Source organism: Coenobita brevimanus, chromosome 100 (assembly GCF_032717465.1).
Source record: "Coenobita brevimanus isolate Jiangsu-jjx chromosome 100, ASM3271746v2, whole genome shotgun sequence".
NCBI classification, from domain to species: Eukaryota; Metazoa; Arthropoda; class Malacostraca; order Decapoda; family Coenobitidae; genus Coenobita; species Coenobita brevimanus.
The window spans coordinates 47,385,050-47,457,138 of record NC_137053.1 but is presented as its reverse complement, the minus strand read 5'-3'; positions in this window follow the sequence as shown (position 1 = coordinate 47,457,138).

Genomic DNA, 72,089 nt, shown 5'->3' with positions numbered 1-72,089 from the left:
TTGTCAAATGTGCAAACAGTGTGTGATATAGAAAACAGAACAAAGAATGAACTTAAGCTTGTTGCTCAACAATTGGGAATTGCAGTTCACTCTCATCATTCTAAAGATCAAATTGTTGGCATGATTAATAAAAGCTTGTTTAATGTAACTCCTCCAAATGAGCAAACGCAGATTGAATTAGCTAAGTTACAGCTAGCCCTGCAGGAGTCTCGTGTGAAGGAAGCTGAATTTCAGGCAAAAGCTAAGGAGGCTGAGGCACAAGTTGAAATTGCTAGGATTCAGGCAGACCATGAGTATCGCATGAAACAAGGTGGAACTGGATCATCTAGCTCTGATGATTTTGATGTGGCTAAAAATGTTAAACTTGTCCCTCCTTTTAATGAATCTGATTTAACAAAGTATTTTCAGTTGTTTGAGAGGGTAGCTACAGGTTTTAATTGGCCTAAGGAGTATTGGCCAGTACTCCTTCAAACTGTTCTCACCGGTAAAGCTCAAGTGACTTATGCATCTTTGCCTCAGGATCAATCTGATAATTATGATGTAGTTAAGAGCTTGATTCTTAAGGCCTATGAGCTTGTTCCTGAAGCTTATAGAGTAAAATTTAGGACAACTTATAAACAAGATAAGCAATCCCATGTTGAGTATGCAAAAATCAAAGAAGATCTGTTAGAGCAGTGGTTAAATTCTAAGAATGTGGATTCTGATTTTGACAAATTTAAGCAGATGATTTTGCTGGAGGACTTCAAAAGGTGTATTTATAAAGATGTAAGCCTATATCTTGATGAGAAAAGAATAGATAATTTGTCTGATGCTGCAGTTTTAGCTGATGAGTATGTTCTCACTCACAAGAGATATTCTAGAGAAAAAGGAAAGCTGAGAGTAAGTACGTTGCCTCTACTCAGAGTACAGGTAACAGGAAAGAGAATAAAGATGATGTTTCTCAGGAAGTAAATACCAGCTTCACCTCTAGATTTCAGAAAAGTAAATGTACTTATTGTAGTAAGCTTGGTCATACTACGGAGAGATGTTTCAGGAGACAGCGTGATGTGAACAAAAAGGAGTCTTTAAATATTCAGTCAATTGGTCTAGTGTCCACTCTTCAGAGTTCCCAGAATTCTTTAACTGAGTTAACTGAACCTGCTTTGAGGGGTAACTTAAATTCTCATGATGGAGCTCCTCTTTTGAGCAGTAACGTGGGTGACACTCTCAAGTTCATGTGCTAATTTCCTGTCTGATGGTTTTGTCAGTCCTCTGGACAGTAATGACAGGAAATCAGTTAAAATATATCGTGATACAGGTGCTTGCCAATCCCTTATGCTGACCAGTGTTCTAGGCTCTAATTTTAATTCCTCTGATGAAACTGTAATCTTACAAGGTGTAGAGAATAATTACTTCTCTGTTCCTCTGTGCAGAGTGAATTTAGAGTCTGGTTTTGTTAATGGTTCCGTTATGGTTGGGTTGGTTGAGACACTCCCAATGTCAGGTGTAACTTTCTTACTTGGAAATGATATTGGTGGAAGTCAAGTGTGTCCAGCTCCTCAGTTGTCTAGTGAGCCAGTGGCTGCGTCCCAGGATTGTGATGTCCCTGATGTGTTCCCTGCATGTGCTGTTACTAGGGCTAAGTCTAAAGTTACTGGTGATTTAGAGGATAATGATGATGATGATGTTATCCTAGCTGACACTTTTCTTGCTAATTTGGACCACTCACCAGATGAGGCAGTACCCCGTAGTGTTGATAATTTGTCTCGTCAAGAGTTGGTTGAGTTGCAGGTTGCTGACCCTGAGTTGAAAGGTCTAGCTAACTCTGCTTACAGTGAAGAAGAGTCAGCCGGTGCTTCTACTTGTTATTATGTAAAGTCAGGAGTACTTATGAGGAAGTGGAGACCCCCAACAGCATCAGCCGACTGTGAATGGGAGGTTGTACATCAAGTTGTCATCCCTCGTGTTTGTAGGCAGGATATCATTCGAGTGGCTCATGATTCCAGTTTGGCAGGACACCTTGGAGTGAGGAAGACTGTGGCACGCATTTTGAAACACTTCTACTGGCCAGGTATCTTCAGGGATGTTTCCTGGTATTGTAAGTCTTGTCACACCTGTCAAGTTGTGGGGAAGTGTAATCAGACCGACAAGGTTGCACCTCTAGTTCCCATTCCTCCTTTTGAGGCGCCTTTCACCCGTGTGTTGGTGGATATTGTGGGCCCTCTTCCTAAGACTTCTTCAGGATTTTCTTGTGTGTTGACCATGATTGATATGGCTACTCGTTATCCTGAAGCCATTCCACTTAGAAACATCTCAGCAAAGAACGTGGTTAAGGAAATGCTAGGGTTCTTCACAAAGTTTGGTCTGCCCAAGGAGGTACAGACAGACCGAGGAAGTAATTTCATGTCAAATGTTTTCAAGCAGTCTCTGAAAGAGTTGGGCATCACCCAGATCACGTCTTCAGCTTACCATCCCCAGACCCAAGGAGCGTTGGAGAGATATCATCAAACACTCAAATCGATGCTCAAGAAATACTGTTTGGAACATCAGAAAGACTGGGATAAAGGTCTTCCATTTGTTGTATTTGCCGCAAGAGAATCTCCAAATGAATCACTGGGCTTCTCACCTTTTGAACTACTGTTTGGCCATGAAGTAAGAGGACCCCTTAAGTTACTCAAGGAATGCTGGCTGTCGGAGGAAGATGACGTCAACCTGTTGGAGTATGTGATGAAGTTCAAAGAACGGCTGTCCACTGCTTTACAGCTGGCGAGAGAGAATTTAGGAGCTGCTCAGGAGAAGATGAAGACTTGGTATGATAAGAAGTCCAGGTTACACCACTTTCAGCCAGGAGATCAGGTTTTGATTCTGCTACCAGTTCATGGGCAACCTCTTCAAGCCAAGTTTAGTGGCCCTTATTTCGTGGAGAAGAAACTCAGTGATGTCAGCTATGTCATCGCCACACCAGATCGTAGAAAGAGCAAGCAACTATGTCACATCAACATGCTAAAGTTATATCACAGGCGGGACGAAAATAATCCAGTCTGCACTGTAGCTGTTCCACCCGAGTCTGCAAGTGAAGCTCTCCCATGCAGTATGAGCCTGAGTGATAGTTTGGGGAAGAATCCTGATATCATGAATGATCTCCAGACTAAGCTTTCTCATCTACCACCCAAGGAAAGGCAGGAGTTTTCGGTGTTACTGCAGGAGTACCCGCAAGTGTTCCGTGCTACTCCAGGAAGAACCACTGTGTTGATGCATGATGTCGATGTTGAAGACGCAAAGCCAATTAAATTGCCTCCTTACTGTGTGAACCCAGTGAAAGTTCCTCTCATCCAGAAGGAGCTTGGCTACCTGTTGGACCACAAGATGATTGAGCCCTGTCAGAGCGAGTGGAGTTCTCCTGTCACTCTAGTCCCTAAGCCAGGTGGGTCACAGAGGTTTTGCATCGACTACAGACGTGTTAATCAGATAACCAAAACAGACACTTACCCTCTCCCTCGTGTGGAAGATTGCATAGACAAGATCGGAAAGGCTAGGTACATAAGTAAGTTTGATTTGTTAAAGGGATACTGGCAAGTACCTATGACTGAACGTGCTAGGGAGATCTCATGTTTTGTAACACTAGGAAAGGCTTTTGCATGTTCTGTAATGCCGTATGGTATGAAGAATGCACCAGCCACATTTCAGAAGCTCATGAATGTTGTAACAGAGGGTTTGGCAGGGTGTGTTGTTTATATTGATGATGTATTAATCTTCAGTGACAACTGGAAAGATCACCTATGCCATGTCAGTAAATTTCTTGACCGTTTAGTTCATGCTAATCTTGTAGCTAATTTATCAAAGTGTGAGTTTGGTCAAGCTAAAGTTCAGTACCTTGGGTATGTAATTGGTGATGGACATGTTGCACCACCAGGAGCTAAGGTTCAGGTTATAAGTGATCTTCCCAGACCTAAAAGTAGGAAAGAGCTACAAAGATTTTTGGGAATGGTAGGTTATTACAGGAGATTTGTTCTTAACTTTTCTATTCTTGTATCACCACTTACAGACCTACTGAAAAAGGGAGTTTAATTTGTCTGGACCGATAACTGTGAATCCTCTTTCAACAAACTTAAAGCTATTCTATTAAGTCAGCCAGTGCTCGCTACTCCAAATTTTGCTAAGCCTTTTAAGATGGCTGTTGATGCAAGTGATACAGGAGCTGGGGCTGTTTTGCTGCAAGAGGATGATCAGAGTATTGAACATCCTGTATCTTATTACAGTAAGAAGTTCACTCCACCTCAAAAGAACTACTCAACTATTGAGAAAGAGCTTTTGGCCTTGATTTTGGGTTTACAGCATTTTACATTTTATTTGTGTTCTGGTTTTGACCCCATAGTCATTTATACCGATCATAACCCACTGAAATTCCTTAGTAAGTTTAAAGATAAAAATCAGAGATTGACAAGATGGAGTCTACTTCTTCAGGAGTATTCATTAGACATACAACATGTCAAGGGGAAAGAAAATGTTATTGCAGATTGCTTATCTAGACTTTAAACAGATTGTTTTAGAGTAATAAGAAATTTCCTTTGTAAATTTCTTTTTCTTTGTGGGGAGGTGTTACATAGCCTATGATTTCATCATCCTTTGTGTAATTTTAACGCACAGTATGCTGCATGTTTGATCACGAGCGTGTTCTGCCTCAGTCCCCCCCTTCTACCGTTATAGTAGAGTAAGTCGTTCTCTCTGTTGTCCAGAGCGGGATTGTCAACTCTATGTCCCCATGGCTTCATTTGCGCGTCCTTATTACAAGTTGTATCAAGCTCTCCTGGCTCCTATATAATGAGCTCAGTCTCTGCATCATTGCCACTTAGATCTGCTCCTCATTTTGTTCACATCTCTGTCCTCCCCTGTACAATTATTATTATTGTGAGTGCTCAAGAAATCTCCAAACATCTAGCAGCTGTGTGTAATTTGAGTATAACTGTTGCTGTATTTTTTCTTGTACTGTGTAGGATAAGGTTAATTCTTAGGCCTAGTGAGGTTTTGATTAATGTTGGGTTGTGTCAGTTATTTTTGATAATAGTTTGTATCTGTAATTATTTATCTGGCATTCACTGAGTATTATCTGGTATCTCATTTTATCAGGGCTGACTTAGATAAATTTACTCTTGCTAATTTCGTGTTAATAGAGGCTATTGCAGTTAACCATATATTTAACCTGTTTTTGCCATTACATTATCCTTATGAGTCCTGAATGTTTTGTTGTTAATTTAAGCATTAAACTTTAACTTGTAATTTTACCTAACTCTTTTGTTTTGAACCTGGAACTTTACGGGACAGTAGTGATTTTTAGCATTCTCACTGAAAGTGTACGTTATCTTTCTCTGTTCCATAACAATATATATATATATATATATATATATATATATATATATATATATATATATATATATATATATATATATATATATATATATATATATATATATATTCCCATCACAACCTTCTTTCTGATTGTCAGTATGGGTTCCGCCAAGGATGCTCCTCTGGTGACCTCCACACCTACCTTTCAGACTCCTGGTCACCCTGCTTTCGGGACTATGGCGAAATCTTTGCCATTGCATTTGACATCTCAAAGACTTTCGATCGAGTCTGGCATAAATCTTTACGGTTTCTATCCTTCTGTCTGTGTCTTCATCTCGAGCTACCTTTCTTGTCGTTCTATAGCTGCTGTTGTTGAAGGCCACCGTTCTTCTCCTAGAGCTCTCAATAGTGGTGTTCTTCAGGGCTCTGTCCTATCACCAACTCTCTTCTTTTTATTCATCAATGACCTTTTTAGCTGCACATCTAACCCTATCCACTCATATGCTGATGACTCCATCCTTCACCTTTCCATTCTCTTCCTGTGGTGTCCATCTTGGCAGTTACTTCAACTAACAAGGGATAAGGCTACGACACGCCTATTGTCTGACTTGGTTCATATGTCTGAATGGGATAAAAATAACCTTGTTGTTTTTAGTGCATCTAAAAATCAGTTCTTACATATATCAACCCGACAAAATCTTCCACAGGAGTACCCTCTAATTTTTAACAGTATCCAGCTCAATCCCGCATCATCTTTAAACATATTTGGGTTTCATTCTCAGGATTTATCTTGGAAAGAACATATTACTCATCTTGTAAAATCTGCTTGAAGGAGTTTGGGTGTGCTAAGCCGACTCCATACCTTCTTTACACATGCACAGTTTTTGACTTTACATGCGGGTTTTATTCGCTCCTGTGTAGAGAACAACTCTCATGTCTGGGGAGGCTCCCCACACACAGCTCTTCCCAATAGGGTGGAGTCAAAGGCTTTCGTCTCATTAACTCTCCTCTTCTGTCTCCCAATCGGACTGTTGCATCTTTATCACTTTTCATTCGCTACTTCAATGGCCACAACTCCTCTGACTGTCTGCCTGCATCCCTCCACCATAACGACGGGCACGTAGCACCGGTCTAGCAACAAACTTTCATCCCTTTTCTGTCCAACTCTCTTATGCAAGAGTTAACCGCTACTCCCAGCCCTTCATGTATGCAACAGGTCAGCTCTGGAACTGTCTTCCTCTGTCTGTTTTTCCTACTGCCTACGATCACCAGTCTTTCAAACGTAGTGTGTCCAAGCATCTCAATATGAATGGATCTTGAATTAGGCTCTCTGTTATCTTGTTTTTTTTTTTTCTTGTAGGAGGCAGTCTGCAGGCCCCTGGCCTTTGGCTCCTTCTTCCTAGCATAAGAAAAAGGCATAGAGGAGATTATTATACAAAGTGTCGAGGGGTGCGGGGAGACATTCCGAAGGAGGTAGAGGAGGCAGAGTGACTGTATGTTGACTGGAACAGGTTACACAACTGTGGAAAGTTATTGCTTCACGATACTATGCAACAAAGAATCTTTATTGTCTCAGCTTATGCTTACGTATCATGGTTTAACAGCATTTATGTTGTTTATTCATTTAGATGTATTTTTTATGAAAACTAGCCTGACAAGTTCACACACACACACACACACACACACACACACACACACACACACACCGCTCGCTGGTGCAGTGGTAACGTTCCCGCTTGCCAACTGGTGGACGGGAGTTCGCGCCTCGCTCAGGTTGCGAAAAGTTTCACTGACGAAGTGGGTGGTTACTGTCCCCTTGAGCAAGGGGACGGGTGTGTGCGTGTATGAAGGTCACAGCCTTGCCCTTAGATCGGACTATATGAGCTCTCAGCTCCCTTCCGGGAGGGTAAAAGCTGACCATCACGACCATCAAGTGATCCTGACCGACCCGGTGAATTACACACACACACACACACACACACACACACACACACACGCGCGTCAACCAAGAATATTGCTCTCTCCCCTTTTACCCGATCCTCAATCTCTCCGCCTTTTGGCCCCGCCCTCTGACCCTAGCCACTCCGACACTGTAAGGTAACAATTGTAACGCCTCCTGTTAACGAGGTCGGGTGTCTGGGCGATATCATTATTTATTTTGAAAACAGGTGTACATTAATTTTCTCTTCCTCTATTTTTCCTTCTTCTTTCTTTCCTTCTTATGTTGCTTATACTGTATTCCCTTTTGTTATTCCTTTTCTTGTCTCATCCAATGGTGATAAAAGACAGCAATAAACAAGGAAATTACAAAGGGCTGAATGAAAAGAGAGGATCACCCTAAACTCTCATCAGGCAATATCTGCACAGACACACGGTGAACTCTGGGTTTTATCTGAGGTAGGGATGGGTTATTTTTTCTCTCTCTCTCTCTCTCACTCTCTCTCTCTCTCTCTCTCAGTCCATATTGAGCCTTGCCAGAGTGCTGACGTCTCTGCCTGCCTCTCTGAGCCAGGCCTCATTTTGGAGCTTGAAGCTTTGAATGCGGGAACTTCAGGAAGGGCCTCCTTACCATTACCTCCCCCTGACGACCTCGGACCCTATCAAGGACACTCCGAGTGACCAGTCCTCAACCAGTCCATGAAACACACCATCACGTCCCTCAGTTCCACGAGCTGTTCCCAATGTTACATTTAGTTCCTCCATTGCCTTCTCCTCCATCATTGTCACCCTCAGTCCTTATACCTCCCCATTCTTCCTCTGCACCTGCTTCGTCTGCCTCTCACCCCGCTCGATCCAAGTCCACCTGCACTTTTTTTTCCTCTCACCCCTGCCCTTCTATTCTTTCAAAACCTCGATTTTTTTGTTTCTCATCGACCCTTTTTGACATGCAGACCTGGACTAAGTATTTCACCATTCCACCTCAGGCCCACCTTTCCTCAGACGATTTAAAGTTCCATCTACTTCTGCTTGTGTAGGAAGGGATGTGACATTCCATTCCCTGCATGATGTCTCGTATTTTTCCCGCTCAGAATAGAGCCCAGGCGATGCTATGCTTTCTCTGTTCGATACTACCAGCGCTCCCACTCCGAATTCCAAAAATTTTGTGTCTCAGTTCTATTACTGGTACCACTGCAGTCCCTTCATATATTCAGTTGAGTGACAGGGAGTTTTCTGACTACCACATATTCAGGTTGCCCTACAGGAGTTGGGTTATGATGTGCTATCTCTTCATTGCTACAGAATTCCACCACATGGAAATCGAACACGTCCTATTAATATTGAAAGATCACGTTCGATTCACGGTCTCTTCCCTATCATGTAATTATCAGTGATATGAAACTCCCTGTGAGAGAATTTATTGATCCTCCTCGCCAGTGCCGATCCTGTTGGCGCTATGGTCATCCCAGTAAATGATGTCATTCAGTGGCTACTTGCCCTAGATGTGCTCAGCCCAGTCATACTGAAGTAGACTGCTCTGCTGTTGCATTCTGTTATCCTAATTGCCATGCTATTTACCCAGCTTACGTCTGTTCATGTCCACCATCATGCTTAAGAGTGAAGTCGCTCGTATTCGTGCTCATGAACTGATGTCACTTATGGAAACACATCATATTGTTCATAGCATGGGTTTTGATGACTGTTCCTCATATGCAGGCCACATCCGTTGGTTAGTCAGGGCTTCTTCTACATCCCTGGCAGCTCCTGCTCCAAGTACTCCTTCCCATCCACCTGCATCATCAACTTTCTCCATCCCCACAGCTTTGTTACCGATTCCTTCCCATGGTGCCCAATCTTGTCCAGCTTCTACCTTTCCCCATCAATCTCTCGATGGCCAACTGCCACAGGACGCCCAACAAGGTCATGTTCAGCCTGCTGCATCCCAGTCGGCCCTTGTCTGTATCCCGTCATCAGTCTAGCCTTCGTCATCGCGTTCCTCCTTCCCTTTCTTCTTGCACCAACAATTGCCCTCTTGGCCATTGTCTCGGTGCAATTCCCGTCCCTCATTCCCAATCTACCTCCTCCTCCTCCTCCTCTTCATCCTCTGTCTCTCAACAGCGGTCCCTGCCCATCAACATCTCCCTCTCCTAGTAGTGTGAAACAACAGTGTTCATCACCAACATGTGGCTCTTGACCTGCTAAGTCTAGCATGGGTGTGTCCCTCTCCCTGCGTCTGGTTTCTTGGGGGAGCCTTTACAAAATGTGCTACCATCCGCAGAGGTGCATCCAGTCCCGGATTCTCTTCCACCTACTCCTGTTCTCTCTCCCCCTGGTCTGTCAATAACTCCCTCCTCTCCCCATCTATTATTCCTAGCAATGTCCCTCCCTCAATTTTACCTTCTTCCAGTTTTGTTCCTTCTCTCGTCTCTGCCTGTCATGTGTCGTTGTAGTTGTTGCTTTCCATTCAGTGTAAATCATACTTATAATTTCTTATTTTTTGATACCATGGCTTTCCTTGAGTGGAACATTCTAAGTTTTCATTTGAATTGCATCGACCTTCGATGTCTACTTGCCCAGTACTGTACTTAGGTTGTGTGCCTTCATGAGACCAGCGTCTCTGCTCCCCCTGCTCCAATTCCAGGTTATATTTTTGTTTGTATGCCTACTTCAGTTTCGGAATAATCTATCCTCGTCCACTCGGCAGTCCCTTATGAATTTACATCTTCGTCACTTAAGTGTACTGTGGTGAGGGTTTTTCTCCATTGTTCGATTACTGTAATTTCCCTCTACTTGTCACCTTCCATCCCTATAGATTTCTCTGAGCTTTCCCGCATTTTGTCTCTTTTTCCTCAGCCCATGATGTTATTGGGTGATTTTCATTGCACGAACCCCTTATGGGGAGACAGTATCATTTCTACTAGAGGCCATTTGCTCTATTTTGTTTTCTCTCTAACCAAGATCTACATATTTTAACCCGCCCCGTCCCGGCCACTTTTTGACCACTGGTACCCCCCAATCCCGACCATTTTTCGACCCTTTTTTTTTTTGCTAAAACTTTCGCTTTTGGTGAGAAACATCGAAAATTCATAGAGAAATCGCTCACCTGAGGTTTAAAATACTCATTACAGGTAGGAGAGCCTTCTTACCTTACTGGGTTTTCTATCAGGCTGGCACCAAAGAAAACGAGTTCTATGGGAGGATAACTATTTCACACCACTCATAAACGGTATTTATTTAATTACTGTTACGAATTTATATGTAGTACAAGAGTATATTGGTTTTCAAGCAGTAATATAGGCATTATAAGCATTGTTTCACTCACTAATACCTGACCTTTTTTTGCCACATTACCTGATCATCATTTCTAACTGTTTCTTCCTCTAATGCTATGTAAAGTTTGTCCTCCACATTGTCATTGATTGGGGAATCACTCTGGCCCTGAATTTCGTACCGTGGCATGACATGGCTATACTGGCCAGGTCACTTATAACAGGTGAATTGCTGAGAAAAGGGCATGCAGGGGGTGGAGGAGGTCATGCTGGGTAAGGCATTGTCTCTGCCTGGCATCTTGTTGAGGAAGGTGTCCCGTGTATACGTACCAAAAATGACTCGCGAAAATTGAAAATTGTGGAAATTATGAACCTTGCAATTGCAGGACGTTGAAGTACGTCCTCGGGATTAGCTGTGACAAAACGTGAGGACGTGGAAGTACGTCCTCGGGACGGCGCAGGTTAAATTCTGATTGCTTTACAGATCATGATTCTCGCACTCATTCATATTCCTGTATAGATCACTCTCTTTGTTCACCATCTCTGTCTCTAGATTTTAACCCGAGGCATCCCAACGACATATGGATACATCACCACGTTTTGTCATGGTGATACACAACAACGTATCCATACGTTTTGCAATTGTAAGGTCTGTCATTTGCACGTTTTTCAAGTTTCACTGGTGATTTTTGGTAGGCATATGTGGGAGACCTTTCTCTACCCAATGCCAGGTGGGGATATGCCTGGCCCCACCTGACCCTCCTCCCTCCGGCACGCCATTTTCCCCGCAACTCACCGGTTAGCAGTGACCTGGCCAGTAAAGACATGTCGCACCACATTCTCTTCAATGACGAAATTCAAGGAGAAAGTGGTTCCTGAGGTGGAGGACAAAGGAAAAAATAAGCCAGAGGAAGAAACAAGTAGAAGTGATGAGGCGTTAATGTAAAAGAAGGTGCCATATGTTGATGTTTTTGGTGAGTGAACAATCCTTATATCACCTATATTCTTGTCTGAAAACTAATATACTCTTGTACTACATATAAATTTGTAACAAATAAATAAATATCTAACCAGTTATGAATGGTTTGGAATAGCTACCCCTCCCGGAGAAAACGTTTTCTCTCAAGCCTGGCCTGAGAGAACACGGTAACAAAGTAAAGGTACTCTTACTTCTACTGTACTCCTAAACTCAACTGAGCACTTTCTCTCTGAATTTTCGAATTTTCTCATAAAAAAGTGGAGGTTTTAGCCAAAGAAAACTTTTCAAAAATCTGCCGGGATTCGGGGGTGAGTGGTGAATAATCTGCCGAGTCGCGGCGGGTTAATTGGTATTTACTAGATGATTATTTCCTAAATGATCATTTCCCCACTTTTCTCACTACTGCATCCTATTCGCCTGTTCTCCATCCTCCCCATTGGTGTTTTGAATGTGCCAAGTGGGAGGTGATCGCGTGTTTTTAAAATCCCTTTTTAGGTCCCTCTACCATTTGTAGTGTTGATGATATGGTTTCTTATTTTATGGACTTTGTGCTGGCCACCTCAGTGGAGTCCATTCGCCAGACTATTCACTCCATTGCATCCTAATGTGTCCTTTGGTGATCCAGTGATTGTGCTAGAGTCCTTTGGGTCAAATGGGCTCGATGGAGGACCTACCATTAGAGGATTGATACTCAGGCCACATTCTTTGAGTTTGAAAGGGCCAGTTTCATTTTGCACAGGACAGTTAGAGCTGCCTGAATGTCTAGTTGGTCATCTTATATGTCCCCCAGGACATCTTCTATGCCAGTTTATGTCCTATGAAAACGTATTCACAGAATTGCTGGGAAATACTCTCCTCCTCCAGCCCCAGTACTTTGTGTCCATGGTGCATCTGTTGCAGATCCTGCTAGGGTAGCTGATATTCTTGGGGGCCATTTTGGTGTGATTAGCAAAGGATTCTATCTCTCTCAGGAGTTCCACCAATATAAGCAAGAAGCTGACCATACTTCTGTGGATTTTGCTTTGTCATCCATTGAGTCAAATAATGCTTCTTCTTCTATGTCCAAATTTCTTTCTGGGATCCAGGCTTATGGTAACAGTTGTGAGGGCCCTAATGGTGTTAATTACCAGATGACAAAACACCTTCCTCGATCAGTGTTGTTTTTCCTCTTATTGCTTTATGACAGGATCTGGACAGAGGGTGTGTTCCCTACTGTGTGGAGGAAGATATATTTGTTTCCCTTCTTAAAAACTGGAAAGCTTGGTCATTCTCCCCAGGATGATAGACCAATTGCCCTTGTCCGTTGCATTGGTAAGCTCATGGAATGGATGGTTTATAATCATTTGGTGTGGTTTTCATAAGGGGAGCAGTACTCTGGATCCCTTGGTGAAGCTGGACCCTCATAGTCATCAGGCTTTCTGTCACAAGCAGTCAGTTCTTGCAGTGTTTAATTTGATCTTTGGAAAGCCTATGACACTACGTGGAAGTACAACATTCTTCATACTCTAGTTAGTTTGGGGATGTATGGTAATTTGGGTGCCTTTCTGGATAATTTTTTAAGAAATCGAAGTTTTCATGCACATGTTTGCAGTAATTTATTGGACTTCCATAGGTGGAGAGCATCCCACAGGGGTGTGTTCTGAGTATGCCTTTCCTCTTAGCGATGAAGCATATTGGCTCTTCTCTCCCATCAGGGATTCATGCCCCCTAATATATTGATGACTTTGCAGTTTATCTAGCTAATGCTGATGCATCTCATCTCCGTCGTCATATGCGTCGGTGATAACTGCTGTGTCCGCTCGGGCAACTTCTTATGGATTTCGTTTTTCACCATCTAAATCTCGTGCCATGATGTTTTCTAGATGGCATACTATTCCACAGCCACCTCTTTATCTTATGGTACCCTTGTTACATACCATGCTACTACTACATTCTATGGTCTGCTTTTTGACTCTCGGTTGACTTGGTCTTCACATTTTGCTATCCTAAGGACGTCTGTTATTCAGAGGCTTTAACTTCTACGAACCTTGAGTCATCTCACCTTAGGCTCTGATCATTCTCTTCTTAGTTTACATGTTACTATATTTCTCTCTGTTCTTGATTATGGTTGTACACTTTATTCAGTTTATTCCTCTGCATTCCCCGTCTAGCTTATAAGTTGGATGCTGTACATCACGAGGGGCTTTGTCTTGCTTTAGGAGCATTCTATGCCACTCCAGTTGAGAGCATGCATACTAAATCTGTCACATCGTCGTGATGAATTGACCCTTCATTATTATTACAGGCTTCATAAACATTCCTCGTCTGGTGTCCCTCCTAGATCCCTTCCATGATTTCCATCCTTAGCTCCTGCATATCAGCAGTATTTTTTTTCTAATAGGGTAGCTAGTTTGTCCCACTCAATGTCTCTTCCTTTTCCTCAGGTACTTCCAACCCTTCCTTGTGCGTTCCCCTCATGGCTTATCCCCCTCCCCCATATCTGTTCATCTGTACTTCCTGCCACTAAGTCCTCCACTTTCCCATACATTCTTTGATCCCGCTTCTCTAACCATATATCTTGTCACTCATCGGCTGCTTCCATCTATACCGATGGCTCAGACTCCTCCACTGGCACTGGTTCTGCTATTTTATTTCCCGACAGTTCATGGCAGTCACGTCTACTTGATGCCGCCAATGTCTTCACTGCAGAATTGTATGTACACGGCATTGCCGGGCCATAAAGGCAAACACTCTAATCCTATTTGTTCTAGTTCAGTCTTTCTTTCTACTCCAGATAGACCATGTACCTCTTATGCTTTTGACGAGGGACTATAAGAGGTCCTAGTAGAGCAGCCAAGAACCAAAACTGTGACTTTTACCTGCATGGAATGTTAATAGCAGGCAACCATCAGTCATAGGTCAGACAGAACTACTAGGGTGGATGCCACTAAAAATTATGATCTTAAAGGTCATTTCAGGGTCATTTTGTGGTCCAAAACGGTCAAATTTCAAAGTCATCCAAATGTAGTCATGTAATATATCAAAAGAAAGGTATGGAAGAGACAAACCGTTTGGTACCATTTTTAGGTCAGAATATTGATCTCAGAAGTAGGTCATGTAGGTCAAAGTCCACCCTAGTATTTCTGTCTGACCTACGGCTGATTGATTTAGCATGGGTGCCTGTTGTTAACATTCCTTGCAGGTAAAAGTTTTTTGAAGTCTTTTTGCTTCTTGGCTGGTCTAATTTTGAACAAAATTTTAATGTATATGCAATATGTATTTAAAAGAAACAGTGTTCAGTCTGATGGATTACAACAGTCAAAAGAATCGCAATTTGTACATTTCAGATTGTTTTTGAAGCAAGTGCATTTAACAGTCTCGCACTTCGTTTTTCTGGAGCAGGTCACAAGTTCGAGGCAGGACAATGGTATAGGAGGTAGCCTGGTCCATTGAGGTTTGAAACAACCTGACTCCTTCTTCCATCCATCTGGGGGCAATGTCACAACTCTAGTTTCCATCTCTGCCTGAAGCCAAATCTTGGCCTGGTAGTTGGTGCATGAAGCTCCAAAGCATCATGTGTTGGAGGAAGCAGTTCCAGGCCTGTCTTGGCCTTGCTGAAGATGTACAATCTTGCACTGTCAACTCTTTGCAGCCCTGAACTTCCATAGAGGTTGCAAACAAACTGTTCAACTGGTCCAAGCCCACCATCACGGCCAGTCCCTTCCACGAGTCGTGCGTTTTTCAAAAATGTTTTCCAGCAAGTCTTTTTTCCCTATCTACTGAATGAATAGGTTGTGTCGCAACCTGTGAGTGCGTGGAAACTCAAGAGGTTATTCTTCACTGCATCAGGAACATTTTTTGCTACTTGATGAATGGGAATGCACTTCTGCTTCTTTGCAGTCCCAGAGATCATCCAGACTTCACTTGTTTTAGGGGCAGTGAAGTGCAAAAGGAGATGCATGACATCAGCCTCTCTGCACATCACAAGAATTCGTTGATAGCCCATATCCACTGCTTCAGAGGCATGATGAATCAACCTTGTGTCAGCTTCCTCATGATTCCCATTAAGTCTGAGGATCATCTCTGGATCTCCTGGTTGATTTTGCCCCGGTGTGGTCCATGAATCCACCTCCAGTTACCATCTCGTATTCTTCTAGAAGATCTTTGGATTTCTGGATGATCATTTCAGAGAGGAAATGTGCCAGGTCTGCCTTGTTTTCATCCACAGAAACAAATTGGCTCCAAACCTATGGCAGTGGATCTTCTGGTCCATCCATCAGCTTTCGAATAGGCTTCTCGTTCACTCATTTTGTTCTGGTACCAGATTTAACTGAATCCCCACCCAGATAGCGATCAAACCCAATATCAACTCGTGTCGTGTTATCTCCAAAATAACGTGTCACTGAGCGAATAAAAGCAGCAGCATAGTCTCCAAATGTCTGACATCCATGAGGCTTTCCCATAGCTTGGATGAGTGCCTGACCATCAGTGAGAAAACAAGTCCTCATGTTAGATTCTGGAAGTTCTGAAGCAGTTTCAGTTTTGTTCAGCAAAGCACTGATCAGTTCTGCTTTATTTCTTGAATTCATCTATTCTTTAGTGTTTGCCAAGGAGAGTGGGATGGGTGACAGTTCGTGTTTTAGGATATTTGCCATTTCCACCATTCTACCTGCAGTCACCGCATTCAAAAGACATTAAAGCAATTTTCGATCTGCTTTAATAGTCTTTTGGACATTTTGTTTACTTGAGACAGTTGCTCTGTAGATATTTGCAAATGTTTTGGACTCATGCTAAATCAGCCAGTCATAGGTCAGACAGAAATGTGATGTTCGTGATATGTGTGCACGTCAATCTACACTACATCACACTGGTCGACACACCACATAAATAGAAATATGGTAAAAAGACACCTTTCTTGACCTCAATGTATATCACTCTCCCTCAGATCAAACATGCTAATCCTCCGCCATCATTGTCGATCACTCATCATTGCGAAATCTGGAATCCACCGATCCAGAATCATCGATACCAAACGATCCTGAATCATTGATACTGAACACCAACTATAGTCGTGGCATACGACTCTGAGGTTGTCATTATCGTACCCTGGCAACCTACATGTCAATAGCGCGTCCGATTTCGTATCATATTACACACGAATCATATTATTATACATGAATACATTTTACACGAGCATTATTATACATGAACATAATATAAACAAATCACAGGCGTATCATATTATACACGAAATCGGAAGCACCGTTGACAGGTAGGTTGCCAGTATACGATAATTACAACCTCAGAGTAGTGCGCCGCGACTATAGTATCGACATGAGTAAAGAGCCTCTACATGCTACAGAAATACTAAGGTGGGCTTGTGACCTACATGACTTACTTCTGAGATCAATATTCTGACCTAAAACTAGTACCAAACTGTTTGTCTCTTTCATTCCTTTCATTTGATATATTACATGACTATATTTCGGTGACTTTGAAATCTGACTTTTTAGGGCTACAAAATGACATTGAAATGATCTTTAAGGTCAAAATTTTTAGTTGCATCCACCCTAGTATTTCTATCTGACCCCTGACTGATTGATTTAGCATGAGTGCTGGCTATTAACATTCCATGCAGGTAAAAGTTTTTTTGTTTTTTGTTTTTTTTTGTTAAGTGTTCTAGTCTCTTGGCTGGTCTAGTACTTTCTATTTTAGCTTTCGCAGACTAACACACAGCATTTATGCACACTTGTTTACTATTACCAGTGACCTCAAATAACCTCCGACCAGTGACCTCAAACGACCCTGGAGGTCAACCTCACATAGCCTGTGTCCGAACTAGAGGTCATGTGAGTCTCCGTACCAAAAATTGGGCTGCTGGGTTCAGTCATTCGAGCGTGTATTACCTATGACCTCAAATGACCTCAGAGGTCAACTTCACATAGTCTTTGTCCGAACTTGAGGACAAGTGAGTCTCCATGCCAAAAATTGGGCCGTAGGGATACCCGGCGTTGCCCGTGCCAAAAACGTGAACGCTCAACCTGTGACCTAAGATGACTTAGATCTGAATTTTGACAAGAAAACCATCCTTGTGTCGTCCTGATTCAGAATATATATGGGTCTGGGGGCTCTGGCCCTTAGTTTGGGCGTGACTGAAGGACAAACAAACAAACAAACAACGTCGCTCTTATATATATATAGTATATATATATATATATATATATATATATATATATATATATATATATATATATATATATATATATATATATATATAACACACACACACACACATATATATATATATATATATATATATATATATATATATATATATATATATATATATATATATATATATATATGTATTGTTATGGGAGTGTATATTACGGTACACTCTTAACCCTTAATCACCAAAAGGGATAAGATAAAGCTTGCAAGAAAACTAACTTAACTTTACTGTACATTATAACATACACAACCAAAGAAGAAAGAAAAGGTTCGTTTTACAAAAGCGAGGATTCATATAGGCCTCAGAAAACAAATATAAAACAAGCTATTTCTTACCTAACCAGAATACACACAGTGCAGGCTAAGTACTCACAAAACTCGAGGAAACGTGGAGACTTCGAAGGTTAAGTCCAGATATAATTCACACATTAGTGTAAATGGAGGAGTGAACCAAAACTGGGAAATTGTGCACAAACAGTGTGTTTTGTAATCAAAGTCACGTATTGAGCAATGTTGAGGAAAACTGCCACACAATGTGACAAAAGTGTACCGTGACAGTAAATGTGACAAAATGTGTACAAAAATGTGTGTACAAAAAAATGAAACAAAGTGTGTGTCTGTACAAAAAAAGACAAAATGTGTGTACAGGGATGTGTGTACAAAATGAGACATAATTTGTCTCTTCACATTTTCCTTGACCTTATGAAGCAGACTTACTCCACCTTTCTCAGCTAATTAACCATTAGGCTATCTTAAAAATAATCTCCGTCCATACAGAAACAACAGAGGCGCCTGTTACCAATGAGGGCCTCCTACACTCCACACAGAACCAATTGCGTGCCATCAAGAACGTGACGAAGCGCCATTTAGGCTTCTAATTGGCAAACATCCCTACTTTGCTCCTCCCACATTATGTCACACCCAGTATTTCAATAACAAGAGGGATTTTCCGCGTAATTTGTGAGAAAAACATCTGGTGTGTTATCAGTCCAGAAGGCAAAGTTGACCACTGGGTATATACCTGGGGACTAGGGTTACCCTTTACAGGCAGCAACACGGCTCACTTCTCTCCTTTCATTAGCATCTTATCTTCTACTTCACCCATTCGCTACTGGGATAACTTCGCCAGTAACACCTCCCTTCCTGAGAGAAGAAATTTCCCAAGGGGAAATTTCTGGATACTGTACAATCTAAGTTCTGGACAGGTAATATGCTAAAACATTACTAACACCTTTTACATGTCTTACATCGAGGGAGTATTCCTGCAAAAATAGGGCTCAGCGGGTCAATCTATGATTTTTGTCCTTAAATCGGGACAAAAATGTCAGAGGTCTGTGATCAGTTTACACTACAACATCACATGACCGTGGACCAGTATACACAGAGAAGCGTTTAAGAGCAAGTATGAGTACAAGGAGTTCTTTCTCAATACTTGAATAATTTCTCTGGACTTGATTGAACTTTTTGCTAAAATAGCACAGAGACATCTCAAAGCCTTGCTCATTATCATATATATATATATATATATATATATATATATATATATATACGGTAATGAGCCCCTAGGCCACTGGCATCAACAGCTAATTTAAAGGGTTTATAAAAATTGTGAGCTTGAAGTACTGGGTGACTTGACAGGATGGCTTTGACTTTAGAATAGGCTTCCTCACATTCTGGCTTTCACTCATACTTGACTCCTTTTTTTTTTTTTTTTAATCAGTGAGGAGAGCTACAAGATCAGAGAAGTTCAGGACAAAACGTCTGTACCCTACCATACCCAAGAATCGTTGCAACTCTCTTAGTTTTGGGTTGTGGGGAATTGACAATGGTCTGAACTTAAACATCAGGTGGACTCACTTGGCCTAAACTGACCACATAACCTAGGTACTGCACTCGAGCCCTAACAAATTCACATTTAGTTAAATTAAGCACTAAATTAGCAGAGGACAATCTCTGCAGCAAGGCATCTAGTTGGCTCAAGTGTTCTTCCCAGGTGTCACTAAAAATAACATCATCATCAATATCAGTAACACAAGCATCCAGTTCCTTGGTAAGATCATTCATCAGCTTTTGGAAGGTGGCAGGAGCATTCTTCATACCATAGGGCGGTGGTTCCCAACCTGGGGGACGTTTGAGATTGCTAGGGAGGGCGTGGGGTAATTAAAGTTCAGTATAGGGCTAGGCTATTCAAATGCATAGGGTATTCCTAAAGATATGTATGAATAAGAAACTTTGATAGAAAAACTTCACTACCGTCATTCCAAGCAACCACATAACAGTGTTGCCATTAAACCATCAATTTGTTTAAATTTAATCCTTGCATGCAGAGGTGTTAATTTCGCGCTTTTTTACGGTATCTAGCGGCATAGCGCACCCTGAAAATTTCTAGATCTAGCTAATGCAGTGTGTTTCTATTCTAGGTGCCGCAATTTACTAATGGTGTTTCTCATTATCTACCCTCATGACAATATTGCAATCCGTCGATTGTTGAAGAGTAGCTAATGGTGTTTGCTATTTTTTAGCCTAGTCTAGCGGATTCATAAATTCGATGACAACACTGGTCCAGTCTCGAATCCGTTATGATTGCGTGATCGTGGGTGGCTCTCTCAGACAGTTGGAAACTGATGATCGAAGTGGATGGGCAGTAGGCATTTCTCTCTCAGCTTAAGTTTGTAACTTTGTTTGTAATATGCTTGGGTCTACTTATTTACTTCTTACGTTACGAGTATATGTAAATGTGATTTTTTAAATACAATCATGACGGGTGAATTTGTAATATATTTCGTGTAGGTAAGTCTTATACACATTATTAGAGACACACTCGTCATGATTGCAGGTAAACACATTCACATTTGCATATACTCGTAACGTAATAAGTAAATAAGTAGACCCAAGCATATTACAAACCACGTTACAAACGTAAGCTGTGAGAGAAATGTATGTATAATAATATTTTCGTTTCAGATTTGAAGTACCTTTTTCATGTCTCATTCAAAGAAAAGGAAATACTGCGAGAACTACATTAAGCACGGATTTACATCAATCACCAAAGGAAGTGAAGAAGTACCCCAGCGTGTTTTGTGCTACAAAACACTTAGTAATGATGCTATGCGTCCTAATTTAACCGACTTGAAAGACATTTAGCAGGAAACCATCCCGAGGCAGTTCATAAATCCAAAGACTACTTCATTGCAAAGAAAGAATCGTTGAAGAAAGTGAGATTGGACAGTAGTGGTTCTTTTCATCAACAGTCAGCAAATATTGTGATAGCATCTTATGAACTGCACTCATAACTGCTAAGGAAAAGAAACCTTACAGTATTGGCGAAACCCTTGTGAAGCCTTATATGGTGCGTGGCGTAGAGTTAGTTCCGGGCAAGAAGTAACAAGATTTCTAAGATCTTCATCTCAGATAATACATTGAAAACACGAATTGATGAAATGGGTCAAGATATACGGGAGCAAGTGGTTGAGAAGATACGTTTGTCCCCAATGTTTGCGATTCAGTGTGATGAGACAACGGATGTGGCACATTATTCTCAACTATTGGTTTATGCTCGTTACATATCAGAATCAGATGATGCAGTGGAAGAAGAAATGCTGTTCTGTAGACCATTAGAAACTACTATAACAACTGATGATGTTCTTGCGGCAGTGTCCAGTTTTTTTTTACAAAAATAACCTGTCTTGGGGAAAATTATTTGGTGTTTGTACTGATGGGGCACCAGCCATGCTTGGTTCCCGCTCTGGTTTTATCACCAAGGTCAAGCAGAAAAACCCTTTGATTGTTGGAACCCACTGTGTTATTCACCGTGAAGCATTGGCTGCAAAAACTCTCCCAGCAGCTTTGCAGAGCACTTTAACTGCCGTTATCAAGGTGATGAACTATATTAAGAACAGTGCATTGAACACCCACCTATTTACACAGCTTTGTCATGACATGGGAGCAGATCATCAGAATTTGCCAATGTCAGCTGGCTGTCAAAAGAAAATATGCTGGCTCGTGTTTACGAACTACGGAATGAAGTGAAGCTGTTCCTTGAAAAACAAAAGAAATTTGATCTCATGAATCTCTTCATTTCGGACAGTTTCCAGACAACACTTGCTTACTTGGTGGACAATTTTGAAGCACTGAACTCTGTCAACCGAAAACTTCAAGGTGGGAATAAGAATATCATGAACAGTTATGATAATATTCGAGCCTTCATTGCCAAATTACAGCTGTGGAAGCGTCGAGTCCAGAGTGAAAATTTAGCATCCTTTCCACAACTTGACGAAGCACTGAAAGAGGAGAAAATAACTGAAGATCTCCAAGCTAACATTATCAGCCATATTTCTACTTTGGAAGGAGAATTCACCCGTTATTATTCAGACATTCATGAGAAAAGTACTGAATGGAACTTTATCCGAAATCCATTCATCACCAATGTGGAGGATGTTCCTGAAGCTTTGCAAGAGGAGTTCCTGGATATGAAACTCAGTAAGCATGCTCATGATAATTTTGGAACTCAACCTTTGGATACATTTTGGATAAAGTATTTTCCAGTGTACCCACAACTCGCACACTATGCACTGAGAGTAATTGTACCTTTTCCTTCCACATACCTTTGTGAGGCTGGATTTTCAACACTTGTTTCTGTGAAAACAAAAAGTAGAAATAGGATTACTGTTGAAAATGACATGCAGTGTACTCTATCTAAAACTGCTCCAAGAACCAAGTTGCTTGTACAGAAAAAACAATGCCAACCTTCTCACTAATGTTCACTTTCCAAGTGTTCAGCAGCTTAACAAGTCAATGATTTCAACTGTGCATCCAGATTAAATTTTTTTGTTTATTCATAGAAATAAGAAATAATATACGTATAAGGTTTTGCATCCAGGTTAAATGTTGTTTGTTTGTTTGTTCGTTTTTTCTGAGGAATAAATTTCTATGAACATCTGAGTTTTGTTTTCCTTATTAATCCTACAATTATCTGTAGCATCTTAAGCATCCGTATGGAATGGATATAAACATCGTTATTTAGGCATCAGAGGGGTAGGGGGGGGCGTCATGAATACATGTCTGACCAAAGGGGTGCATAGTGCTAAAAAGGTTGGGAACCCCTGCCATAGGGCATGACCTTACATTTGTACTGTAAGTCTTGCCACTGACCACAAAACGGGAAATTTCTTGGGCCATTTCTGTGAGTGGGACTTGCCATTATCCCTTCATCAAATCTAATTTTGTGATAAACTTAGCACTGCCTATCGTATCCACACAATCATCTACTCTAGGAAGTGGGTAAGTATCGGTCTTGGTAAGGGAGTTGACTTTACGATAATACAAAAGCGATGTGACCCATCGGGTTTTGGAACCACTATGACCGGGGAGCACCACTCACTTTGACAGGACTCGATTAACCTCTGTTGCAACATGTAGTTCTGTTCCTCTTGAATGATGGTCTGCTTCTGAGGACTAGCCCGGTAGAGGGACCGTTTTACAGGGCTGGCACCTCCAACGTCCAAGTCATGCTGTGCCACTTCTGTCCGTCCTGGGGTGTCCCGGAAAACATCAGGGAACCTCCTGAGAAGGGCAACAAGCTCGGCACACTGCTCTGGAGTCAAGTGGGGGAGTTTATCAGTCAGTGTACTCCAAGCTTCCTGATTTTCTCTCCAACTGGTCGTCTGGTCCAAAGTCAAAGGGCAGCCCTCGTCCTCCGCCAACTTGACAGCCGACACAACGCATGCAGCACTAGGGGGGTCCGCAAACTCGACAGCTGACACCACGCATGCAGCACTAGGGGGGTCCACGTCTCGCCTGTGGTATTCCTTCAACATATTTACATGGCACAAACATCGTTCCTTCCTCCGGTATGGGGTTAAAATGACATAATTAACTTCATCTTCCCTCTTTTCCACTATATAAGGGCCTGCAAAACTTGCCTGCAGAGGCTGACCATGAATGGAAAGCAAGACAAGAACTTGATTGCCTGGGTGAAACAATCTGTGCCTGACATTCTTAGCGTGGCCATACTATCTCTTCATCTTCTCCTGAGATGACTCCAAGTGTGCCTTGGCTACTTCCATACTATAGGCCAATCTTTCTTTGAATTTTGACACATAGTCTAGCATGTTAATTTGATCATCATCCTTGACCCATTGTTCTTTGAGGAGTTTAAGAGGACCTCTTACTTCATGGTCAAAGATTAACTGAAATGGGGAGTAGCCCAAGGACTCGCTCGGCGCCTCTTTGGTTGCAAAAAGTAGGAAAGGCAAACATTTATCCCATTCCTTTTCATTAACACATGGTTTTCTGAGCATACTCTTCAAAGTTTGGTGATACCTGTCTAATGCACCCTGACTCTGAGGATGATATGCTGAGGAAGTGATCTGTGAGATTCCTAACTCCTTAAGGGTTTGTCTGAACAGTAACACATTGTTTGGCCTTAAATAATAACACTCTGTCAGTTCACACTCACATTCATCTTCCCTAACTGCTGAGTCAATTAATGTGGCAATCTCTGGATCAGATCTTTGCATATCAGCTAACTTTGCACTTGCATCAGTCTGGGGAGAATCATCAACCTCTGAGTCATTTAACTGGGCAAAAAAGGTATCACCAAGCCCAATATCATCATCGGCATTGTCAGTGCCATTACTGTCAACATTCTCATGGCTAGCTTTGCCGTCATAGGTCTAGTTACAGCACATGCGGGAAACAATTTAGCATCCAACTCTTTAGTCCTATCCTCACTCAGGGGAGTTTTTGACACGCAGGGAACAACACTCACCTGTCCTCCCGCCAAGTCATTACCCAAAAAGAAAATGACCCTTTGTACAGGAAGCTGGTCAACAACACCTACACGCACTGAACCAGTAACTAACTCTGACTGGAGCTTCACCTCAACTAGGGGAACAGATACAAACTCAGCTATACCCTTTAACAAGACACATTCATTAGGGTCAGCTACATCAACAATCCTCCTCAACAATAGTGACTGTGAGGCTCCCGTGTCTCTTAGATTAGTGACTTCCTTACCACCTTTTCCATCAAGCGAATCTAACCCCTTAGAAATAAAGTTAGCAAATAAATGACCTGGGGAAGAGTCACTTTGTGTACTGCTTGGGGGAGGACACTCTGACGGGGTCTTATTACCACTCTCACATGAACCTGACAGCTGCACTGCTCCAGTCTTACTAGTGTCTAACAATGGGTCTACAGGAGTCAGTCTATCAGTCACTAACAGCTCCACTCTGGCCTTATCAACATTATGCACCGGCTGGGGTTGTGTCTGACTACCGCTAAAAATATCTGTGGGTGGCTACTCTCTGTTAGTGTCAAAAGATCCCCAAGAGTTTACCAAAAAAACAGGTTTTACAGAGGAACTTTTCCCTCGTTTTTTCCAGCACCAATCCTCCAAGTGCCCCGTTTTCTGGCAATACTAGCAAAACCTGACACTTTTTCTTGACCCTCTGGCAACATTGTCCTCACTGTCACGGGGTTTATATAATATCACGGGTTTTTTTAAAATATAAATGCTATGTATTATTTAATTGATATTAATATTCAATAATATTGAAGAGCAGAGACAATGATTGTCTTGCTACATCAAGCAATGATTACTTTACGCTGGCTTGTGCACGATTCTCTAAGAACGAGAATTTATAAACTCTCTCAACAGTACACAGCAGAGACTAATTACTCACAAATGCTGAATTAGTACTGTTAGCCTCTGGAGAAAGTTACTTCACCCCTGACAATAAATAACTAATACTAATAATAATAATCAGGTTCTTGCTGATGCTTTAACTCCTAGGTGGCACAACGGATTTTAAGTTAATACAGCAAGACTGGTCTAAGTACCAGTTATGAATAGCAAAACATCTATGCAAGCTAGGAGCTATGTGGGAAATAAGCTTAATTTGGAGAAATGAAACAAGAGTTTACTTTACATTAAGCTCAATAAAAAGAACTGTTAAATTTATTGATTACAAAAAATTAAATTTAACGTTACAATTCAAATCAAATCAATGAGACCGCACTCACTCACTCACGCAATAGCTAAATACTTACGCCTAGGAAAAACACCTTAATTAAACTCTTAAGACTACGAAAACAAAAGGAAATACTGAACGATGAATGCTTTGTATCACCAAGGGGTGGGAGTTTAGAGAAACTGTACTCTGTGAAGCTTGGGTGCTAGCTGACCTCTCACACTTCTGGAGCACAGGACCTCTCTCCGTCAGAGCAAACACTCGACTGCCCCAGTCGTGGGAACAAAAAGGGGAGCAGTAGGCCGCATTTATCTAACGGTCAAGTGAGCGAAACGCGCACAAAACAAATCGCTCGGCGGAAGCGCTAATGTCTCACGCAAAGACGATAACGTATGACACTGAAAAATTGATTTGACAAAGCTTCCGTCCGAATGAGCGGTTAACTGAACGATAAACAGTGAGTTTTCCACTAATAGTTCTTGGCTTCTCACAAAAGGGAAATGTCGCGAATTGATTCGTGACACTCACTTACTTTCGTAGAACTAACATGCTCTGGGGTTGCAATGTTCACACTAGTGTCACTTGACAATAACTTGCCTTTACCAGAAGAAGGGTTCACAATAACTGATTGGTTCACTCTCGTACCCTTAACAAATAACTGAGGCTTACGTTCATGCTTATGAATTATACTATAGTTATCTGCTACAACAGCAACCTCAGCCAGGGTATCTAAATCTTTTTCCACTAGGTATGTAGCCACATCCCTATCTATCTTACCAGTGAGGTTCTCCAAAATCATTAATTCTTCAAGTTTACAGAAATCATAAACTTTCTTAGAATGTAAACATTGACCAAATAAGTCTGTGAGTACTCTAGCATATTCCACATGAGTATGATCTTTCTGTTTAAAGGTGGATCTAAATTCAAGCCTGTATGCCTCTGACACAAGTTCATATGCTTTTAGAATGGCCTCATTTAAACAATCATAGTTAACACTTTGATCAACAGATAAAGAAATATAAGCCTCTTGAGCCTTTCCTTTCAAAACACTCCACAGCACTACTGTCCAAGAACCTTTTGGCCACGAGAGACGACCTGCTACCTTTTCAAACATATGGAAATACTTAGTGACATCATGCACATTAAAGGGAGGTACTAGCTTAATGTTCCTAGCAACGTCAAAAGATTCCCTAGCAGATGAACTACTAGCTCTAGGTAAACTATCAGGGTGCTTCAGTCTGAATTCGTGATCCATTTCCTTTTGTCTCATTTGAGCCTGTAATTCTATTTCCTTCATTTTAGCATTCCATTCTTGTTCTCTCATATTTGCTTGCACTTCCAGCTCCCTTAGCTTAATTCTGGCTAACTCAAGTTGCACTTTGTCACCAGTATCAGAGCAGAAAAATCACTAGGGCCAGGTATGTCCGATGCCAAAGGCTCAGGGTCAACACCTTGTGCAGTATCAAATGGCTCAGAACTAGCTATAGAGAACTCATTTGCTCAAACATGATGTCCAATATTAAATCAAGTAATTTAGTGATTGAGGCAGGAAATCTCAACTGTAAGGCCTGGTCAAGCAATATGAGCTCGTGTTTTGTGAGTGTTTTCACTCTGGTTGGGGAAGGCTTAGAATCCAAAAATGCTTTCACATCACTATCACTAATTAGCGCCATGATTACTGATTATAGTTAAGTAGGTAAGAGTAAACACTGTGTATATGGTCAAGGTTGCCGATATTATGTCACAGAGCTATCCTGGCAGGAGGTCGCCAAATTGTTTTGGAGGTGTATATTACTGTGCACTCTTGACCTTTAATTAATCATCAAAAGAGATAAGGTAAAGCTTGCAAGAAAACTAACTTAACTTTACTGTACACTATAACATACACAACCAAAGAAGAAACCAAGGTTCATTTTACATAGGGAGGATTCATATAGGCCTCAGAATACAAATATAAAACAAGTTATTTCTTACCTAACCAGAATACACTCAGTGGAGGCTAAGTACTCACAAAACTCGAGGAAACGTGGAGATATCGAAGGTTAAATCCAGATATAATTCACTCACTAGTGTTAATGGAGGAGTGAACCCAAACTGGGAAATGGTGCACAAACCGCATGTTTTGTAATAAGAGTCACGTATTGAGCAAGGATGGGGAATAGTGCCACACGATGTGACCAAAGTGTACCGTGACAGTAAATGTGACAAAATGTGTACAAAAATGTGTGTACAAAAAATGAAACAAAGTGTGTGTCTGTACAAAAAGAGACAAAATGTGTGTACAGGGATGAGTGTACAAAATTTAACAAAATGTGTCAGTTCACATTTACCTCGACCTTATAAAGCAGACTTACTCCACCTTTCTCAGCTAATTAACCACTAGGCTGTCTTAAAGATAATCTTCGTCCATACAGAAACAATGGAGGCACTTGGTACCAATGAGGGCCACCTACACTCCACACAGAACCTGTTGCGTGCCATCAAGAAAGTGATGAATAGGCTTCTAATTGGCAAACATCGCTACTTTGCTCCTCCAACATTATGTCACTCATTATTTCAAGGACAAGAGGGATATTCTGCGTAATATGTGAGAAAAACATCTGGTGTGTTATCAGTCCAGAAGGCAAAGTTGACGGCTGGGTAAATACACGTGGGGACTAGGGTTACCCTTTACTGGCAGCAAAACTGATAACAGAAAAGATTTAATATTCTTAACGGCTCGCTTCTTTCTCCTTTCATTATCATCTTATCTTCTACTTCACCCATTCGCTATATATATATATATATATATATATATATATATATAGATAGATAGATAGATAGATAGATATAGATATAGATATATATATGTAGTACATATAAAACAGCCAGTTAGTTTTTCCTCCAATCACTCCCAAACCAATGGCCCAGGACCCCCAGACCTATAGATATTAATCAGGGTGACGCAATGATGTTTTTTGGGGGGTAAAAAATCAGATCTGGGTTTTTTGAGGTCATCAGTAGAGTCTTCGACTTTTTGGCCCGGGCAATGCCGGGTATTCCCGCAGCCCAATTTTTGGCATGGAGACTCACGTGACCTCCATTTCGGAAAAAGGCTGTGTGGGGTTGGCCTCTGAGGTCATTTGAGGTCACCAGTAATACAAGCTCGAACAACTGGACCCAGCAGCCTAATTGTTGGCTTGGGGACTCACATGACCTCTAGTTCGGACACTGTCTATGTAAGGTTGACCTCCGAGGTAATTTGAGGTCACTGGTCGGTGGTCAATTGAGGTCACTGGTAATAGTAAACAACTGCACACAAAAACTGTGCCTTAGTCTGGGAAAGCTGAAATATGAAGTTCCTCAACCTCTTTTAATTTCTCTTCAAAAGCATAAGAGGTACACTCATGATTACTAATCTCTGACCAGGGACGCGTGGCGGGCAGTGTTATGACCAAACACAAGCCACGCATTCGAACACAGCCTCCGCATTAGTGGGCGGGGCAAAGAACTGTAACCAGGTGATCTGAAGCGTACTACTCCTCATATCATTGATATTACCATATTCTTATGGTTTCTCCTCAATAATATAATAATCTGTGTTTATTGACAGAGGCCGGCATTTCTTAAATCAGTTTGCAATTTAGCAGCTTCCTATCTATCTATCTATCTATTGCCAGACGCCTGAATCCCGTACGGGGTGGCCACAAACAAATCGCCTCCACGTCGCCCTGTCCCCCGCCATTTCCCTGCCCTGCTCCCAGTTCACACACCCCTCTCTCATATACCTCTCCACTCCATCCCTCCATCTCATCCTCGGCCTCCCCCTCCCTCTCCCTTTCTCCACCTCACTCATGTACACTCTCCTCGTCAGTCTCTCCCCCTCCATCCTCTCCACATGGCCAAACCACCTCAGTGTGTTCCTCCTAACGATTCCTATCACATCCACATCCACACCACAACGCTCCTTTAAATCCTCATTTGTCAGCCTGTCTCTCCATGTGGCTCCACAGGCTCCTCTTTAATAACTCATATCCACTGCTCTCACTCTTTAATTTGTCCTTCCAACAAAGTTCAAGCTTCACTTCCATACGTTAGAGTTGGTATCACAATACTGTCATGTAGTAACTTTTTTCACTTCCATGCTCACTTCCTTGTTTCTTATCACAGCTTTCAAGGAACCAGCAACCTTTCTTCCTTGTTGTACCCTTTCAAGCACTTCACACTCCAAACTTCCATCCTTAATTATCACACTACCAAAGTACTTAAACGTACTCATATTTTCCATTTCCTCACCATCCAACCTCTCTGTACATTCATTGACTTCACCTCTTTCAAAGACCATCACTTTACTCTTCCCTACATTCACCTTTAGATTCCGTTTCTTACACACACTCCCAAACTCATCCACGAAGCCTTGCAGCTCCCCTTCGTCTTCACTCAACAACACAGTATCATCTGCAAACAACTGTACAGGGAGTTTCCAATCACTACCCTCTCTCATCAGGGCCACTCCAACATCCACTGCCCTACCTTGTACCTCTTTTATTACCCCATCCATGGACAAATCGAACAACCATGGAGACATGACACATCCCTGTTTCAACCCAACCTTCAAAGAGAAAAATTCACTTAGTTCACCATTCACATGCACTGCAGCCTTAGCACCATCATACATACTCTTCACAACAGTCAACAACTTCCCATCTACTCCATATATTTTTAATACTTTCCACAATCCTTGTCTATCCACTCTGTCATATGCTTTCTCCAAACCCATGAAAGCCGCATACAACTTCTTTCCCTTCTCTAGAAACTTTTTCACTAAAGATCTACGAATGAATATCTGATCTACACAACCTCTTCCTTTCCTAAAGCCTCCCTGTTCTTCTCCAACTAATTCCGCTGTTCTTTCCCTAACTATGTTAATAAGTATCGTACCATACACTTTTCCTATTACACTAAGAAGACAAATGTCCCTATGATTACCACACACTTCTTTTTCCCCTTTCCCTTTGTACAAGGGAATAATTATACCTGACTTCCAATTCTCCGGGACTCTACCTTCTTCCCAGGCCAATCTGCACATCTTCCACATCCATTCTACTACTGTCTCTCCCCCATGCTTCAGCATTTCACCACACACTCCTTCAATACCTGGGGCTTTCCCCAATTTGACTTTCTTCATTGCTTCCACAACTTCTATCCTATTGATTTCTTCCTGTCTTCTCACCTCCCTCCTTCTCCCAGCCATTCCCCAGCCACTTATACTCGCATTACTTCCATTCTCTATGTTCAACAATTCCTTAAAGTGTTCTCTCCATCTGCTCACTTTTTCTCCCTTCTCCACTAGTAATCTACCATTTTTATCTTTCACTCCCCTGATAACTTCATTCTCACCCAGTCTTACTCTCTTCACCTCTTTCCAAAACATTTTCTTACAGTCCCTCCACTTTTCACTCAAATTCCTTCCAAATTCCTCATCCACCCTCTTCTTACTCTCTCTTACTAATCTTTTCATCTCTCTCTTCCTCTAGCTGTGTACGCAGCATAAAGTCAATTATCCCCTCACGCGTGGAAGGAGTTTCATTTTTCTCAATCCACTCATTTAAGTAAGCTGTGAGACGATCAAGGAACTGAACAGCTGTCTCCTTGTCTTGGAGACGAGCTCGCATGAACTGAACTTTGGCGTCGTCTACTGTGAGACCATACGCCTTAATGAGTGCAGCTTTCATCATCTCATATGTGAGATTGTCTCCACGAATTCTGTGGAGAATATCGAGGGCAGGGCCCTCAAATAGGCTAAGGAACTGAAGCCGCTTAGCTGCCTCATCCAGTTGATACATGTCTGCCATGTCCTCAAAACGAGCTATGTACTGCTTGATTCGCTCGCTTTCCTTGTATGAAGGAAGCTTGATGCGTGGGGTCGGCAGGACATGTGCAGGGAGAACGCTCGTGGAGCTTGGACCAACTGCACCAGACGTGTCTGAAGCCAAGGAATCTCGCTGGAGCTTCAGCACTTCAAGTTCATGTTTTTCGCGTGCTTCTCGCTCGGCACGTTCGTGTTCTCGTTCTCTCTCTCGTTCCTCACGCTGTTCTCGCTCGTATTCCCGTTGTTCCCGCTCTTTTTCTAACTCGAGCTCGCGTTGTTTCTGCTCGTGTTCGCGCTCCTTTTCGCGTTCCTCACGCTGTTCTCGCTCATATTCGCGCTGAATCTTACGCTCTTCACGGGCATCATTCTCGCGCTGCTGCTCCTGATTATGCCGTGAGGGTATATACTCTTTAATTTCGGTTGGGTCCGAAAGACCCATTTCTTTGGCTTCCTGTAAAAATACAGTAGTAGCCATGGCGCTAATTTATTAAGCAAACCGAAATTGAGTACTCACTGCTTAGCGACGAATACTAATAAACACAAGTAAAGAATACAGACACAAGCTAGTGGTGACCAGTCTTATCTAGTTAACTGGCAAAGAATAAATCAAAAATGTAAATGACTGGGAAGACTCAATAATAGACACAATAGGTAGCGACTACCCAGGAGCGAATTAAATCGTCTGGCGTTACCAAGAATAAACTAGAGTTAAGTACTCTACGGATTGATAAAGCAAAATTCACTTGCTAAATTAAGGGTAAACACCAGTAAGCTTGTGTCTATAAACTTTAATAATAAATACCTAAATATGAACGAGTGAGCACTATCTCGTGAATAGCTTTATAGCTAGGAGTTAATATCCTGGAATGAGGTCGCCAATTGTCAAGGGGTTTTTAAAATATCACGGTAATTTTGAAATAAATGCTTGAATATTATTTAATTGATATTAATATTCAATAATATTGAAGAGCAGAGACAATGATTGTCTTGCTACATCAAGCAACGATTACTTTACGCTGGCTTGTGCACGATTCTCTAAGAACGAGAATTTATAAACTCTCTCAACAGTACACAGCAGAGACTAATTACTCACAAATGCTGAATTAGTACTGTTAGCCTCTGGAGAAAGTTACTTCACCCCTGACAATAAATAACTAATACTACTAATAATAATCAGGTTCTTGCTGATGCTTTAATTCCTAGGTGGCACAATGGATTTTAAGTTAATACAGCAAGACTGGTCTAAGTACCAGTTATGAATAGCAAAACGTCTATGCAAGCCAGGAGCTATGTGGGAAATAAGCTTAATTTGGAGAAATGAAACAAGAGTTTACTTAACATTAAGCTCAAGAAAAAGAACTGTTAAATTTATTGATTACAAAAAATTAAATTTAACGTTACAATTCAAATCAAATCAATGAGACCGCACTCACTCACTCACGCAATAGCCAAATACTTACGCCTAGGAAAAACACCTTAATTAAACTCTTAAGACTACGAAAACAAAAGGAAATACTGAACGATGAATGCTTTGTATCACCAAGGGGTGGGAGTTTGGAGAAACTGTACTCTGTGGAGCTTGGGTGCTAGCTGACCTCTCACACTTCTGGAGCACAGGACCTCTCTCCGTCAGAGCAAACACTTGACTGCCCCAGTCGTGGGAACAAAAGGGGAAGCAGTAGGCCGCATTTATCTAACGGTCAAGTGAGCGAAACGCGCACAAAACAAATCGCTCGGCGGAAGCGCTAATGTCTCACGCAAAGACGATAACGTATGACACTAAAAATTGATTTGACAAAGCTTCCATCCGAATGAGTGGTTAACTGAACGATAAACAGTGAGTTTTCCACTAATAGTTCGTGGCTTCTCACAAAAGGGAAAAGTCGCGAATTGATTCGTGACACTCACTTACTTTCGTAGAGCTAACATGCTCTGGGGTAGCAGTGTTCACACTAGTGTCACTTGACAATAACTTGCCTTTACCAGAAGAAGGGTTCACAATAACTGGTTGGTTCACTCTCGTACCCTTAACAAATAACTGAGGCTTACGTTCATGCTTATGAATTATACTATAGTTATCTGCTACAACAGCAACCTCAGCCAGGGTATCTAAATTTTTTTCCACTAGGTATGTAGCCACATCCCTATCTATCTTACCAGTGAGGTTCTCCAAGATCATTAATTCTTTAAGTTTACAGAAATCATAAACTTTCTTAGATTGTAAACATTGACCAAATAAGTCTGTGAGTACTCTAGCATATTCCACATGAGTCTGATCTTTCTGTTTAAAGGTGGATCTAAATTCAAGCCTATATGCCTCTGGCACGAGTTCATATGCTTTTAGAATGGCCTCATTTAAACAATTATAGTTAGCACTTTGATCAACAATAAAGAAATATAAGCCTCTTGAGCCTTTCCTTTCAAAACACTCCGCAGCACTACTGTCCAAGAACCTTTTGGCCACGAGAGACGACCTGCCACGTTTTCAAACATATGGAAATACTTAGTGACATCATGCACATTAAAGGGAGGTACTAGCTTAATGTTCCTAGCAACATCAAAAGATTCCTTGGCAGTGAACAACTAGCTCTAGGTAAACTATCAGGGTGCTTCAGTCTGAGTTCGTGATCCATTTCCGTTTGTCTCATTTGAGCCTGTAATTCTATTTCCTTCATTTTAGCATTCCATTCTTGTTCTCCCATATTTGCTTGCACTTCCAGTTCCCTTAGCTTAATTCTGGCTAACTCAAGTTGCACTTTGTCACTAGTATCATGAACAGAAAAATCACTAGGGCCAGGTATTTCCGATGCCAAAGGCTCAGGGTCAACACCTTGTGCAGTATCAAATGGCTCAGAACTAGCTATAGAGGACTCTTTTGCTCAAACATGATGTCCAATATTAAATCAAGTAACTTAGTGATTGAGGCAGGAAATCTCAACTGTAAGGCCTGGGCAAGCAATATGGGCTCGTGTTTTGTAAGTATTTTCACTCTGGTTGGGAAAGGCTTAGAATCCAAAAACGCTTTCACATCACTGTCACTCAATAGGGCCATGATTACTGATTATAGTTAAGTAGGTAAGAGTAAACGCTGTGTATGTGGCCAAGGTTGCCGATAATATGTCACAGAGCTATCCTGGCAGAAGGTCGCCAAATTGTTTTGGGGGTGTATATTCCTGTGCACTCTTGACCTTTAATTAATCATCAAAAGAGATAAGGTAAAGCTTGCAAGAAAACTAACTTAACTTTACTGTACACTCTAACATACACAACCAAAGAAGAAACCAAGGTTCATTTTACATAGCGAGGATTCATATAGGCCTCAGAATACAAATATAAAACAAGTTATTTCTTACCTAACCAGAATACACACAGTGCAGGCTAAGTACTCACAAAACTCGAGGAAACGTGGAGACTTCGAAGGTTAAGTCCAGATATAATTCACACATTAGTGTAAATGGAGGAGTGAACCAAAACTGGGAAATTGTGCACAAACAGTGTGTTTTGTAATAAAAGTCACGTATTGAGCAATGTTGAGGAAAACTGCCACACAATGTGACAAAAGTGTACCGTGACAGTAAATGTGACAAAATATGTACAAAAATGTGTATACAAAAAATGAAACAAAGTGTGTGTCTGTACAAAAAAAGACAAAATGTGTGTACAGGGATGAGTGTACAAAATTTAACAAAATGTTTCAGTTCACAGTTACCTCGACCTTATAAAGCAGACTTACTCCGCCTTTCTCAGCTAATTAACCACTAGGCTGTCTTAAAAATAATCTTCGTCCATACAGAAACAATGGAGGCACTTGCTACCAATGAGGGCCTCCTACACTCCACACAGAACCTGTTGCGTGCCATCAAGAAAGTGATGAAAGCGCCATTTAGGCTTCTAATTGGCAGACATCCCTACTTTGCTCCTCCCACATTATGTCACTCAGTATTTCAAGGACAAGAGGGATATTCTACGTAATATGTGAGAAAACATCTGGTGTGTTATCAGTCCAGAAGGCAAAGTTGACGGCTAGGTAAATACACGTGGGGACTAGGGTTACCCTTTACTGGCAGGAAAACTGATAAGAGAAAAGATTTAATATTCTTAACGGCTCGCTTCTCTCTCCTTTCATTATCATCTTATCTTCTACTTCACCCATTCGCTACTGGGGTAACTACGCCAGTAACTATATATATATATATATATATATATATATATATATAGAGGTATATATATATGAATATATATATATATATATATATATATATATATATAGAGAGAGAGAGAGAGAGAGAGAGAGAGAGAGAGAGGTATATATATATATATATATATATATATATATATATATATATATATATATATAGATAGATAGATAGATAGATTTAGATATAGATATATATGTAGTATATATAAAACAGCCAGTTTGTTTTTCCTCCAATCACTCCCAAACCAATGGCCCAGGACCCCCAGACCTATAGATATTAATCAGGGTAACCCAGTGATGTTTTGGGGGGTGCAAAAAATCAGATCTGGGTTTTTTGAGGTCATCAGTAGGGTCTTCGACTTTTTGGCCCGGGCAATGCCGGGTATTCCCGCAGCCCAATTTTTGGCATGGAGACTCACGTGACCTCCGTTTCGGAAAAAGGCTGTGTGGGATTGACCTCTGAGGTCATTTGAGGTCACCAGTAATACAAGCTCGAACAACCGGACCCAGCAGCCCAATTGTTGGCTTGGGGACTCGCATGACCTCTAGTTCGGACACTGTCTATGTAAGGTTGACCTCCGAGGTAATTTGAGGTCACTGGTCGGTGGTCAATTGAGGTCACCGGTAATAGTAAACAACTGCACACAAAAACTGTGCCTTAGTCTGGGAAAGCTGAAATATAAAGTTCCTCGACCTCTTTTAATTTCTCTTCAAAAGCATAAGAGGTACACTCATGATTACTAATCTCTGACCAGGGACGCGTGCCGAGCAGTGTTATGATCACACACAAGCCACGCATTCGAACACAGCCTCCGCATTAGTGGGCGGGGCAAAGAACTGTAACCAGGTGATCTGAAGCGTATTACTCCTCATATCATTGATATTACCATATTCTTATGGTTTCTCCTCAGTAATATAATAATCTGTGTTTATTGATAGAGGCCGGCATTTCTTAAATCAGTTTGCAATTTAGCAGCTTCCTATCTATCTCTCTATCTATCTATTGCCAGACGCCTGAATCCCGTACGGGGTGGCCACAAACAAATCGCCTCCACGTTGCCCTGTCCCCCGCCATTTCACTGCCCTGCTCCCAATTCACACACCCCTCTCTCATATACCTCTCCACTCCATCCCTCCATCTCATCCTCGGCCTCCCCCTCCCTCTCCCCCCCTCCACCTCACTCACGTACACTCTCCTCGTCAGTCTCTCACCCTTCATCCTCTCCACATGGCCAAACCACCTCAGTGTGTTCCTCCTAACGATTCCTATCACATCCACATCCACACCACAACGCTCCTTTATATCCTCATTTGTCAGCCTGTCTTTCCATGTGACTCCACAGGCTCCTCTTTAATAACTCATATCCACTGCTCTCACTCTTTAATTGTGTCCTTCCAACAAAGTTCAAGCTTCACTTCCATACGTTAGAGTTGGTATCACAATGCTGTCATGTAGTAACTTTTTTCACCTCCATGCTCACTTCCTTGTTTCTTATCACAGCTTTCAAGGAACCAGCAACCTTTCTTCCTTGTTGTACCCTTTCAAGCACTTCACCCTCCAAACTTCCAACCTTAATCATCACACTACCCAAGTACTTAAACGTACTCACATTTTCCATTTCCTCACCATCCAACCTCTCTGTACATTCATGGACTTCACCTCTCTCAAAGACCATCGCTTTACTCTTCCCTACATTCACCTTTAGATTCCGTTTCTTACACACACTCCCAAACTCATCCACCAAGCCTTGCAGCTCCCCTTAGTCTTCACTCAACAACACAGTATCATCTGCAAACAACTGTACAGGGAGTTTCCAAACACTACCCTCTCTTATCAGGGCCACTCCAACATCCACTGCTCTACCTTGTAACTCTTTTATTACCCCATTCATGTACAGATTGAACAACCATGGAGACATGACACATCCCTGTTTCAACCCAACCTTCAAAGAGAAAAATTCACTCAGTTCACCATTCACATGCACTGCAGCCTTAGCACCGTCATACATACTCTTCACAACATTCAACAACTTCCCATCTACTCCATATATTTTTAATACTTTCCACAATCCTTGTCTATCCACTCTGTCATATGCTTTCTCCAAATCCATGAAAGCCGCATACAACCTCTTTCCCTTCTCTAGAAACTTTTTCACTAAAGATCTAAGAATGAATATCTGATCTACACAACCTCTTCCCTTCCTAAAGCCTCCCTGTTCTTCTCCAACTAATTCCTCAGTTCCTTTCCTAACTTTGTTAATAAGTATCGTACCATACACTTTTCCTGTTACACTAAGAAGACAAATGTCCCTATGATTACCACACACTTCTTTTTCCCCTTTCCCTTTGTACAAGGGAATAATTATACCTGACTTCCAATCCTCCGGGACTCTGCCTTCTTCCCAGGCCAATCTGCACATCTTCCACATCCATTCTACTACTATCTCTCCCCCATGCTTCAGCATTTCACCACACACTCCTTCAATACCTGGGGCTTTCCCCAATTTGACTTTTTTCATTGCTTCCACAACTTCTATCCTACTGATTTCTTCCTGTCTTCTCACCTCCCTCTTTCTCCCAGCCATTCCCCAGCCACTTATACTCACATTACTTCCATTCTCTATGTTCAACAATTCTTTAAAGTGTTCTCTCCATCTGCTCACTTTTTCTCCCTTCTCCACTAGTAATGTACCATTTTTATCTTTCACTCCCCTGATAACTTCATTGCCACCCAGTCTTACTTTCTTCACCTCTTTCCAGAACATTTTCTTACAGTCCCTCCACTTTTCACTCAAATTCCTTCCAAATTCCTCATCCACTCTCTTCTTACTCTCTCTTACTAATCTTTTCATCTCTCTCTTCCTTTCTACATATAACTCTCTCTTCTGCCTCTCAACTTCTTCCACCCCCATATTTCTCATCCATTCATTGTAAGCTTTCTTCTTTTGTGCTAATGCCTGTCTCACCTCTTCATTCCACCACGCTGTTCCTTGCACCCCCCTCCGTCTTCTCTTCACCCCACACACCACCTCACATGCTGCACATATTTTTTCTGTGAATATCCTGCACACGCCTTCCACGTCCCCCATCTGCTTCAATTCATATTTACCCAATCGTTCCTCCACTTCTCGCTTATATTCTGCCTTTTTTCTCACCCTCTTGTAACCTTTCCACTCTCCTTGCAATTACTCCTTCTTCCCGTCCTTCCCTTCTTCTATTTCTCCATCTTACTTCGATCTTGATTCTGGCCACCACCAAGTAGTGGTCAGAAAGTCCACTCCCCCAGTCTCTATAAGCTCTTGTATCCATTACACATCTTCGCATCCTTTCATCCACTCACACATAATCAATCATTGCCTTCCTTTCATTCAGCTCACCACCCACCCTTTTCATCACTTGCCACGTATACCTGTGGATCATATTGTGCCTAAAGAGGGTATTGGCTATCACCAACCCCTTCCGGCAGTTTCCAAGAAGTAAAAAAAAAAAACATGTGCCACTATATGTGGGTATTGGCATCATATATACCGTAATAATTATTTATGAATTAGCGGCATCAACTGGCACACACTTTGACCAGAGGGGACATGCAGCTAAGACGTCGCGTAGGAATAGGGGAACCATTCCCACTGGATGACAACGGCATAGATATAAATAAGCCTAGATGCCGCGTCGCTCATTCTTCACTACAGCGCCTATGCGTCTTTGCGAACGCCATGTTGGAGCGTTCAAGCATGTAATAGTGGGGCTTTTTTTTTTTTTTTTTGAGCGAATTCAGACTATGAAAATGAATGTTGTTGTGGCGGAGGTGGTGATGGTGGTTATTGTTGTGGTGGTGGTGATGGTGGTTATTGTAGTGGCAGTGGTGGTGGTTGCTGTGTGGTGATGGTGGTTTTTGTTGTTGTTGTTGTGTTGGTGGTGATGGTGTTTTTTTTATGTTGGTGTGGTGGTGGTGGGTACTGTGTTGGTGTTGGTGGTGGTGGTTGTGTTAATTGTGGTTGTTTTTGTGGTAGTGATGGTTGTTGTGGTGGTGGTTGTTGTTGTGGTGGTGGTGGTTGTTGTGCTGGTGGTTATAATTGTGGCTGTTATGGTGATGATTGTGGTTGTTGTTGCTGTTGTGGTGGTTGCGGTGGATGTTGTAGTTGTTGTGGTTGTGGTTGTTGTGGGGGTCATTATTGTGGTGGTGGTTATAGTTGTTTCAGCTGTTGTTGTTGTTGTGGTGGTGGTTGTGGTGATGGTTGTAGTGGTGGTTGTTGTGGTGGTTATTTATGGTTGTTGTTGTTGTTGCTGTTGTGGTGGTGGTGGTTGTTCTTGTGGTGGTGGTGGTTGTGGTTGTGTTGGTTGTTGTTGTTGTTGTTGTTGTTATGATGGTGGTGGTTGTTGAGTTGGTGGTTGTTGTATTGGTGGTGGTGGTGGTGATTGTTGTTTTGGTGGTTGTTGTTGTTGTGGTGGTGGTGGTTGTTCTTGTGGTGGTGGTGGTGGTGGTTGTGGTTGTGTTGGTTGTTGCTGTTGTTGTTGTTTTGGTGGTTGTTACTGTTGTGGTGATTGTTGTTGTGGTTGTTACTGTTGTGGTGATTGTTGTTGTGGTTGTTACTGTTGTGGTGATTGTTGTTGTGGTTGTTATTGTGGTGGTTATTGTTGTGGTTGTTGTAGTGATGGTGGTTGTTGTGATGGTGGTGGTTGTTTCTGTGGCTGTTGTTGTTGTGGTGGTTATTGTTGTTGTGGTTATTGTTTTGGTGGTGGTTATTGTTGTGGTTGTTGTGATGGTGGTGGTGGTGGTGGTGGTGGTGATTGTTGTGGTTGTTGTGATGGTGGTGGTGGTGGTGGTGATTTTTGTTGTGGTTGTTGTTTTTGTGGTGGTGGTGGTTTTTGTTGTAGTGGTGGTTTTTGTTGTGGTGGTGGTTTTTGTTGTGGGAGTGGTTGTTGTGGTGTTGGTTGTTGTAGTGATGGTGGTTGTTGTGGTGGTGGTGGTTTTTGTGGTTGTTGTTGTGGTAGTGGTTATTGTTGTGATGGTGGTGGTTGATGTGCTGGTGGTTGTTGTGATGGTGGTGGTTGTTGTTGTGATTGTGGTGGTTATTATTGTGATGGTGGTGGTTGTATTGTGATGATGGTGATTGTTGTCGTGGTGGTGATTGTTGTTATGGTGGTGGATGTGGATGTTGTTGCTGTTGTGGTGGTGGTGGTGGTAGTTGTGGTGCTGTGGTAGTGGTTGTTGTTGTGGTGGTGGTGGTAGTGGTGGTGGTTGTGGTGGTGGCTGTTGTGGTGGTGGCTGTTGTGGTGGTGGCTGTTGTGGTGGTGGCTGTTGTGGTGGTGGCTGTTGTGGTGGTGGCTGTTATTGTGGTGGTAGTGGTTGTGATTCCTGGTTCATCTGAAACTTGAACTCGGTGGACTGCAGGCTTAAATTTCCCTTCTGCAACCCCACAATATCCTTTCGGAGCATGGAGAAGCAGTTGAGGGATGTCTGCATAACCAGACAGTTGAGCCGCTCATGCTATCGGTGTCACCATAGATATATTCCGACGCTTTTTACACCTAAAAGCAGCACAGTGCTGTTGCATTTCAAGGTAAATAATGGTCAGCTTTGATCATCGTCAGGAACACGACATCTTCTGCCTCGACCGTTCCAAGATGGCGGCCGCGCAGACGCATCGAAAGTAGTGTCATGTGGCATCTAAGCTTATTTATATCTATGGGCAACGGGGCCTGTTATCTCTAGAGAAAAACAGTCAGTTCAGAGTAGTAGTAATAGTAAACTTCTGTCAATGATATAAGTATTATAAAGCATTCTTAGAATATATATGTCGCGTGAATGCCGGCTGCTGTAGCAATCGTGGATATTTCTCTTTTATCACTTACCAACAGCTCGGTTAAAGGCTCGCCTCAAGAAATAGGTCAGTGAAATAATAAACAATTAATAAAACAATGTATGAAATTTAAATATCACGCACTCATTATAGACTAAAAATACCGTAACACCTATGACCAAATTTGTGTATTTCTTACCATACATATATTACTTGAGAACGTAATATAATATGTGAAACAAAAGTGCTTCAGTGATGCTTAGAAAATTGTTCATTGAAGCACTAAACCTTTCTGAAACGACGGTGGAGTGTGTCTGACTGTGTAGCCTACGCCTGGTCACGACTTTGGCGAACTCTCTGGTCAGAGATTAGTGATCACGAGTGTACATGGTCTTTCTGGAGTAGAAAGAAATTTTGAACTTGAACGATTAGGATTAGTGTGTTCGCCTTTTAGTGCGGACCCGGGTACCCCTGCTAGTGTGTGTGTATGTGTGTGTGTGTGTGTGTGTGTTTGTGTGTGTGTGTGTGTGTGTGTGTGTGTGTGTGAATCTATCTATCTATCTATCTATCTATCTATATATAACGATCATCCGTTGAGGTCCGCTGCAGGACCGGCCTATCCCTACCGAAGCAGGGACAATACAACCAATGTATCTCTACCCAGTGGCTTAGGCTGTCTGGTAGAGACTGTATGTATGGTGTGATGTGCTTGTGAGTGTGATTGTAGTGTTGTAGTGGCTTTGGATGTGCGTGTAGTCTGTGAACCAAATGTAATCGACCCGCTTTAAGCTGACTGGATGCAGGCATACTAGTATGCGACACTGGTTCAACCACAGAACCCCTTATGTCCGCCAAAGCAGTCAGTGGCTCGGTGAACGCTTCCCAAAGTTTTTACAACTCTGGCGGGAGGCAAACCAGCGTCCACCAGCGTACGAAAGGCACACTCTACCACTGTACCACAGAGTCTCTCTCTCTCTCTCTCTCTCTCTCTCTCTCTCTCTCTCTCTCTCTCTCTATATATATATATATATATATATATATATATATATATATATATATATATATATATATATCACCTTCATCAGCCATTACAAGTCCACTGCTGAACAAAGGCGTCCCCCAACCTTCTTCACGAATTCCTTGACTGAGCCTATCTTTGCATCGTTTTCCCTGCAAATTTCTCTATCTCATCTCTCCACCTCCTGTCTGGCCTTTTTCTGCTACGCTTACCATCTCTTGCTGTCCAGTCAGTCAACCTCTTGCTCCATCGATTATCCCTTGTTCTTGCTACATGGCCTGCCCACCTCCATTTCTGTTCTTTTATAACTTCTATAATATCTTTGACTTTAGTCTGCTGTCTCACCCAAGTTGATCTTTTCCTGTCTCTTAAAGATACTCCCAACACTGACCATTCCATTGCTCTCTGAGAACGAATTAATATATTTTCCATCGATTTTGTCAGTTTCCAAGTCTCACAGCCATACGTCATAGCCGGAATTATACATTCGTTATATACTTTTCGTTTCATACAAACGGGCAAGCTATTTTTCATAATGTCTCTATGTTTACCGAAAGCTTTCCATCCAATTGTAATGCGTCTTTTTATTTCGCTATCATTATCTTTCGTTAATTTTAGTATTTGTCCCAGGTAATTGTACTCCTCAACTTCTTCAAGAATTTCTTCACTTATTCTTATGACGCTCTTTGGTGTTTGAGGATTAAACATTACTTTAGTTTTACTCCGGTTCATCTTTAGCCCTACTTTGAGACTTTCTCTGTTCAGGTCATTTAACATTTCTTGCAATGTCTCTGCCTTTTCTGAGATTAGGACAATGTCATCTGCAAATCTTAAATGGTTTAGCTTTTCTCCATCTATGTTTACTCCTTTGTTTTCCCAGTCTAGCTTTCTGAAAATACATTCTAGGCATGCTGTAAATAACTTTGGTGAAATTCTATCTCCCTGACGCACGCCCTTCTCAATCATAATTTTCTCTGAGTCCTTATGTAATTTAACTGTAGCAGTTCCCTCTTTATATAAGTTTTCGAGCAGTTTTACAATGTTCTCATTCACTCCTTGTTCTCGCAATGATTTTATAATTGCTATGTGCTCCACTGAGTCGAAAGCCTTTTCGTAATCAACAAAACCTAAGCACAGTGGTTTCTTATATTCTGTAGTTTTCTCAATTAACTGATTCATTGTGTGCAGATGATCAGTAGTCGAGTACCCGCTTCGGAATCCTGGCTGTTCACGAGGTTGGTTTTCCTCCAAATTTGTAGCTATTCTGTTTGTAAGGACTTTAGTGAAAAGTTTGTAAGTGACTGATAGCAAGCTAATGGGTTTATAGTTACTAAGGTCTTTTGAGTCGCCTTTTTTATAAAGTAGAATAACAATTGCATTACACCATGTTTTGGGAATTTTCTTCTGTTTTATACATTGGGTAAATAAGTGAGCAAGCCTATTTTGTATTTCTGCTCCTGCATCCAACAGTAAATCTGCTACTATTCCATCTTCTCCCGGAGCCTTCTCTCTCCATATTTTTAAGAGAAATATTTACTTCATCTGGTGTTACCTCAAGTATTTCACTTGTGTCGACAGAAAAGTTAGCTATTGGTACTACTGTCTTTGATGCAGACAGTTCTTTGTAAAATTCTTCAACTCTCTTCAGCATCATATCTCTGCATTTAATGGCTTCACCGTTTTTGTCTTTTAGTGATGTAATTTGTTGCTTTCCAATTGCCATTTTATTTCGGACCTGTTTCAGACTTTTTCCTTTTTTGATTGTTTCTTTGATTTGATCCATGTTTCTCTTTCTTTTTTCTTCTCTTTGTCTTTTGTTGATAAGCTTGTTTAATTCCACTCGTTCTATTTCATCTTTCTTTGTTTTTACTTTCATTACCTTTCTTTTTTTTTCATAAGCTGAAGTGTCTTCTCTGAATAATTCCCGGCTTTGGTTGTATTAGGTTTTCCTAGTACCTCCGCTGATTCTTTTAGCACTTTTGTTAGTTTGTCATTCAGCTCATCAATGTCACATTCAGCAGTACTGAGAGCCTGAAATCTGTTCCTTACTTCCAACTGAAAAGCTGCTTTGTTTTCGCTGACTTTTATTGGGCATATCTTTTTGTCTTTAATCATCTTCTTTCTTTCACTTTTGAAATTGAACCTTGCTGTGCAACCCACCATTCTATGGTCACTTCCAATATTTACTTTGTTGACAACTGTGACATTTGTGATTGTGTTATTCTTATTTGCTATAATGAAGTCGATTTCATTCTTTGTTTCTCCATTTGGGCTTCTCCAGGTCCACTTTTTCCCTGTTCTTTTGTGAAAGAATGTGTTCATTATTCTCATGTCAAACATTTCTGCAAAGTTTACCAACATTTCTCCTCTTTCGTTCCTTTCTCCCACTCCAAATTTTCCCATACATGCTTCTCCATTTTTTGATTTTCCAACTTTTGCATTGAAGTCTCTTATGAGTATAGTATAGGTGGTCTTTTCTTCTTCCATAATCTGGGAGATGTCATCATAGCATGTATCACCTTCAGGGTATATTTTTTGCACAGTCTAATTACAACCACTGCTGCTCCGTCAGATGCACTGCTGAATTTAACAATGTTGTCTGCAAGATTTCTGTTAATTAGAAATCCTACACCACTACCTCTTTCTTTTCCCTTCCTCTGTGGTAAAATAGGTGGCCACTGTCATTTAGCTGAATTACTTTTTCTTCTTTTCTGTGGGTCTCAATCAAACCTAGAATATCTCAACTAATATTTTCCAGTTCAGCTATTAAGTTATCAAGTTTGTAATCTTCAGCGAGGCTTCTTACATTGTATGCATAGATCTTCATTGATTTAAGAGTGTTTAATATCCCAGTCTCTATCTTGTCAACACAGTGTTTACTCACTTTCGGGCACACTGCCCATAAGCACAGTAGGCAGTGCGGTTGGACCTTTAATAGACAATGATCCAACAAGAACGCCTGTCAAATACTTTTCAATATAACTCATGTTTGGTTGGGAGGATTGTGGCAAATAATCTCACCTCCCTGCCACATAGTTTCTGGTGAGATGTAATTTTTTCTGCCACCTTATTCGTTATATTCGGTGGAGCCCTATATATCTATAGGGGGTCCCATGGTCCGTGCCGTCTAAGACGGTACCTTGTATATCTACAAGGCCTTCCCCTATCCGCCACCCGGGGACGCGCCAGGTAGCAGTGGGATCCTGCCCCTGGATATATATATATATATATATATATATATATATATATATATATATATATATATAATAGATAGATGGATAGATAGATAGACAGATAAAAAGGTGTGTGTGTCTGTATGTATACTTGTATGTATGTGTGCATGTATGTGTATCTTTGTGGATGTGTCTGCATTTTTGTATATACTCATACAGTATATGCGATTATGTGAGGAGGTGTGGGTGAGGATAGGAGTACACATGTGTGTATATACTGTATGTATATATGTATGTACTGTATATACTGTATGTATACATATGCATCTTTGTTTCTGTGCGTGTGCGTGTATGTGCATATGGACGCTTCTGTGAGGGGTGGGAGTGAGGGTAGGAGTGCACTTGTGTATGTATAGACTTGTTTGTATGTGTGTATATATATGCATGCATGTGCATCTTTAGTTGGTAGGTTATGGCAACCATCATCCACTCACTTGATGTAGTGCCACCTACTTCTTCCTTCATCTTTATCATTCTTGTCTGTGTTTATCCACCAATCTATCTATTTCTCCCACCTTTCCTGCCACTTTTTATTACTCTTCCATCCTTTTCAGGTGGCTTTAAATTGAGTGACAAGCCTGATGGTTTCCTAAAAGCTAGGAAACCATTTACATCGCTGGTGGTAACCATACAGCCAACCCATACGTGTACCTTACGTGTCAACATGTGGGTTGGTGAAAGGTTAGTGCCCCTCCCCGTAAAACAACTAACTCAAAGACAGACACCCCTAACGGGATGATGGTGCCTGGCTATAGATAGATAGATAGATGTGCATCTTTATGTATGTGTCTGCATATGTGTGTATATGCATATATGTGCCTATAGGTAGGCATGGGAACTAGGGTAGGGGTGCGGGCGTGAAATCAGTTTTCTGCAGACATCTTACACTAGAAAGTGTCAAAAGGAATGAACATCTCTACCCTTTCCAACAGACCATTGTTGGGTCTGTCTAACGGGGATTGGAAGATTTTTCACAGATTAAGCGTGTAACTAAATAAAAACATTATTCTTTGGAGAATGGGTCGGACGAGATAATTAAGTTTGTGATGGTTATGTGAACTTTAGGGTAAGAGTCGATCAGCGGTACGGTAAGTCCAAAGGAAGGAACAGACGGACGGACAGACGGCAGTGTGACATGTTCCGGCCGCAAGATAAGGAGCATTTTTTTTTTTCTGATTTTATCAAGATTCGGAGAAACTGTTCAGTGGAAGCCTGTGACAAAACTTATTATTTTTCAAAGCAGTAAGTTAAAGTTCAAGGTCAACTATGAGCTCTTCCTGTAACCTTCACCTTTCGCCTATGTTCATGAAACCTCAGCAGCTCCGTCATGAGCTGCACCTTAACCATTCTGCCAAATTTGGTCAAAATGAAATGCTTTTGCTTTTGTTTTTCATAACTTCTCGAGGGGCTGCTTCCCCCAAGGAAAGGGAGGTAGCCGAGACAGGACGACACACTCCCAATTTACTCATCCACTCAAACACATTCATTCGCATCTTAGCCCCAAAGGGGAGAAGGGACAGATCCTCACCGCACCACACCACACAAGGGTCAACTGCGCAGTGCAATCAGTGACATCCGCAGCAGGGCCCGACAGCAGAGCTGGTTTACCCCTGCTACATCATAATGGACCCATCCCCTTACCTGCATCTGACTTGATCAGCTGATCAGACCAAATGCGGGAGAATATCCCTCAGGGCTGCGTCATCATATTTTATTCATTCACAATTTCTTTCCAATTATTTCTATCATGCACAGCTACTCTTCCTTGCTCAACAGACATCCCTCTCGCATCCAACGCGCTCTTCACACTGTCCATCCATCCTGTTCGTGGTCTTCCTCTCAGCCTTACACCTCTCACATCAGATCTATTTATATTTTTCACCAATCGCTCATTATCCATTCTCTCCATATGCCCAAACCATCGCAACATCCTTTGCTCAACTCGATCAGCCATCTCTTGCACAACTCCAGTTCTCCTTCACACTTCATCATTTCTCACTCGATCCATACGCGTCACTCCACACATACTCCTCAGACACCTCATCTCCATTACGTTCAAACTTTTCCTCTCTGCTACACCCATATTCCATGTTTCAGCTCCATATAATGCAGTCAGTACCACAAAACCTCATACAGACTTCTCTTTATATCCATTCTAAGCTAACGACATCTAAAAACTTTTTTCATTCCACCCAACACCTTTCCTATTTCATTCATTCTAAACTTCATTTCTGCATCTGTTCTTCTATCCACAGCAACATGTGACTGTAAATACTTAAAACACTCTACCTCCTCAAGCAACCCACCATTCAAAACTATATTCATCCTCCTACCATCTACCAACCTCGCACACTTCATCACTTTACTCTTATTCTCATTTACTTTCAATTTTCTCCTTTCACACACCCTGCCAAATTCCTCTACCAACTGTCTCAATCTCTCCTCTGAATCAGCCACCAGTGCAGTATCATCCGCAAGCAGCAGCTGGTTCAGATTCCACTCTCTGCCAACAGCATTCATCAGACTCGGACCTCCATCTAACAATCTTGCATTCACCTCCCTCACAACACCATCCATATAAATATTAAACAACCAATGGCGACATCACAGTTCCAGCAAATAGAAAAGTTTGCGGAAGGGTGCTGGGGTAACCCATGACAAATTCTACTATTTATCACCACAGATGGTTTTAGATGAAGGAAAGCGAGCAAGATTAGTTTTGTAATCTTGGCATTTTTTCCACTGCTTTGAAACCTAGTTGGTTTCGTCATAAGTTTACCCTCGACACCTCAGATTTGTAAATTAAAAAGAAAAATTTGCCTTTTCTCACGACCGGAATTATTCTCGATTCTCAGAGCAGCCTTGAGAATAGTTGTGGCCATGAGATAACGAAAAGTTTTTGTCTTATTTTAGTGGAATTTGGTTTAGGGGTTGAGGTGTGGCCTATGGCGAAACCTCCATTTTGCATAACAGAATAAAGGTCAGGGTCACAAGGCAAAAACGAGCTTGATGTTTCCTTGTAGTCTTTCCGAGTACATTAGACCTATTTTTCTCAAACCTAGAAGGCATCTCCATGAGCTGTCCCTCTAGTCTTCATGAAAAAAAAAATATATATATAGTTTTGCAAGTCAGAAGCTATTCTCACGTTGCCGTGAGATTGTTCCCGACACTGAAATAATGAACCGTTTTTATCCACTTTGAACACAAATTGTATATGGGGTACTGAGACGTAACCCATGACAAAGGTCATCTTCAAATATGAACTTCCCCTGTATTCGTTAACTTTTACCTATTATTTTCAATCCTAGTGGGTATCGTCATGAACTGTCCCACAACCCTTCCACCAAGTTTGGTTAACATCGGATATATATATATATATATATATATATATATATATATATATATATATATATATATATATATATATATATATATATATATATATATATATATATATATATATTTTGATAATGAATGGAGGAAGGAAAAACAAAGGAAAAAAAAAAGTCCATGTGCCTAAAGGCATCCTACATTCATAAAATACTTATAACAATTGGATTTAAAATCGAGAGGATTAAATGTATGTGGGAAGCAACTCCCAGGAAGTGAAATCCAGAGAGTAGTAGTTCTGGGGATAAATGAATTTTGATAACCAGAGGTTCTGCATTGTGCGGAAGAGAGTGTGAGTTCATGGGCGCTCCCAGCTGCCCGAGTATTTCGGGAGAAAATGTGAAGGGGAGGCACAATTGAAGCTAGTTCGTTAGAGCACTTACGGTAAAAATATCGATAAAATAGTGCTAAAGAAGCAACATCTCTACATACTGATAACGGACGAAGGTCCTGCGTTACGGCAGGATTATTGATTAATCTAATGGCTTTATTTTGAATTTTGTCCAGCTGCCTCAATGCAACCGCTCCACATCCACTCCACAGTGGTGAACAGTATTCGATCTGAGAACGCACATGACTTTTGTATATTGTGGCCATCTGCTCGTCAGTGAAGAACTCTCGAACTCTGTACATAAGTCCCAGTTTTTTAGAAGCATTTTTAGCAAAGGATTTAACATACGCTGACCAGCTTAGGTTGGGGTTTAGAGTAACACCTAGGATATCAATTGTAGTGGATGTGGGAATAATGACATCATCTAAAATTATGTGTGAGTCTGAGGGATTCTTTCTATTGGAGAAATTAATGTATTTAGTTTTCTGAGCATTAAATGAGACCAGATTTTTTTGTCCCCATTGATTAATTTTAGAAAGGTCCTGGTTCAGAGAAATTGCTGTTTATTTGGGAATTTTAAATATCGAATTGTGTAAAGGAGGTGCTAAATGTGAAAGAACTATGAAAGGTCGAGTCATCAGCATAAGAGGGTATTGCGTTGTGCGTGACAGATAGGAGGTCATTTATATGAATGAGAAAATGGGTTGGCGTCAAAACTGACCCCTGAGGTACGCCAGCATTAATGGAATGAAACTGAGAACAAATTCCATCAACCATGACCCGTATTTTTCTTCTATGAAGGTAAGAATAAATTAGAGGAACCAGTGATGCAAGGCCATAGTGTGACATCTTAGACAATAAGGCCTGGTGCCATACTCTGTGAAATGCTTTTGAAATATCAAGTGCTACTGTGTGTGTTTCACCATGTTGGTGTATTGTTTTGTTAATCTGATGGGTAAGAAGGCAAAGAATATCTACAGTTGAACGTTCCTGTCTAAATCCATACTGCCGATCATTAATCAATTTATTGATTTGTAGATGCTTGACTATGTGTTTGTTAATTAGTGTCTCAAAAATTTTATCGAGAACGGAAGTTATTGCAATTGGTCTATAGTTTGATGGATCAGAAGTTCCCCCTTTTTAGGAACAGGATGGATATTTGCTTCTTTCCAAGGGGCTAGAAAAATTGAGGTACAGATGCATAATCGGAAATATTTTGCTAATACAGGAGCCAACACTAAGGAGCAATTTTTAAGTACTATTGAAAGAATTTCATCTGGACCAGTGGCTTTGTCTGCTGATAGATTCTGTAATACGGCTTGTACGTGTCTGGTGTGAATCATGAAACGAGGTATTTGTGGGGAATCAAAATCAAGTACTGGAATATTATCTATCTATCTATTGCCAGACGCCATAATCCCGTACGGGGTGGCCATTTGACTCTGAATTATTTGTTTTACAGGGAGGGGCACTAACTCTCCACCAACCCACTTGACACGTAGGGAGCACGTATGGTTTGGTTATATGGTTACCACCCAGCGTTGCAAATGGTTTCTTGGCTTACAGGAAACCATTTGGCTTGTCACTCAATGCAAAGCCACCTGTAACGGAAAGAAATGCAATAAGTAGAGACAGGAAAGATGAGAAAAATAGGAAGAGAGGAGGGCAGGCACAGAAAAAGAATGATAAGGGCTATGATTTTCTGAATTTAGGGTTTTGTTGAAAAAATGTCAACAAGAAGGTTGGCTTTTCCGCATGGGTCACTTACTAGATTTCCATTGGGGAACTGTAACGGTGGAATGGAAGAGGTGGTAGTGAAGTTAGTTTGGAATGAATTAAGGGTTGACCAGAATATTTTGTTATCATTTGGATTGTTTAGTAGTTTGTTAGCTTGTCTATGTAGAAATTTTGATTTAGAAAGATTGATAATAGTTTTGGCATGGTTTCTGATATTTTTATAGTAGTTAAAGGCTTCTTTGGTTTTGGTTTTGGTCCTTGTATAAGTGTTATAGGCTATTGTTTTATGTTCTGGTACTCTAGCACAATTGTGGTCAAACCATTTAGGAGAATTATATCGTTTTCTGTAACTATGATGGGGAATGAATGTTTCCATGCCAATTTTAATGGAATCCTGTATGTGGCCCAATGGAATTTGCATCATGGGAGAAAAGGGAGGTCCAAAAACATCCATAGAACATCCATGAGAAAATTTTGAAGTCCCTCACAGTGTGCCCTGTCGTAGTGCCATTTAGTCATCACGACAGGTTCAGAGCAGGAGGGTGTGGTAGGTGTGAAACTGGTGGCTTGAATCAGACAATAATCAGAGGATCCGAGGGGAGACTTCACTTCGACATTATAATTATCTGAATTGGTTGTTAGAAACAAGTTCAATAGGTGGAGATTTTGATCGGGGTTGTCTGGTACACGTGTGGGTTGACTGACTAACTGGGTGAGATTAAATGAGTCTGCAAATAGCTCATATTCAAGACCAGAGTCATCAGTTCTGGGTGAATAAGTGAGCCATTCGACATTATGGACATTAAAATCACCCAGAATAGTAATTTCTATTGCAGTATTAATGTTGAGGACACATAGTTGTGAAGACAGAGTCAAATAAACTCGGCTCTGAATGGGCATTAGGGGAACGATAAACACAACAGAAATACTTAATTTTACCAAAAGAATTTAATTTGTATATGGAATAGTCGAAAAAACGACAATTTAATTTAGTAATCTACTCCAGGGCAATTTCTGATTTAGCAAGGCAACATACGCCTCCTTTGGGTCTGAAATTTTGAATCAAGATATATCCAGGAAAATTAAATCTAGCTAAATCAGAGGTGGAGCTTACTTGCGTTTCTGTCAGAAGTAGCAGATCATGGGGATTCAAACTGGAAGTTTTGAACAGAGTTGATGTTGGAGTGAAGTCCCCTAATATTGCAAAAGAAAATTTTACTACACTGACGAGCAGATTTGGGGCGCCGCAACACTGGAGGTGGCACAGTCGCTTGATGACGACCGGGAGGGCCCTGTGCATATATATACAGTATATATATATTCTTTTTTCTTTTTTTTTCATGGCCGGAACTATTCCCACATCTGCAGTGAGATTAGTTCAGGCTTTGATATAAACATATTTATCCAGTGGCGTATCCAGGATTTTTGCCAGGGGGTGCAAACACTTGGAAAAATTCCCCACATTATCTGTCACCACAAATTTTCCTAGACTTGATGCTTTATGTTATCAGAAATAAATTTACATCATGGATGTGCATGGCGGAATGGATGGGCCAATGAAAACTCGAGATCTGGTGTGAGTGTCCCTAACACACACACTCTCCAACATTCCTGATAATATCGCTTTTTTTATATTTTCCTCTGCGGTTCTCTCTCTCTCTCTCTCTCTCTCTCTCTCTCTCTCTTTCTTCACTTAGCACATATGTGTAAATTATAATTCGCTGCCGCACCCACCCCCAGTCTGATATTCTGTTTTGTACTACTGCTGTGGTGGTAGCCAATAGATATTCTGTTTTCCACTACTTATTCTTTTAGTTTGATTCCCACTGGCTCAGGCATCAGGGGTGGTGCATACGTCAAGACTGACCTAAGAAAATACATGTGATGGGATTAACCTCTCTTAATCCTTGACTCAGGTAACCATTCGACCTGCCCCACTCAGCAAGGAATGATTATCATATCACCTGAACTGTACTGTACAGTATAGAAAGGATTTTTCCATTAATCAATCAATCAATCAATCACTTCCTGTGGCACCCCACGGGATGCATAGGGCCTCAATGAACTCTCTCCACCAGTATTTGTCTCTTGCCATCTCCTTCAGGTCCCACCAACACTCCTCTCCTGCTTCTTTTTTCATTGTCCTCAACCAGGTTTCCCTCGGCCTACCTCTACCTCTTCTTCCTCTAGCAGTCCACTCTGGCACATCCTGTATTAAACTACCTTCTTTTCTGTATATGTGCCCCAGCCACTTCCAGCGAGACAGTCTCACATATTCATTAACTGGTTCCACTCTCGTAATATCCCTTACTCTTACATTTGTAACTCTGTCTTGCCACTTTACCCCAAGAATCCTTCTCAGTATTTTATTCTCAAATCCTAATACTTTCTGATCTGTTGCAATTGTACTGTACCATGACTCATGCCCGTAAATTAAAATTGGATTTGTAAATTTTCACTTTAGTATGTACCGAAAGCATATTATTATTCCAAACAGATTTCAACATTCCAACAGCTCGCCAAGCCTGTCTAATCCTCTCCTCAATTTCACTGTTTAATGATCCATTAGATGATACAATCGTTCCCAGATATTTAAAGTTTTCTACATTCTTCACATTATTCCCAATTACACAATCGATTTGGTTCTCCACGTTCATATTAATAATTTCAGTCTTTCCACAATTTATTACCAATCCCACTTTTTCTCCTTCCTCCACCAGACAATCAAGCACCCTCCGCATCTCGCAAACACTTCCGCAAATCAGCACAATATCATCAGCATAGTCCAAATCCATCAGCTTCTTATTTTCTTTCCAGTTAATTCCTGCACCTGTTCTCCTTACAACCAAAAAAAAAAGAAAAACGGCGTAAAGCTATTCATCCTGAAATTTTTCACCTAGAAAAGTGTGTGTGTGGGGGGGGACAAAAGATACTCTGTCTCCCGGGCTCCAAAAAGTGGGGGGGGGGGCACGTCCCCCTGTCCCCCACCCAAACGAGGATCCTGGCACACATATCACATATTTATACCTGCTTACCTTCTAAAATGTACTCTGAGGTTATCAAAATGGCTTCATGCAGTCTTCCAAAATTCTGCATGTTTCGTCTGTATGTAACAATAATTGTGCGGTGTTTGTGCAACTAGCTACAGGGTGAGAGGATATGGCTGCACGGTGAGAGGATGTGGCTGAGGGGACAGGAAGGCCATTTTCACACCTCGTCAGGATTCAAGAGCAAAAAACATCATTAGAACTCTAATATTAACCACATAAACTAAGGTGATAGGGGAAATCGTTAAGGTGTAACTGGTCATTTTTTCTCAAGGGCTTTATAATATTTAGTCCGGCTTTCAATTTCAAAGGAAATTATTGCTCCCAAATAAATATTTTTGGAAATAGATAATATTGTTTAATATACAAGTGGTAAAATTAGGAAGACTGTATTGTCATACAAGAACTATGCCAAAAATCCCTTTCATTATTTCTCCCAAATTTTCCCAGGGAGGGCAAAATGCCCCCCCTGCCCCCCCAGTGGCTACGCCATTGTATTTATCATGTTTTAACGAAATTTGTTGAATGTATTGAGAGGCAGCCCGTGATGATACCTACTGTTTCTTAGAAACATAGGTTAAACGTCAAAGTCACATGACGAGGTAATTTTCTTGCTTGCCCTGTAACCGACACCTTTAATATCTTGTTTTGAAATTGAGTTGGTTTCATCATGAGTTGCTTCCATTCACTTGATCAAATTTGGTTAAAAAAAAAAAATCGCTTTCTCACGCCCTGAGCTATCCTCACAGCTGCCGTGAGACTAGTTCTGGCTGCAAGGTATGTATGGAACAGTTTTTATCTACATATAAAGAAATTTGACGGGAGAGTTGAGGGGTAATGTTTGACGAAACCTACTTTTTTTTTTTTTTTTTTTCAGGACAGCAGGTTAAAGATTGATGTCACAGGGCAAGATCAGCTCTAGGAATGTCCCGTAACCTTGAGCTTTGGTCTATTGCTCTGATACCAAGCAAGTTTTGTCATGAACCAGCCCTCGACCTTTGAACTAAATTTGGTTAAGATCAGCACAGATCTATTCGTTTTCTCACTGCGTCCGTGAGAATATACGGCCTTGATATAACAAACAATATATATCTGGTTATAACCAGTTTTAGTGGAGGTGTTAAGGGGTAGCCCATGACTGATGCTACTACTTTTCAGATAAAAACATTTTCCGTGCACAACGATTTTGTTCGACATACTGGCCAGCCCTTGAGGGTCACAGCATGCTAACCTGGCATGAATGAAGCTCTACCACTGTGCTATAATTCAAGTTCCTAGACAAAAAACTGACAGTGCCTAACTGTTTTGGTTGAAACATCCGGGGGAGGCGGCCCTGGGATTGACATCCTGCCTGAAACCTGGACGGGGGAAATGTCTACCAATGAGCAAAATTTCATTTTCTTAACGCTCTTCCCATAAGGCCTGGACCCCATTCTTCAAGACAGTACTGTAACAGTGAGTAAGTGAATGACGGAGGGGGGGGGGAAGGAGTGACACAGGTACAGGCATTATATCCCCCACTCCCTGTAAAAAGAGAAAGAAAATGTCGAAGATACTACAGGCAGATTAATTAATGCGTAAAACTCTAACCTGAGCAAGGCTTAAAAACATTCTTTGAAACGAACTGGAGTGATGAGAGAATTACCAGGAGTATCATGAAAGTATAGACAACGAATAGGCCTAACTTCAAATTCTATCCAAGCGCAAAACGCTTTTATGCAGTTCCTGTTTATATTATTTATTTATTAATCCACTTACTTATTAATTTATTCATTTATTATGACAGTTTGAGCTTAACTCTCAAATATATTTTCCCTTTATACAATGATGCCCATAGACTATGGCACACTGACAGTATTCAGTTCTAGAACTGAAAGGCTTAACTAAACTCTGACCTAACGCCTCCTGTTTCAAATGTCTCTCATAAGATAAAAATCATCTTATGAAGGAAGCACATATAAAATACAAAACACTCGTACATCATCAGACTGAAGGGGTTAAAAGGCTGGAATTATTATCTTCAGTTTATCTCTTACCAGCCGCAAATTCACCAAGATTCACATTGCTGTAGCTGCAGAAATATTATGACTTAGTTTTGTAAGGAAGGGCAAAATCTTGAATCCATATTAATGACTGAGAAGTCAGTGACATTTTAGGAACCACAAAGAGAGAGAGAGAGAGAGAGAGAGAGAGAGAGAGAGAGAGAGAGAGAGAGAGAGAGAGAGAGGATCTGAATGACAAGAAGCGATATCAAGGATTTATGACTAGGGATGTCATTGCGGTTACGGTACGAACGCACGCACGCACACACACACACACACACACACACACACACACACACACACACACACACACACACACACACACACACACACACACACACACACAACAAATCAACGTTTTGGTTCTGAACTGGACTGCAGGTCATAATGGGAACTTTTGCAAACTCATAGTGGAATGTGAATGTGTGTTTAACCGGAATGCACCAGGAATTCGGAGTGATGATTGCAAAATGAATGGCAAAGGCAGTTATTGTGGAACTCAGCTCAATAGACTGTGGCAAAACATGGTATTCAGAGCGACAATATTGAAATCTTTATTCGTATTACCTTCCTCATCTATTGATTGTTGTAACTTTTACATATTAATTCGCACAAGAGATCTTTGTTTAAATAGTTACAGCGTCATTAGTATCCAGTCCCGCTTACCTGTATAAATATAGCATCACTGTTACATGTTTCATTGTTGTCTCTAATCGGGAAAGTTGCAGATTATCAACGTTCGCTAAAAATCCAGTATTCTGTCGTGCATAAGAAGGTACCTTTGGTGCTGACATTCACATGAAATATGCGTATTTGTGAAATCATTTTACCTCATTCTTGAATAATCTGATATTTTTACAAGTAGTGACCAGTCCATATGTAGCCTAATGCTCACACCAGTTTTATCGTTTGTCAACCAATTTTTTTTTTCTTTTTTTCCTTACACCTCCATTCCCCAATTTTAAATTCTCCCATCTGAGGTTCGCCTTGTAGTTCTTCTCCTACTCTTCTTCTCTCTCTCTCTCTCTTTCTTCTTCCTCTATTCCGTCTTCTTCCTCTTCCTTCTTCCATATCTTTTTTCATATCCTACATTAGCCTCTGCCATCCTCTTCACCCTTCAGCGTCGTGCACGATCATGCAACCAAGAATGCTGACATCTTCCATTTTCTACGTTCCTTGCCTTAGAATGACTGAAAATGTTATACTCGCCAGCTCCTCACTTGCTTCAAGCTACCTCCACCTCCTTTCCTATGCCTCAGCAGAGGTACACCCTCCAGTTCTTACTCTATCTCATTCATATTTACTCTGACACACACTGAACTAATTTCACTCAAACTTTATGTACACTCTAATATTGTACAGCACCCATTTACACTACTGTACAATACACTGCCCGGTATATTGACGTATAGTACACCTATAAACTACCCAATATAATGAAGGAATTCTGAGTACATAAAAGATAATCCTTAATTAGGTGCATTTCTGGGTGGTTGAAAAGTACAGGAGCCGCTGACAATGATCTGGCCCTCCCTTAGCGACGACCGTGACTCCGCATGCCGCAAGTTCTCCGAAAGTGTTTAGTACTGTACTTAAGAACATTTGACGCCGCTCCCTTTTCCCCCGCCCGTAGCGAGTTACGGGACCACAACTACGTTAGTACATCCGGCCCATTGTTGTCACAGAGCCGTATTCTGGACGACTACGGAGGCTACCAGTATATTAACTAGATTTTTCTACAAATGGCACTTTAATATTTTACATATTATTTATTCTCTCCAACATGGAGAGAATGTTTTCATTTGCTTGTTTGTTTGTTGTTTTGCAGATTACTCAAAACCTAAAAGAGAGATTTGGATCAAAATTGGTGGGTAGATACTCCATTTCCCAGGGAACAATCGATTAACTTTTGGGACCCATCAGTATCGTATTACAGATTCTGGGTCCGGAAAAAACTTACTGCGAAACCCTAATCAGTGATGAGAAATCCTAACCCATTATGAAGAGTGGTCTGGAAATTACGTTGCCCTTGTCGGAGAGATGCTCTCCAATGAGTGCCCCTCTAGTTTAATCTATGACGAGAGTAAAAATATGAATAACATACAGGGCCAACTAAGATGTATCTTACAAAATATAAGTGGACAAACAATAGTAAGTCAATGACAATACGAAGCACACTGTGCCAAGAGGGGCGGCTCCGATAACACTGTCTATTTTTCATGACACCAAGAGAGAGACGAGGTGGGGGGGGGGATCCTTATCTCTTGAATTTGGTGACATTTTTTAATCTTTTTTTTTTTTTTTTTTTTTTAAGTCATAAGCTTTGCTACCTGAAGACGGTTTTACATAGCTTGGAGGAGCAACATATCAGTGAAAAGGTTGTTGAATTAATGGTCAAAATATTCTGGAGATAGCTAGAAAATATAACAGACGTCCTTGGTCTGACCGATCAGATCGGTTCACCACATACAATAGATGTCCGTTTACTCACCTGGTGTTAAGATGAAATTCAAGTCAGTAAAGACAGCATATATATATATATATATATATATATATATATATATATATATATATATATATATATATATATATATATATATATATATATATATACACTCTTATAATATACGAGTATACTTCATTACCCCATACCTACGAGAGTAAGTTAAATCGGCTGACTCCAGCAAGAGTAATATGAAACAGACGTCCTCTTGATGAAATTTTAGAGCAGCAGGGACTGGAAAGAAAACTTTGTGGAGAGAGAGAGAGAGAGAGAGAGAGAGAGAGAGAGAGAGAGAGAGAGAGAGAGAGAGAGAGAGAGAGAATAACTCTAATGATAACGAGGTCTAAGTTTTACAATTATGAGTATTAGGGGAGTAGAGGAATGAACCGACTAAACCCTGATAAAATGAGGCGCTGATGGCGCCAATAAGAAGGACATGAGAGGATGGAAGACAGCGATCCTTGAAACGGCTTGAGTGCACTGACAGGAAGAGGGAAATGTAGCCAAAACTAATTCTTCATGAGAAAGAAATATGACAAAGACCGGCAGAGAATAGTATAAATGGTTGTAATGTAGTGCCATAATTTAAAGTATTAGTGTAAGTTAGTATAAGCTAGTATTGTAAGTGCAATCTTAAGCTCAAGTATGGTTGTAGGTATAACTCATGATTTAACCGTTAAGTTCTATATCTAAGTCTAGTCTTAGTTGATAATCATAATCTGAACATGATTCTGATATTGATAGTACTGAGTCAAGTATTGATGTGAATATGATTAACTGTTTTACATATGGACCAGTTCTTCCCCAACAAAGACGTATATCCGCGAAATTTTAGTAGAGATTAAAAATTGCGAATGTCATCTTTTATATTCTAATCTAGAGATTTACCTGTCAGAGTTAATAGATTTCCCCTTTTGAACTATGCAGTGATGATTAAGAGTTGACTGAAGTAAAAATATTGAAGACTGTCATTTGTGAAGTGCGAAATTTGTCAGAGTCCTGGTTACAGTCACGTAGGCATGTAACCGGCACGGTTAATAAAACTGATCGAATTCATAATTGCGTTGGCTTCATTATGATTAAAGTTTCTATACGTTTATTACAAAAAATTCAACATTGTAAGTCATTTTTCTATGTATGTTGAGTGCAAACGTATCTTGCATATTCTCTGAAGATATAGTAGAAACAAAATATTACAAAGTAATCAGTTATAGTTTTAGCCGATTCCCGAATACTATCTTGATGTTTATAAAAGACGAGAAGCCGTGCCAAACAAGTCAGATCATAGCTCCTTTTCATCGTTGCAGGTTAGTGCCCGTTCTCTCATCCCCCTCCCTTTTTTCTCTCCCTCGTGTAATGTCATCATATACGTTCGTGAGTTAAATTAGTGATATTTTCCCCTGATTCTTCTTGTGCTGAATAACGAGATCGCTGTTCCTCTCTTCATCGTTGCAGACGAGAGTTGTGGAGAACCGTGGCTAGCATCCCAAGGATTCAAGCGTTCTAGCAGCTGCCTAACCGCTAACACACTAAATCACCCCCCTCCCCCTTAGTTCATGGAATCAAAGTGAATATCGGCTGGTCCATTTCTCTATTTGATTACGGTCCATGTAATTACTGATCCTATTGATTATTGTGTCTGTTTATATAAGAATCTTCAGTTATCGTGCATTTAGTCTTAGAGAATATTCTTTGGGGTTAATCTTTAGTTTCCTTCCCGACGAGTCCGTCAGAGACCACGGGACTATATCCATGAGTACCAGTATTCTTGGGATATTAATCTAGTGTGTAAAGATACATATTTTTGGAGGTATACTGTAAATCCTCATTACTGAATATTTATTTAGTTCGTGAAGATTCATATTTCTGAAAAGTGTAACAGTATTCTTTGAACATTCAGTTTGAGAAGATTCATATTTCTGTTGATATAGATTCTCATCATATTTAGTTTTGATATAATTCACAGTTTGAAGAGTAATTTGTATCTCATTTCTTACTAAAACTTAGGTTAAGCCATTTTGTGTTTGAATTTTGCTATCCTCCAAGGAGTGGTACAGACGAGTTTGACTGGCCCGCAAGGTGTGATAATATCTAACTACTCACGCCCCCTCTAATAAGATCACGCTACCTCATTTCTCATAAAGTCATATGTTCTGAAATAAGATCACGCTACCTTATTTCTCTATAATCTCTAAAACTCTCGGCGTTACCCTGGAGGTATCTAAATTTTGATCATTACACTGGTAACTAGTTCTCAGCATCATATTGGTGGTGTATCAAGAAAATTCCCGTTATTACACTGGTGGCAGTATTCAAATGTCTTACATTAGAGTAATTTGACCCTTTAATCCATCGATGCATTTTTTCATTTTATTCTTGCTAAATTTACGCAATTTAAGCGAACTCAAAATATTCTTTTCCAAATGGAGGTGTTAAAGAAAGTTACACTAACATCTTAGCACTAAATGTTATTGTCAGGATGAATAAAAAGAAATATAAAGCAAATGCGGTTAAGACTTCAACGGGTTATATCCATGATAATGGTTAAATAAATGAAATTGTATAAACGAACCAATAATTTTTGAAAGCAGTCAGTAGGTTATAAGATATTTCACTGATAATGAGGACGCTTGATTAAAATATTCTTGTTTAGGAATGGAGGGATGTGGAAAAAATAAATATTAAATATAATAAGGCTGGGGTCTAACTAACCGTAAACTTTTCAGGTCTACATTACAAGATAAGCCCAGACTCTAAGTACAACCAACAAAAGAAAATGAAAGCAAGATGCTGCTGTATAAATGAAATGTGCTGGGAAATAACGTATGCATGTGGTGGTGAAGGTTGAGACTAATAGGGATTGTGTATGATATAATGTAAACTTTACCTAATTCATGTGGATAAGAATTTAGACGCAATCTGAGTTTCATTAAATGGATAAATAAAAAGAGATTTGCCCACAAAATCATTAAGCAATCTCCGAACAGAGTATTACAGCTGCACTTTGGACAAAATTTTGATAAGTTATTCTGCTTTTAGTGGAGAAAGAAATGAATTCGCACCATTCTTTCTATGATCATGATGGAGACAGAGGCCTACAATGGTAGTGGAGCGATGCTATTTACATAAATTTTCGCTTCAGTCGTTCCTTCCCCTTTGCTGGAGCTCTTCAGTCCACCACTCAGCGGGATGGAAGGGAAGAGGGTGCTAGTGGTCCCTTTATTGCTTCGGGCTTTTACTTTATAACCCCTCTTTGTGTGTGTGTGTGTGTGTGTGTGTGTGTGTGTGTCATAAAAGGCTTTATAGTTACTTGTAGTGGAGTTTTATATATATTAGACTTGTGGGTGAGCGGTTGTTATATTTGAGTAGCTTGTAAGTAGATAATCTTCTTTCCCATTTGTCATGTAGTGACAGGAGAGGTAAAGAATAGTATGGGACTATTTTTATTTGTCTTGGAAATATTAACAAGTCTCTCACACAGAGCGGAGTATAAAGTAGAGTCCCGCTAGCTAGCTATCTGTCTCGCTCTCTCTGTCTCTCTCTCAAGTTGCCAAGCCCTTCTCCCTGCGACCTGTCTGTTCTAAGGCTAGCTTCTTTCTGAGCTCTCTTTCCTAAATTCTGGTGTAACAGGAGACGTATCACGTGTGTTCCTTGTGGGTGGAAAGTTCTAGAAGCCTGTGTGTGAGTATGTGTGTATGTGTGTGTATGGTCACTAAGGCTTTGTTCACCGGTGGATTGCTGACAACTAACTGCATCATCTCCTTACTGGCCACTGTCGTCAGCTTTCCTCAGTGTAATTTGCAAGCTCATTTCCCATTCCCAGGCTCGCATAGAGCTGTCTATCTATCTATTTATCTATCTATCTATTATGATTTGTAACTACAATATGGAGTCCCAATACATTGCTCGGTCACGCGAAAATGGCGTACCATCGACAGTTAATAGTCCTAACATATTAATACATATTATATACACATTATAATGAACTTATAAGCTAATTAAGTGAAATACATAATATTGTAAAAGCAACATAATTGTATGAATATTGTATACATATAATATTTACAGTAAATAGTGATTATTCAGTAATATTACATTTTAAACAAGTTGTATATATATTTGAATAAATGCATTAAAGTAAATTATTTAACTGTAATACAGTATGTACTTGGGTTATTGTAGTGAAATGCATAACTGTGTTGGCCTTATAATTGTAGTTACATTTTGTTAATGCAACTGTTGTGTCTTGGCCTTATAATTGTAGTTAAAGTTACATAAAAGTTACATCTTGTTAATGCAACTGTTACATAAATGGTACATATTGTTTGTAGTTACATAATTGTAGTTAAAGTTATATAAAAGTTACATCTTGTTAATGCAACTGTTACATAAATGGTACATATTGTTTGTAGTTACATAATTGTAATAATTGCAGTCCTGACATATGAATCCGGTCATGCTGCGGTCGATGATAGTGATGATGTGTCATGCCACTTGCTTGTGGAGACAACAATTTGCTTTCATGTTTGTAGTTTATGTGGTATTTTGACATATGTAGTAACACTTAAACTTATTTTCATTTGTTTGTTATGTGATCTTACTCTATTTCTCTTTTTTCTTTCTTACTTTTCTTTCTTTTTTTTTTTTTTGTATTTATTGATTTTCTATAGTTTGTTTTTCTTCGCTTGTGTACGCTTTTTCCATGTTGTTCGTGGTTGCATAATTACTAACTAATTTCCTTGGGATACTTTTTTAAAGTTTAGTTTATATTGCACAGGTATTACTGAAAATGATATAATATAGTCCCATATTTTGTTATTTTATATAAAAAAATATATATATACACTATACACAGTATTAACTATATACACTGACTTGTTCACTTGTACCTATCGTGGGTAATATGTGTGTCAGCATTGTGTGGAAATCATTGTCTTCACAATTTTGTTGAAGATGTTCACTCTTGCTAACGTCATTTGTGTTGGCCATTTTTTTTTTTTTTCTAGTTTACCTTGTAACTTAATTTGTCTGTTTCCACTAGGTAGCTTTAATTAATAAATGTTAAATACAGTTCTTTTAATTGCTCACTGAGTAACTGTGATGGTATATTTTCTTTATTACTTTGTAGATGTAATAATGTATAGTTGTATGTATGAAACACGTATTTTATGTAGGTATAAATGGTAACACTCGTTGGTAGTAAATAAATGTTATAATAAATGAATGAATATATACAGTGTAGAATATTTATTGTTGGTGCAAGTATTTAATGATTGAATTATGAAGATAATTGAAGTAGGTATATGAATTTAAGTTGTAACTATACAGCACGTTTTATATGTTTGTGCAGAAGCTTATTGTCTATCACTGTGTATTGTATAAATGAAGTAACTCACTAATTTTTACCGTAGTGGGAATGGTGTGACTGGTGGTGCAGGTGGTGTGTTGACTGACGTGGCATATTGTCAGCAATCACGCATGATGACGTCGACTTCCCACACTGGTAGCTGTGGTGAGTGAATGAGTAGCGATGAGTAACTTGAGTGAAGATGAGTGAGTAAGATGAGTTATGAGTCGTGTCTCACTCTTCGTTTGTTTGTTCCGTTTTTCTTCCTCGATGTTTTCTCGGTCCTTTTTCCTTGTGATTTACTCGTTGTAGGATGAAGACTGCCGCTACTTGTAGGTGCGTGTAGAAGATTATACAGACGACTCGTAGAGGTGTTACTTTTAGTTGATTGTAGATGGTTGTAGTTCGTTGGTTCGTCATAGGAATTGCAAGATCGTATCAATATTTTGTTAAACTACTTGCAAGGCGTCCTGTGACCCCTTCACCTCTGCATCAGCATGATGATCATGGAGACGGAGGGGGCTGGTTGGAGAAAACTGTCAGGAGCTGGTTGTAAGTTGTTGGTTGTGAGAGGTATTCTTGTTTTCAATCTTGGTATTTTGTAGGAATTCACTGTTGATTCGTAGACGAGGTTCGTATACGTTCGCTGCCACCAAATGTCATAAAAGACTTTGTAATTACTTGTGGTTAGTTTTGTATATATGAGACTTGTGGGCGAGCGGTTGTTATATTTAAGTAGCTTGTAAGTAGATAATCTTCTTTCCCATTTGTCATGTAGTGACAGGAGAGGTAAAGAATAGTATGGGACTATTTTTATTTGTCTTGGAAATATTAACAAGTCTCTCACACAGAGCGGAGTATAAAGTAGAGTCCCGCTAGCTATCTCTCTGTCTCGCTCTCTCTGTCTCTCTCTCAAGTTGCCAAGCCCTTCTCCCTGCGACCTGTCTGTTCTAAGGCTAGCTTCTTTCTGAGCTCTCTTTCCTAAATTCTGGTGTAACAGGATACGTATCACGTGTGTTCCTTGTGGGTGGAATGTTCTAGAAGCCTGTGTGTGAGTATGTGTGTATGTGTGTGTATGGTCACTAAGGCTTTGTTCACCGGTGGATTGCTGACAACTAACTGCATCATCTCCTTACTGGCCACTGTCGTCAGCTTTCCTCAGTGTAATTTGCAAGCTCATTTCCCATTCCCAGGCTCGCATAGAGCTCTCTGTCTATCTATTTATCTATCTATTATGATTTGTAACTACAATATGGAGTCCCAATACAGGTGTGTGTGTGTGTGTGATCTTAACTGGAATGGGACGAGAGAGAAGGAAAATGCGAAATATACACTGCAGTTTAAATGACCAGATGATATATATATATATATATATATATATATATATATATATATATATATATATATATATATATATACAGTATGGTTACTGAATATAAAATACCCAATGAACGGCAGTACTTATATATTTATCCTTTTTAATAATAGAGCAGAGGAAGGAAAAAAACAAATGAATAAAGAAGATTATCCATGCACAAGACTATTGGTGTCCTCCATTCATTAAAAAAAATAATAATAAAATACCGGTAACAGTTGGACTGAACAGCTGTAGGTTGAGGTTTAGGGGGAAACAACTCTGGGGAAGCGAGTTCCAAAGAGATACAGTTCGGTGAGTAAAAGATTTCTGATTTCCATGAGTACATATTATATATATGAGACAGCTTTTTACAGGCTGCCTATGGCTGAGCTCTGGCTGCCCTGGGAATGTAGCGAGACTTACAAATGAAACAGAAGCAAAAAGTAGTGTAGCCTACATTTTAATCATTGTTTATGCATGTTGTTACCAAGTTTCTAAATTGTCAACACTTTTCTGATTAAACATCGTAAGAGCTAACCAATATCTACAAATGTCGATAAAAAAAGAATCAAAACAATTGAGTGTATGTCCACAGTACTGAACGGTTTACTTTGCCATTACCCCCTTGACATGATTTAATTTTCGGCATATCTTTGCAAATTCCAGAAGACTTTTTGAAACTTATGGTGAGTGTAAATGCAATATACAATAGACAGTGAAGGGTGTTTAACCCTCCTCTTTCTAATAAGTCTTCCCTAAGCTTATTACAGTCGCCGTGCAAAAGCTGGACTAACATTAAAATAGGTCATCTCGTGCCCATGCACAGTATATCTCGATTAAACTAGCAGACAACAAGTAATATGGCAACGATGAAGCTATTACTATAAGCAACATTAGTAAGCCTACAGGCAAGTCAAACACCATTATAATCTGTAGCATACACAGCATTCAACCTTGACGATAACCAAATCGAGATCTCAGAGCGTGCAACACCAGCGCAACACAAGTGGTCTAAAGGCCATACATATGATTTTGACCTATGACAGTGACCTTCAGAGGACTGTTCTAACAAGCGAACTACGCCATCCGCCCAGCATTCAACCACTCAGCCAAGTTTTTCTAAACTGGATCATCTCATTAATGACTAGTCGCTACAATAGATGCAATGAGAGGTTTTAAGCCAAAAAGCCTAATCCCATCAATTGAGCAGGGCCTGTAAAAAACTGGAGTGCTTGCTCTGCCTCGATTATGACGTACATGGCTTCAGGCCAACGAGAACTCACCCCTGAGGCGGTGAGAGGGGGGACCGGACCAACCCCGGGCAGTGGAGGGGCACCCCCCCTGGGCCACCTCCATGCCACACTCTACCCCACTCCTTCACTCTCTCCTTGTACCCCATCACCCACCCACCCATCCACGCACTTGCATCACTCCTTCCACCACCACCTGTGTCCCCACCCACTATCACATCTCCTGCCACCCTGCTAGTCTTGTGTCCCACCACATCCCTTCCTCCTTGTTGCTCTCTACCCTCCCACCCCCTACAGACCCCTGAGAGGTATCAGGCTGCCAAGATGTTACAGAACACACTGAAGTGCTTTCTTTTCATGCAAAAAGTTGGTAATTTTTCCAAACCCTGTACCTATAGGCCTACTCCCCAAGCCTCCCTATAGACCTTTTCCAGTGACGTCACAGAAATCACGTGATTATATTTACGACTCCATATTGGACAGCAAACTCCTCGCAGTAATGGCTGTCCAGACAGGGCTGTCAGAGATGAAACTGTCAGATTTATGCAGAAATCTGACTCAACGCCATCAATATCTGTACAGGAACAAGGTAAATTGTTTGAGGCTGGATGCTTATACCATATCTAGGGAGAAATTCACCAGTTTCAAGGACTGGGGATTGAAACCAGATCTCAGATATGGCGATCGCTGTTGCTATTTGGTAAACACCATCAAAGTTCACCGGGGCATCCTTCAAAGTAAACAGACATGTCATATTGTGTATATGCAATGTAGATAGCTGGAATTGACGTATGGTACTTGTAAATTGACTTGGTAATCAGCAAATTATTCATGTGGGGCCATGGGGCGAGGGATTGTATTACACTGACTGGGAATCGAGAAGTTGATGAATTGGTTTCCCAGTGATGTACCCTAGTTGCTGCCCCCTATTTAGAAAATTGCAAACATAGGCTTGATAAGCGTATGACAGGTATGGGTTGCTTACAAAATTTGTCATTCTTGTAGTCACATTCCTGTGAGAGCTACCTAGCATGGGCCTCATGGGCTACTGTAGGCACGGTAAATTAGTCACACTCTTATGGGAGCTGTCTAGCATGGTGCTGTTGCCCTACTACAGTTATCCTCTCTTCTTAATTTTTAAGTTAAATCAGGTTAGGTTAAGTTGGTTGGGTTAGCTTGGTTTGGAATTAAAAAGAAAAAAGTAATTTCCGGCAGAAATGAATATCAGATTCAAATTAATCACATTATAAAACATTTAAAAATGAAAGTTTTAAGCTTCAGGGTGAGTTGGGTGTAATTCTGGAAATTTACCAAGAAAATTTAATTTTGGAAATTTCAGTAATTATAGACCTAGATACATACACAGCCTATATACTGATGTTTCAAGTAGTTTTACATAAAATGAATAACTGATAGTATATGCCAAAACTGTCAAAACTACTCTTGAAGTTAACTTTTACATTACAACTGAAACATAACACTGGCACAAATTTAAATTAAGGTTATTTATTTCATGCTGATGAGTACCACAACCTAAAACTAAAAGGCTTGCAGCAATATAGTTTTTATGATTTTACATTTTATATTAAGAAAAAAAATCTCAGTAGCTACATACCTGGTAAAAGAAAAATATAAGGGGCTGTTGATATAGTACATTATTTATCGTCTTATTTGTAATTAAACTATTTTTGTACTAAGTGAAAAATGTATTAACTGGAACATGTATTGACAGTTCTGCTTTCTGTGGAGAAACATTCTTTTCTACGTAAAATAGAAAATTATAAATAGTAGTACTAGTAATTTTGTTTGTTATAATTGCAACATTGTTTAGCACACAGGTTCACAGTGGTAGGCTATGTAAGTTTTATACTGAAGTCTTGAACAATATTCTATACTGCATTATTATTAAAATCATCCACCATGACACAAATATCTGTTTCAAATGAATCGCAGTGAAAAACATTGAAAAAATAAAAATATAAGCTTTAACCTAACCAAACGTAACCTGACCTCTTTACCTTACCTAAACTAACTTCAAGTATGACCTAACCTGTAATTTAATCGGTTTTACTTACGCATCTAACATTCTTGATCATCACTGCTATGTCAGATTTGGTTTGGGTGAAACTGGAGTAATATCAAAACAAGGCCTGTTAATGGAACCTCCTCCTCTTTTCCATGCACACTCATGGCCGTGTGGATCTTGTACTCTGACATTAACACAATTAGGATATCCCATGACACCTGGAACTCCTAAGAATGGTAAAGATGCCCGTGTCTACTCACAAATCATCGGCTCACCTGATATGAAACGCTTGCAACAGAGCCGGGAGTAGGCCGCCAGCTGCCAATTCTCCCTCTTCATGGCAGCTATCCACTTGTCTCGCCTTTCCTCATTGGCTAGAAACCAGTAGAAGTTTATCCCACTTCCAGTTTTCTACCTTGTCTTACAGCTGAAGGCACAATAGTGGAATACCATTTTGGATTCTGCAATTCTCACTCTTTAGACGTCCGACAATTTGCCGTCCAATATGGCGCCGTAAACAAAAGTCACATGACTTGTGACGTCACGTGGAAAAGATTTATTGCCTAGTAATCTCCCCACACCTACATATTCCTGTTTTCATGGTTGGTGTGACAAAACACTTTGAAATGATCTATTTCAATTAAAAAAATAAAAATAGGTAGTTATCAAAATTTTCACATTTTAGATTGTTTTCGAGGGGTAACTATAAACTTTTTTGAGCTTTGATGAGCGGTTGTGTGGTAACAATTAGGCCTACGGGGGTGCGGATTGCGTTGTCAGGTGTGTTAATTCTTCCTCTTTATCTATCTATCTATCTATATACCTAGGCTGCTTCCCCCAAGGAAAGGGAGGTAGCCGAGACAGGACGACTCACTCTCCATTTACTCATCCATTCAAACACATTCATTCGCATCTTAGCCCCAAAGGGGAGAACGGACAGATCCTCACCGCATCACACCGCACAAGGGTCAACTGCGCAATGCAAGCAGTGACATCCACAGCAGGGCCCGACAGCAGAACTGGTTTACCCCTGCCACATCATAACAGACCCATCCCCTTACCCGCACCTGACCTGACTAGCTGATCAGACCAAATGCGGGAGAATATCCCCTCAGGGCTGCGTCATCACTTATTCATTCACAATTTCTCTCCATTTATTTCTGTCACGCACAGCCACTCTTCCTTGCTCAACAGACATCCCTCTCGCATCCAGCGCTCTCTTCACACTGTCCATCCATCCTATTCGTGGTCTTCCTCTCAGTCTTACACCTCTCACATCAGATCTAGTTATCTTTTTCACCAATCGCTCATTATCCATTCTCTCCATATGCCCAAACCATTGCAACACCCTCTGCTCAACTCTACCAGCCATCTCCCGAACAACTCCAGTTCTCCTTCGCACTTCATCATTTCGCACTCGATCCATACGCGTCACTCCACACATACTCCTCAGACATCTCATCTCCATTACATTCAAACTTTTCCTCTCTGCTACACCCATATTCCATGTTTCAGCCCCATATAACGCAGTCGGTACCACAACACCCTCATACAGCCTTCTCTTTACATCCATTCTAAGCGAACGACATTTAAACACTTTTTTCATTCCTCCCAGCACCTTTCCTACTTCATTAATTCTAAACTTCACTTCTGCATCTATTCTTCCATCCACAGCAACATGTGACCCTAGATATTTAAAACAATCTACCTCCTCAAGCAACTCACCATTCAAAACTATATTCATCCCCCTACCATCTATCAACCTCGTACACTTCCATCACTTTACTCTTATTCTCATTTACTTTCAATTTCCTCCTTTCACACACCCTTCCAAACTCCTCTACCAACTGTCTCAATTTCTCCTCTGAATCAGTCACCAATGCAGTATCATCTGCAAACAGCAGTTGCTTCAGATTCCACTCTCCTCCATCAACATTTACCAGACTCAGACCACCTAAAACTCTTGCATTCACCTCCCTTACAACACCATCCATGTAAATATTAAACAACCAAGGCGACATCACACATCCCTGTCGCAGCCCCACTCTCACGGGAAACCAATCACTCACAGCATTTCCCACTCTTACACACGCTCTACTATTTACATAAAAACTTTTCACCCCTTTTAGTAACCTACCATCAAGTCCATACAATCTTAAAACAGTCCACAAAGCCTCCCTATCAATTCTATCATACGCTTTCTCTAAATCCATAAATGCCCAAAACACATCCTTGCCTTTCGCTAAATACTTTTCACACACTTGTCTCACAGCAAACACCTGATCAACGCATCCCCTCCCTCTCCTAAAGCCACACTGCTCATCACTAATCACTCCCTCTGTACCCTCTCTAACTCTCATAATTAACACTCTACCATACACTTTACCTACAACACTCAACAGACTTATACCCCTAAAGCTAGTACATTCATACTTATCACCCTTGCCTTTATACAACGGGACCACACAAGCACTTGCCCAGTCAATTGGCACCATACCTTTCTCAAAGCACACATTCAATAATCTTACTAACCAGTCAACAATAGTCACTCCACCACCCTTCAGGCATTCCACAGCACACCCATCCATACCTGCAGCTTTCCCTGTTTTCATCTCCTTTTTACTGCCTTCTCCACTTCCTCCTTCGTGATCAAAGAATCATTCAACTCTCCCAACACATTTATTCCTTGCACCCTTCTATCTGCCACAATCTCAGCCACGTTTTCCTCCTCTACATTTAACAATCTTTCAAAATACTCTGCCCATCTCTTCCTTACTGCATCCATCTCAATTAACATCCCTCCATCCTCTGCTTTTACTCGTTCTTCCTTCCCTGACTCTCCCTTTCGCACCCTTTTCACCTCCTTCCAAAACATTTTCTTATTCTGTTGAAAATTCTCTGTCAGCCGCCTACCCCACCTCTCATCTGCTGCCACTTTAGCATCACGCACAGCCCTTCTCGCTCTATTCCTCTTTTCCTTATACCTTTCATATGACATCTCATCCTTCCTCTGCAGCCACACTTCATATGCACGTCTCTTCTCAGCCACAGCCATACTTACTTCCTCGCACCACCATTCACTTCCTTTTCTTACACCACCACCCACACGTCTCACACCACACACCTCTTCTGCATGCTCCACCACAGCACTCTTAAACAACTGCCATTCCTCCTCCACACTGCCATTTTCCCGATCTTTCACTGCGTTCCACTCATCTTTCAATTTCTCCTGATACTCTATCTTTTTCTCTCTTTTATCCA